The 71,358-nt window shown below is 50.1% G+C and overlaps 1 protein-coding gene across 4 annotated transcripts; it reads left to right on the top strand.

Moving 5' to 3' along the window:
* The first annotated feature begins 42,876 nt into the window (after nucleotides 1-42,876).
* Nucleotides 42,877-46,084, top strand: LOC136474846 (uncharacterized). Of its 4 annotated transcripts, none has more exons than XM_066472441.1 (8): nucleotides 42,877-43,414; nucleotides 43,675-43,916; nucleotides 44,014-44,136; nucleotides 44,430-44,546; nucleotides 44,644-44,826; nucleotides 44,943-45,084; nucleotides 45,252-45,417; nucleotides 45,557-46,084. In XM_066472441.1, exons 1-8 carry the CDS (start codon nucleotides 43,090-43,092, stop codon nucleotides 45,609-45,611), a joined length of 1,353 nt encoding a protein of 450 aa, XP_066328538.1. In that variant the 5' UTR covers nucleotides 42,877-43,089; the 3' UTR covers nucleotides 45,612-46,084. The 4 variants fall into 4 exon arrangements, with proteins under 4 accessions (XP_066328538.1, XP_066328531.1, XP_066328524.1 ...); XM_066472427.1 differs by having other exon boundaries at nucleotides 42,958-43,414; nucleotides 43,675-43,736; XM_066472420.1 differs by having other exon boundaries at nucleotides 42,958-43,414; nucleotides 43,675-43,802.
* Nucleotides 46,085-71,358: the final 25,274 nt, after the last annotated feature.

Below are 71,358 nucleotides of genomic sequence, written 5' to 3'. Positions count from 1 at the left end.
TGTGAGAGCTCTTAGTGACTAGTGACCTTGTAAATTGTGTGTCTAGTGATCATAACAACCAGAATTATTGGATAGGTGGCTTGGAACCGTTGTAGAGCTAGAGCAAGTTTGCATTTTGCTATTTGTTATACTAATCAAATTGCTCTAGTCGGTTTATAGTTTTTTAAATCAGCTATTCACCCTCCCTCTAGCCATATTAGGACCTTTTAGACATGAAGATGTAGCTTCGGTGGATCCTCTCTTCTTGTAGGCGGAGCCGGAGCTAGTTTTCTCAGCGCTACAATGACGCACATGAACATACGGTGATGCACAGGAACCTAAGAGGCGGAGCCAAAGACATCATGAGCCTCACCAAACGTGCCCTAATACTCCACTAGATGTCTAATCATGACAGGATTTCACATTTCGAATGAAACATTTGAAAATTGTAAAACCCCAGTGTCGGTGTTTTGGACCAGCGGGCCCTCAACCAACTAGTGAAAATATACTATGTGCCCCTAATCCCGGATGGTGATGCAAAGAGACACAAGTTTTATACTGATTTAGGCAATAGGTGCCTTACGTCCAGTCTGAGAGATCAATCTTATATTCCTTGCACCGAAGTGCTTGTAGTAGGGGGTTACAAGCAGGGTGAGAGAGGGAGCTAATCCCAGGTCTCTACGTGGAGCGTTGTGACTTGCTTGAGATGTTGATCTCAGGCCATGGGGAAGCATGTGTGTTACAGAGTGTTGCTTGCGTGTGAGTGAGTGAGTTCGTCTGTTCCTCTTCCTATGCATGTTCATCTATCTCGTGAGCTCATCTATGCCTAAGTGTGTGTGAGCGTGAGAGTAAGTCTGGCATCTGTCCCTAGAAACAGCCCTGGTCTCTCCCTTTTATAGTTGAAGGGGGGACAGGGGTGATACATGTGATTGCTACATAGCATCATGCGAACAAAGGCGGCATGTCCGAACCCTATAGCTTGTCACTGTGGCGGCATGGTCATTGGAGTGGTCCTGCCCTTGAAGTGCTAGAGCAACGCGCCGGTCAAGTCCAATCCTATGCGACGTGGGAGCTCCAGTGATAGCTTGATGCAGGGCCTGGCGGGCGATGTGTCGGTCGCTGTGTGTTGACCGCATGAAGAGCCTAGGCTCGGTTGGTACCGAGGCCGAGCCATTATGGAGGGCTCGACGGGTGCAAATCCTAAGGTTGCCGAGACCCTAAAGTAGATTGCCGAGGCATGGAGGGAGCAGTTGGTCCTGTACACTGATTCTGAGGCTATAGTGACCCAGACTTGACTCCCCATGCCGCGTTGTTCCTAGAGCAGGGGTTAGGTAGCATAGTGCAGTGCGGGCGCTGGTCATGGGCATAGTACCAAGCATAGCGGCCGATAACCCCTGCCCTGTCCTGTCCTATCTCAGACGGTATGGTGCTGATGTGACTTCCCATCTTGTTGGCTGCTTTGCTGTGTCGAGTCATCGTTCGTCTGATGTTGCGGGAGTGGTTGGTCACATTAATTGGACATGGCGCTCTGTTGGGGAGATCAGTCGAGGCAGAGGCGATGGGGTTATTGCCGAGCCGGCCTTGAGTGATACAGAGAATCGGCATCTCGTCCGAGGCTTTACGCGCGAGGCCTCAGGCGAGACGGAGAATCGATTCCCCGTCCGAGGCCTTTCGTGCGAGGCCTTGAGCAAGGCGGAAAATTGGTAGACCGTCCGAGGCCTTTCGTGCGAGGCCTTGAGCGAGGCGGAGATTCGGTAGGCTGTCTGAGGCCTTTCATGTGAGGCCTTGAGCGAGGCAGAGATTCGGTGGCCTTGATCAAGGCCGGGGGTTAGCCAATAGTTTGTCTCTTGGCATTAATTTTGATAGGGTCTAAGCAATTTTTTGGTTGTTGCTTAGGGGACCTCTTTTTATGGTACCCGACAGTAGCCCTCGAGCCTTAGGGAGAGTGTGAGCGCTCTCCCTGAGGTTTTGATGAGACTCAGCTCATGGCAGCTCCTGGTGGGATGGTGTTTTATACTCAAGGCCTCGGTAGGTGCGCGCGAGCGCACTCGCCGGGTGTAGCCCCCAAGACCCTAGAGGAAAGGATTGATTCCTTCAGGGGCTTTTCTCACATCGTGCAAGGGTTTTATTGCATTTGCCAAGCCCATGGGTGTGAGTTTGGGTCGCTGAGCCTCGGTTTGGTTGCAGGAAGAGCCCCTAAGCCTCTGCTTAGAGCAAGAGGGCAATCAGGGGTTTCCCTATCTTTTTTATGTGGCCCTCATGCATCCTTTTCATTCGGAAGGAGGGGTGGAGGGTGCCATGCTACCCTCGGTGGGTGTGAGTAGTGACACCTCCAGTGAGCTATTATCGGGTAAGTCCGAGTGGAGGCCCGTGCCCCATTCGATAGGGGTCGGCTAGCGGTCTAGAGATGCACTCCAAAAGTACTAGAGGGCTTCTCTAGTGGGTGCCAGGGCCGTTCGATGGGCCCCAGTGGCTCGATGCCTCCTACGGTGGGATCCCATTCGGAGACCTCCCTGCCGGTCTCGGACACAACTTAGGGTGTCCTGAGCAGTCGCTCGCTCAGGCCTCGGCCATGTATGGGCTCGCCCATAGTTGTCCCTAACTCTATTGCCCTAGGGCGGCTGTCAAAACCTTTGGGGGCCTAGCCTTCGAATGCCTGGACCGTAATGGGCTTGATGCCCTTTATCATGTTTTCCCTACGGGTTCGAGTTGCTTGTCTTCGCCCTGGGTGCGGGAAGAGCCCCCGAGCCTCTGCGCGGAGCGAGAGGGCGGTTAGGGTTCCCCTGGCTTTTCATGCGACCCTCACGCGTCCTTTTCGTTCGGACGGAGGGGTCATTTGCCGAGCCCTTGAGTGCGAACCTAGGTCGTTGGGTCTCGGCAAGGTTATAGGAAGAGTCCCCTAGCCTCTGCATGGAGCGAGAGGGCAATCATAGGTTCCCCTAGCTTTTTGTGCGACCCTCGCGCGTCCTTTTCGTTCGAACAGAGGGGTTGTTTGCCGAGCCCTTGAGTGTGAGCCTAGGTCGCTGAGTCTCGGCAAGGTTGTAGGAAGAGCCCCTAGCCTCTGCACAGAGTGAGAGGATAGTCAGGAGTTCCCCTAGCTTTTTGTGCGACCCTCGTGCGTCCTTTTTGTTCGGACAGAGGGGTTGTTTGCTGAGCCCTCGAGTGTGAGCCTAGGTTGCTGGGTCTCAGCAAGGTTGCAGAAAGAGTCCCCTAGCCTCTGTATGGAGCGAGAGGGCAGTTAGGAGTTCCCCTGGCTTTTTGTGCGACCCTCGTGCATCCTTTTTGCTCGAAAGGAGGGGTTGTTTGCTGAGCCCCCACGTGCGAGCCTAGGTCGCTGGGTCTCAGCAAGTTTGTAGGAAGAGCCCCCGAGCCTCTGCATGGAGAGAGGGCGATCAGGAGTTCCCCTAGCTTTTTGTGCGACCCTCGCGTATCCTTTTTGTTTGGAAGGAGGGGTGGAATATGTCAGGCTTCCCTCGATGGGCGCGAGCGGTGACACTTCCGGTGAGCTGTTATCGGGTAAGTCCGAGTAGAGACCCATGCCCCATTTGATAGGGGTCGGCTAGCGGTCCAGAGACACACTCCAAAAGTACTAGAGGGCTTCTCTAGTGGGTCCTAGGGCTATTCAATTGGCCCTAGGGGCTCGATGCCTCCCTACGATGGGATCCCATTTGGAGACCTCTCTGCCGGTCTCAGACACGACTTAGGGCATCCCAAGCGTTTCGCTTGCTTGGGCCTCAGCCCCGTATGGGGTCGCCCATAGTCATCCCTGACACTATTGCCCTGGGGCAGCTGTTGAAACCTTCAAGGGCCTAGCCTTCGAACCCCTGGACCGTAACGGGCTCGATGCCCAGTTCCTTCGTCTAAAAGGAATCGAGTGGGGGATATCCCCCCCCCATCGGCTTGACAATGGCAGGCGTGCCTTTTGAGGCAGTTTTCTCGAGGAGGCGGAACGTTGCCTGCCGCTGTAGTGGTCGAACGTGACTCTATGTCAGCGGATGGGACATAACTATTCACGCGATTAATAAGGAAAATGTGGGTATATGGGCAGTAAAATCGGATCTGGATTAACTATATCATATTTGGGGGAAACTCCCCCGGTTTCATCACTTGTCCGCTTCGTGCCCTTCCTGCATAAATACGCAATGAGCTTCGCCCCTCCCCTCCTTACCTTGCCTGCATTTGCCTTTGCCGCCCTCGAGCTGTTGCTAGGAACAGAGAGCACCGGGGAGAAGAAGGGAGAAGGGTGAGGCAGAGAGAGAGAGGCTTACCATCGTAGTCGCATTCTCCACTACACTCATGGCCGGCACTATTGTCATTGAGGTAGATGCTTGGGGTCAGTCTGACGTATCCATGGAGACGCTCCAGTCGCTCGTCGACGATGGCCTTCTCCATCCGGTTATCGACCCCAACAAGCCAGAGTGGATTGCTCCGTTGGGCAAGTCAGAGCCGAGGCCACATGATGGCTACATTGTGAGCTTTGTGTCCTTTCACGAGCATGGTCTTGGCCTACCGGCGGACTGGTTTATGCGGGCGCTCCTGCACTACTATGGCGTGGAGCTCCACAACTTTAACCCCAACTCCATCATGTAGGCGGCTATCTTTGTCGCCGTCTATGAGGGGTACCTAGGGATTGCCCCCCATTGGGAGCTGTGGCTCCACCTCTTCTAGGCGGGGCATACCACCAAGCCAATGGGCATGAGGAAGGTGGTGAGGGCCGGTAGCTGCACTCTCCAAGTGTGCTAGGACCAGCAACACCTTTACATCCTGGCCCAGCTCGTGTCAACCAATCGCCGCTGGTACACCAGCTGGTTCTACCTCCGCAACAATGATGGCGGACTCCCCCCTACACCGGGCGAGTCGTGGAGAGCCAGCCGGAGAAGTGGAGGTATGGCGTCCCAAAGGAGGATCAGCCCAAGTTGCAGCTGCTCCTAGAGGGACTAGAGAGGCTGCATGGCTATGGCCTCACGGTGGTTGTGGTTGTGGCAGCCTTCCACCACTGGAGGGTGCTGCCGTTGATGGCTCGGCGGCAGAGCCTGTTTGAGATGAGACTGGATGAGCCGATCGAGGGCATCTTGTTATCTGCCTCAGCCCTCTCCGATGAGGAGATTCTTCGTTGGGTGAGGGAGATGGTGGAGGGGCGGCTGAAGATCGGTGGTCTGACCCCATTCGTGATGCGCACATCACGGGGGTACCTTTCTTTGGTAAGTCACATGCTATTGCGGCCCCTAAGGCCTCCTTGTTCCTCACTGTTTTCTAGTCCCTTATTTGTGTTCGCCATTCCTACAGGGGATGAGAGACGTGTGAGCCTCCCCGTCGCCCGTTCTCGAGGACGCAGAGCGGTGGGCGGCGAACCGGGCGCACACCGAGGCGTAGAAGAAGCGAAAGGATGCCAAGGAGGCAAAGCGCACAAGGAAGATCCTTGAGCGCGAAGGACTAGAGAAGCACTGCCAATAGCAGAGGCAGGACAGACTCCCGGTGGAGGTGTCTCCGTCGCTGTCACTGTCGACGGACTCTTCAGGCGAAGATGACAAGAGCGAGATGGGGCGGGGTCCCCTGGACCATCTCCTCAATGTCGGGGAGATAGCGCGAAGGGACATCGGCAAGTAGCTTGGCACTTCTAGGAGGAGGAGGAGAGGACACCTCGGGGCTGGTGATAGCCCACCCCAAGGCCGAGGCCGACACACCCGAGGCACGGGCGTTTGGAAAACACGCCGTCAGCCCGGTGGGCTCGATAGTAGAGGTGGAGCAAGTGGCGGCAAGGGCGACACAACTGCCCCCGTAGAGGATCGAGGGGGCGCCGGAGTCCAGTGAGGGCTGGCCAGCATCAGCGGATATAGAGGCCGTGCCACCACTGTCACCACCGCCATTGCAGAGGAGGGTTGCAGTGCTGAAGCGGTTGCATCCCCGCTCGAGGTGAGTGTTTTTTAGCGGAGTTCGTATCGTTTCCCTCTCGCTTTACGGTCATGTGCTGACCAAGTGGGTATTCTGCCTTCAGCCAGAAGCGTTAGGCAGAGGTGCCTGCCCTGGCGTCACGCAAGTTGCTCAAGGTGAGCACGGGCTCCACCGCTCAATGGGTGGTGGAGGCACAGGCCGCCGTACAGGGCGGTGTGGCGTTGGCAAGGGCCGACCCGAAGGAGCTGGTCGCCCAGGGGGAGGCTACCGGGGTGGCCATGGAGCGAGCGAGGGAGGAAACACCTATGCCCTACGAGGCCAAGACCCACGAGTTAGATAGGGCCAAGGCGCCCTCAGTTGCCGAGGCCACCGAGGGTGACACAGAGGCCCCCCCCGGACTTCCGAGGCCGAGGCGATGGAGGCCGGGGCGTCCAAGACCACCGAGGCCAAAGCAACGGGGACCGGAGCCCCCGAGACCACCGAGGCCGGGGTGGCGGGAGCCGGCATGAGCGCGATGAGGGCGGCAGCCCAGGAAGTGGAGGCGAAGGCAGGGCAAGCCTCAATACCGCCACTGGTCCAAGGCCCACCGCTGTTGTAGGAGAGCGCCTGGGAAGTGGAGGTCCATTCGATCTCCTCCGACGATACTTCCTGGGCGAAGGAGTGGTCAATGCCAAGGCGGCCGACACTATGGAGCAGCCAGCTCTGACCTATGGCGAGGGAAGCTCAGACCTCATGTGGGTACGACCCGAGCCCTGCGGGTAGGATCACCCGTGTGTCTCATGGCAGAGCCGGGATGACCCTAAGGGGGAGCCTCTGTTCGCCCTTAAGGACGTGGCTGAGGGGGGCGCTAGGACACCTTCAAGCAATACCACCAGCTGGCGGAGCGGTCGCTGTGGACAGCGCTGTCCGTCGTGGTCGACGATCTGCCCGGGGTCACCCAGGTTCGTGCCTTCTTTTCTCATGTGGTGTCGTCTTTTTTCGAGTTTTATCGTAGTGAATGACCCCTGTTTTGCCTATCTAGGAGCTCAATACCCGGTCCCTTGGGAAGTCATTGTTCCTCCAATAGGAGAGGGACATCTAGGGCCAGCTCTAGCGGCAAAAGGGCTTGCTCGCTGATGCCAATGAGCTTCTGTCGACGCGGAGTGCGAAGGTGGAGGACCTCCACCTTCATTGTGCCGATATGAAGGTCGAGGCGGCCATGGCTCAGGAGCAGGTTGTCCCTTTGGCGGTGCGGGTCAAGGAGCTGGAGGAGGAGCAGACCCGCGTGGCCGGCGATCAAGACACCTTTAGGTCCTGGGCTGAAGAAGCGACAACCTCTGCCAAGGCCCTTGCTGGGCAGCTAGGGGCAGAGCAGGGTGCACACTTGCTGACGAAAGGCGCCCTGGCAGTGGCCCTCAAGGTGGCCGAGGCTTCCCGGACCGAGGCTGTTGCCTGGAAGGGAAAGGTCGAGGGTGAGTCCTGTTCCCCTTGTTTTACTTGCTTTTCTTGCGTTCGACTCCTAACTCCCTGGTGTGATGCAGAGCTAGAGAAGGAGGCTTCCAGGGCGGCCGAGGCTTCTCGGGTCAAGGTCCAGGGCTAGAAGGAGAAAGCCGAGGCCTCTCGAGTCGAGGCCCAGCGCTGGGAAGAGAAAGCCGAGGGTGAGTCCCGTGGGCCTCCGCCCCTATTTGGCTCGTTTTCCTTTGTGCTTGACCCCATTCTGTTTGTTTTGGCACAGAGTTGGAGAAGGAGGTCACCCGAGCAGCCTAGGCCTCTATCGTAGTGCAGGCGGTGCTTGAGGCCAAGATCGAGGAGCACAACACACTGTAGAGTGCCCCCCATACCATGTGCGAGGCCCTAGAGGTTGAGGGGGCCTAGTCGGGCAGCTCCCTTAGGAGCCGCTTGGTCACGTTGAGCGGCCAAGTGCGCGAGCGACTCCGGGGGGCACTGCACACGGGTGTCAAGCGTGCCCTGGCTATCGTCTCCTCGCACTATGTCGGTGTCAACCTCAAGGCCATCAGTGATGGCTATGTTTTGCCTAAGGATGACAAGGAGGCCAACGAGGAGGTCACAAAGCTGATGGAGGCGGCTAAGGGCCCCAACACGGCGCTAGCGAAGCTGTTTGAAGAGGAGGTGGTCCCTCCCACGTCGTCTGCTGATGCTGGAGACCCTGAGCCTTGACCTGGGCCCAAGAGGCCATGTAAATAAATTAGGGATTATGTTACCGTATCATAACGCTGGTGGCCATCGAGGCCTTTTTAAAGTGCTTGTGCATCTATGCTTTTTAATCGTTTTTTATTGTATTTCCAAGCCTCTGCCCTCTGTCTTGTTTCTGAACACATCACTTGCAAAAAACTTCCTCGGAGCCTAAGCTGTCCCTAGGGCAAAAAAGGTGGTGAGGGAGTGCCGTAGCCTAGAGGCGTAGGCCGTCTCGTGACTCGGCTAACCTTTTGGCCCTAAGACAGACTTTCGGTCCTTAGGTCTTTTATAATTGATTTGCCAGAGCGTGCCAGAGAGTTTGGCATAGAAATTTTTTCGAAAAACGACTAAAAAATGGTGCGTGGGACTTAGGGGGGAGTCCCCCCTTCTAGCCCCCGACGGAGGCTCGATTCTACAGAGGTAGAGCCGTGTCTCCCTAATGGAGTCGTCGTATCGCTGAGGACCTTGATGAGCCTGGGGGGTTTCTTGAAAAATTAGAACAACTAAAGAACACTTCTTAATTATATTTTGAGAAACAATGTATACAATGCTTGGGATTTTAAGGGTAAAAGCGACATAGTTGTTCTATGTTCCAAGTGTTGGTGAGGATTTCACCCTTCTCGTTGGCTAGCTTGTAGGTCCTAGGCTTCAGCACTTGGGCGATGATGTACGGTCCTTCCCATGGCGGGGTCAGCTTGTGGTGGCCCTTGTTGCTCTTCCTTAGCCTCAGCACCAGGTCGCCCACTTTCAGGTCTCGGCTTCGAATGCGCCAGGCTTGATAGCATCGTAGGGCTTGCTGGTACTTAGCCGAATATAGCAGCGCAACATCTCAGGCTTCCTCCAGTTGGTCGAGGGTGTCTTCATGGGTAGTGCGGTTACTTTGCTCGTCGTAGGCCTATAGCCTCGGGGAACCATATTCCAAGTCGGTGGGGAGGATGGCCTCGACTCCATAGACCAAGAAGAATGGTGTGAACCCCGTGGCTTGGCTCGGGGTGTTCCTCAGGCTCCAGATGACCGATGGGAGTTCGGCAAGCCATTTCTTGCCAAATTTCTTCAACCGATTGTATATTCTTGGCTTAAGGCCTTGTAGGATCATGCCGTTGGCACGCTCTACTTGGTAGTTTGTCCTAGAATGTCCTATGACTGACCAGGCCACACGGATGTGGTGGTCGTTGTAGAACGTTAGGAACTTGTGGCTAGTGAACTACATCCCATTGTCGGTGATGATTGTGTTTGGAACCCCAAACCTGTGGATGATATTAGTGAAGAACAGCACCGCTTGCTTGGACTTGATTCGATTGATCAGATGAGCCTCGATCCACTTGGAGAACTTATCGATTGCTACCAGCAGATGGGTGAAGCCCCTGGGGGCTTTCTGTAGAGGCCCAACCATGTTGAGCCCCCACTCGGTAAACAACCATGTGATGGGGATGGTTTGGAGAGCTTGGGCCAGGAGATGCATTTGCCGTGAGTAGTACTGGCATCCCTTGCAGGAGCGTACTAGCTTGGTGGCATTAGCAACAGCCATTGGCCAGTAGAACCCTTGGCGAAAAGCATTTCCAACGAGCGTTTGAGGTGCTACATGGTGCCCATAGGCTCCCATGTGCAAGTCCCAAAGTAGGGCTCGACCTGCCTCAGTAGTGATGCATCATTAGAGGACGCCAGATGGACTTCGCCTGTATAATTCACCGTCGCTGAGAACATAAGTCTTGGCTCACCAAGCAAGCCATTAGGCTTTGGTCCTATCAGCGGGAAGCTCTCCTTGGACGAGGTAATCAAGGAATGGGACTCGCCAGTCCATGCCCTGGTTGGCCTCGGGAGGCTCTGTGTTGACTTCCATGACCTCAGGTTCGGCCAAAGGAGTCTCGGCAATAGAGGGGGCCTCGAGCCCTACGGGGGGCTCGACCACTGGGCCCTCTTCCATCACCAAGGTGCAGTCAATGGAGGGTTTGTGGAGGTCTCTAGCAAAGACGTTTGGGGGGACCGAGGCCCACACCGACGCCATCTTTGCCAGTTCATCTGCGGCCTCATTGAATTTACGCATGATGTGGTTGAGTTCGAGACCATCGAACTTGTCTTCAAGGTGACATACCAGCTTGTAGTACGCCTCCATTTTGGGGTCATGGCAGTTTGACTCCTTCATCACTTGATTGATAATGAGCTACGAATCGCCCCGTACGTCGAGACGCCATACTCCAAGTTTGATGGTGATCTACAAGCCGTTGACGAGGGCTTCGTACTCGGCTATGTTGTTGGAGGCGGCGAAGTAGAGCCGAATCATGTAGCGCATGTGTACCTTGAGGCGTGAGATGAAGAGCAGACCCATGCTCACCCTGGTCTTCATCAGGGACCCATCAAAGTACATGGTCCAGCATTCCGCCAAGACTTGGGTAGGTGGAAGTTGGATGTCAGTCCACTCTACCACGAAATCGGCCAAGACCTAAGATTTAATTGCTTTCTAAGGCGCAAAGGACATAGCTTCCCCCATGAGTTCGACGACCCACTTGGCTATCCTACCCGAGGCCTCCCAGTTATGGATTATCTCTCCCAGGGGGAAAGACGATACCACAGTCACTTGGTGGGACTCGAAGTAGTGACACAGCTTGCGTCGAGCCAAGACCACAGCATAGATCAGTTTCTGGATGTGGGGGTAGCGTGTTTTGGTCTTAGAGAGCACTTCGCTGATGAAGTAAATATGTCATTGGATGGGTAGAGCATGCCCCTCTTCCTACCTCTCAACCACTATGGCCGCGCTGACCACTTAGGTCGTTGCAGTGACGTAGAGTAAGAGGGCCTCACCCTTGGCCGGTGGTACTAGGATGGGAGGATTGGTGAGCGATGCCTTGAGCTTGGCGAGGGCTTCTTTGGCCTCGGGGGTCTAAGAAAAGCGTTCTAATTTCCTCAAGAGGCAATACAGAGGTAAGCCTTTTTTTGCCAAGGCATGAGATAAAGCGGCTCAGGGCCGCAAGGCATCCCATAACCCTCTATACTCCCTTGAGGTCTTGGATTGGCCCCATGTTGGTTACGGCTAAGACCTTCTTTGGGTTGGCCTCAATGCCATGTTCCAAGACTATGAATCCTAAGAGCATGCCTCGGGGGACCCCGAAGACACACTTCTCGGGGTTGAGCTTGATGCCCTTTTCTTTGAGGCATCTGAAGGCTATTTCCAAGTCATTGATGAGATCGCTGGCCTTCCTGGACTTGACCATGATGTCATCCACATAGGCCTCGATGGTCCGCCCGATGTGCTCGCCGAAGACATGGGTCACGCACTGCTGGTATGTGGCCCCCATGTTTCTGAGGCCGAACGGCATAGTCACGTAGCAGTACATGCCAAATGGTATGATGAAAGAAGTCACGAGCTGGTCAGACTCTTTCATCTTGATCTGATGGTAACTGGAATACGCGTCAAGGAAGGATAGGGTTTCACATCTCGCAGTGGAGTCAATGATTTGGTCGATTCGAGGTAATGGGAAAGGGACTTTTGGACATGCTTTGTTTAGACCGGTGTAGTCTACACACATTCTCCACTTCCCATTTTTCTTCTTAACTAATACAGGATTAGCTAACCACTCCGGATGGGACACTTCTTTGATGAATCCAGCCACCAAAAGCTTCTGCACCTCTTCACCGATGGCCCTACGCTTTTCCTTATCGAATCAGCGCAGGCGCTGCTTCATCGGTCTAGAGCTGGCTCGGATGTCCAAGGCGTGCTCGGCGACCTCCCTTGGTATGCCTAGGATGTCCGAGGGACTCCACACGAACATATTAGCATTCATGCGAAGAAAGTCGACGAGCATGGCTTCCTATTTGATGTCGAGGGTGGCGCTGATCCTCAGCGCCCGGTTGTCGGGGCAGGTGGGGTCTACTGGGACGATCTTGACGGCCTTCGTGGGCTCAAAAGTCCCAGCGCGACGCTTGGAGTCGGGCACCTCGCTACCGAGTCGGTCGAGGTTGACAATGAGGGTCTTGGCCTCCACGAGGGCCTCGGCGTACTCAATGCACTCAACGTCGCAGTCGTATGCATGCTTGTACGTGGACTCGATAGTGATGACGCCATTGGGGCCTGACATCTTGAGCTTGAGGTAGGTGTAGTTGGAGACCGCCATGAACTTGGCGTAGCATGGCCGCCCCAGGATAGCATGGTAGGTTCCCTTGAACCCAACCACCTCAAAGGTGAGGACCTCCTTGTGGTAGTTGGAGGGAATATCGAAGCAGATGGGTAGGTCGATGCGCCCGAGGGGCCACGTGCATTTCCCTAGCACAATGCCATGGAAAGGTGTGGCGCCGTCCCAGAGCTATGACCTGTCAAGCTCTAGGAGCTCCAGGGTGTTGGCGTAGAGGATGTTGAGGCCGCTGCCTCTGTCCATCAACACCTTAGTGAGCCGAGTGTTGCCGATGATGGGGTCGATGACAAGTGGGTACTGCCTGAGATTCAGGACATAATCGGGGTGGTCGTCTTGGTCAAAGGTGATCACCTCCCAAGACCAGTTAAGGTACCGAGGAGCGGCCACCTTCACCGAGAAGACCTCTCGGTGTTCCTTCTTCCGCTGGCGTGCCGTGAGGCACGCTGAAGGCCCGCTGAAGATCATGAAGGCGTTGTGCACCTCGGGGAACCTGTCGTCATCCCTGTCACCGGTGCCCCTCCTCTTGGCATCGTCATTGGGGAGCCCAAGCTTGGTGTAGTAACGCCGAAGCATGGTACACTCCTTGAGGGCATGCTTCACCAGGCCTTGGTGGTAAGGGCAGGGCTTCTTCAGCATATCGTCGAAGAGCCCAGGGCCTCTGGGTCCTCGGGGATTTTTGTGCTTTGCGGCCATGACTTGGCCGGCCTCATGGACTTCCTGCTTCCCCTAGTGACCCTTCTTCTTTTTCTTGGGGAGGTGGTGAAAGGTCCTTGTTTGGTTTTGGTAATTGAGTGACAACTTAGGTGGACTAATTGTGTTTATGTGATATACACAGGTGATTAGTCCACAGGTACATGTGTGTGAGCAACATATGCCATGAAGGTGAAAAATGGCTTGGAGATGTTGCAAAGCTCACACATGTGATGATGAAGGAGCTTATTGCACATGAGACATGACATTGAGTCAGTGTGATCAAGGTGGAGAAGATCAAGACAAGACTTGGCTTGATGGACCGGTTGCAAGCGTGAAGGGCAAGTCGAAGGCTTTGGAGTGATGGACCGCGTGGCGGTGAAGCTTGAGCAAGACTTGGCGCCGATGGACGATGGCAACGGTGAAGAGCAAGTAGAGTCAAGATCGATGAACCAATATGATCATATGATGATATGAAGTGGATCATATCATTGTTGATCAGTGTTGGTGCATGTGTTGCATCAACATTGGAGGAGATGGAATGGAATGCGCAAGGCAAAGGTATAACCTAGGGCATTTCATTTCACCGGTCATAGGTGTGTAGAGAAGTTTATGACCGGGTTTAGGATAGATGGCCGTACTATCAAGAGGGGCAAACTTGTTTGCATATCGGTCATCTAGTGCCACTCGAGTGATCTAACTTTGCATTGTCGCTAGGATCGAGTGGCGTGGCAAGTTGAGTGGCTAACATCCTTTGGGAAATGATTGTGAAAATGCTAACACACATACACATGGTGGTGTACACTTGGTGGTGTTGGCACATTTACAAAGGAGGTGGTGTTTGCAAGGGTGAGATGGGTTTGGGTCCCTCTCTCCCTCCCGCTGAGCTTGTTCGGCGGGATTCGGCGCTTTCGGGAAAATGGAATGCCTATTTTCTATTGCGCCGGATGCAAATTCTTGTGGTTAGCACACTTGAGCAAGGGTGAAGAGAATGGAGAAGATGCTGGCGTCGGTCAACTGACCGGACGCTGGATCTGCATGCACCGGACGTTGGCAGGCTGCGTCCGGTCGCGCTGACGTGGAGTGTAGCAGTAGCTGGAGAGTGACCGGACGCTGGCTGCGTCCGATCGCGTTCGACCGGACGCGTCCAGTCATGCTCGGGAGCTTACTGGAAACGACCGGACGTTGGGGGTTCAGCGTCCGGTCAGTTGAAGCTAGAGCGTCCGGTCAGGTCAAGTGACTGTTGGAATCGGGACACGTGGTCGTCTGTGGGCGACCGGACGCTGAGGTCCAGTGTCCGGTCAACACGACCGGAGCGTCCGGTCGGCCCGACCGTTGCCCAGTGAAGGGGTAACGGCTAGTTTAGCCCTTGGGGCTATAAATAGAAGTGGCCCTCGGCCATGGCTGGTGTGGAGCACCTCAAGGGACTTAGTGTCCATGCTTGTGAGTGCTTAGGAGCCCTCCATCACACATATACTTGATAGTGATCATTCGATTGTGTGAGTGAGCGATTCTAGTGCGATTGCATCGTGAGGTTGCATCGAGTGGCACTAGGTGATCGAGTTGCAAGCCGGTGGTGCTTGTTACTCTTGGAGGTTGCCACCTCCTAGACGGCTTGGTGGTGGTCTCCGTCGAAGCGCGCAAGAAGCTTGTGCGGCGCTCCGGAGAAGTGCTTGTGAGGGGCATTGTGCTCGCCCCGCGGGAGCCGCGAAGAGCAACTCTAGTAAAGCGTGTCATTGAGCTACCCTCACTCAAGGGGTAGGTTCTTGTGGCGCCCGACGTGCGGGCTTAGCGGGTGATGCTAATTAGCCGCCGAACCACCAAGTGAGCGGTCGACACAACGGGGACTAGCATGTTGGCAAACACGTGAACCTCGGGAGAAAAATCATCGTGTCAACCTTGTTCTTCCCGTTGGTTTGCATTCCCCATTACACAAGCTTGCAATTACTTTTATACATATTAAGCTTGTGTAGTTGCTCTTGTAATTAGATAGCTTGTGTAGCTTGCTAATTACCTTCTTGCTTGTGTAGCATAGAAGTAGCTCCCTTGCGTGGCTAATTTGGTTTTAGTAACCTTGTTAGTCACATTGCTTAGTTTGTGTAGCTAAGTATTTGGCGTTCTCTAATTAGGCATTGGTTGCCTTGTTATTGAGCATTGCTAGTGAGCATTCAGTTAGCTTTGTGCTTTTGCTCACTAGCATGTGTAGGAGCTCCCTTGTCGCTTAAAGTACTAGTGGCCTAGGTTTGTGTAACCTTGCTCCTAGAATTGTTTAGGAGAGCTCTAGCTAGCTCGGCACCTTTGTTGCATAATTGTTATCTTTGCAAGGTGCTAGTGAACATATATAGTGGGGTATAGTCTTGGCTAGATCGATAGTTTTAATTCCGCATTTGTATCGGTTAGCCGACGCGATTAAGTTTTAGAAAAGACTATTCACCCCCCCTCTAGTCGCCATCTCGACCCTTCAAGTGGTATCAGAGCCCGGTCTCTCATTTGTGGTCTTCACCGACCCGAGAGGATGGCGTCTAATGGGCTAGATGATTGTGAGAATCACATTTTTGAATGGCACTAACTTTGCACTTTGGAAAAATCATATGCTTGATCATTTTCGTGCAAAGGGACCTAAATTTTGGTGGGTTGTCACTAGTGGTCTCTCCCATGTCTTGGATCATAGAACTCTAACCAAAGCTCAAAGAGTCCTCTATGAACTTGATGCAAATGCTTGTTGTTTTCTATTGGATGCTTTACATTTTGATTTGATGAAGCAAGTAAACTACAAGGGGACCGCTCGTGAGATATGGGACTCCATCAAGGACACCTTCGGTGATTCCTCCACATGGGATGATGGCAAATTCAAGAAGGAGGATGAGCCCAAGAAGGAGGACACATGAGTGTGTTGAGCATAACCACAATTTGGTGATTGTGGAAGATTGCTCCACCTCATTGTCAAGTGAGGATGATGATGATCAATCCACTACAAGTTCACTTGACAAGGTTGATGATGATGCCACAAGTGTTGCAAGTGATGATGCTACCCCATGCACACTTGATGGTAATGATGGTTCATGCTCAAGCCATGATGATGCTACTACAAGCCCATCCACTACACCACATTGCTTCATGTCACAAGGTGACACTAAGGTATCAAATGATGATGTGGTTGATCATGTTGATTCATATGATGAGCTTGTTAGTAGACTTGCTAGCATGACCATGTCTTTAGAAAATGAGAAAGCTAAAACATTAAAATTAGAAAATGAAAACTCATTTCTAAAGAACTCTTGTGAAGAACATAAGAAATTACTTGATGCTTATAAATCTTCACTTGATGAGCTTAAATTGAATCATGAGACACTACTTGCATCTCATGATGAATTATTAGAAAAACAAGCTTCTCTCATTAAAATATTTACAAAGAAACTTAAAAATAATGAGAGCTCATCACATGGGTCAATTGATCAATCACATACTATTGCTAACCCTTGTGATGTAGGCAAGAAGCATGTATCCACCTCTTGTGATGATTTATTAGATATGCCATGCTCTTCACATATAGATGCTTGTTCTACTTCCATGTCTTGTGAGACTAACATTTTGAAGGAGAACAATTGAGCTCAAAAATGAAGTGAAGAAATTGAGCAACAAGTTAGAGAGGTGCTACAACTCAAAAGTCACCTTTGAGCATATGTTGAAAACTCAAAGAAACTATGGTGACAAGTGTGGCATTGGCTTCGAAAAGAAGATGACAAAGGGCGAAAGAAAGAGAGAAAGAAAGATAAAGAAGCTACATCAAAGAAAGCTCTCTCATACCATGTGCTTCCGGTGTCATGAAGTGGGACACTTTGCAAATGGTTGCCCTAACATCGAGAAGCTCAAGTTGAAGAAAGAAGAAGAGAGGCTAAAGCATGTCAAGTGCTTCAAGTGCGGCACTTGGGGTCATCTTACCTCAATGTGCCCAACCAAGGAATTGGTGAAGCAACAAGTGAAGCCTCAACCAAAGCCACAAGTTGAGCAAGAGAAGACACCCCAAGAGCAAATCAAGATCAACCATGAAGATGGTGGTGATTTGATGATAAAGAAGAAGAAAACAAGAAGGGGTGGAAAGGCAAGGCATCCAATGCAAATTCAAGATGCCAAGATGATGAGCAAGAATGACAATGAGAAGAAAGTCTATGCTCACATCAAGTGCTTCAAGTGTGGAAGTACTGGGACACTTTGCCTCTAAGTGTCCTAACAAGCTTGAGAAGAAGGCTCAAGCAATCCATGAGAGGCAAGGCAATGAGAAGCACCACATGAGCAAGGAAGAGAAGGCTCAATCAAAGAGGAAGTGCTACTCATGCCGGGAAAGGGGACACATGGCACATTCATGTCCCCTAGGTAAAATTTCTAAGCCTATTTCAATTGATAATCATGATATGCTTAGAAAGGATGGCAATGGTACCTCATTGGTTGCAATTGCAAAACATCCCGCTACTCATACTAAGGCGTTGCCTAAGTATGTTGCTCCTAACTTGAGAGGACCCAAACTTGTTTGGGTACCATCAAAAAGTGGATGAATGTGTGTAGGTACCATTGGCATTGGAGGATTGATTCAATTGATCTCACTATTGTTCATCATATGTTGAGTCAAGATATGAAGCTTAGTAGCACATGCAATCCCAATGCCATGACAAATTGAATGAAGTCCAAATGTGCTACAACATACAAGTATCATATTCAAGTTGTGGTGATTTATTGGAATATTTGATGACTTGCAAATAATTGAGTTGAAGCTTGCTAGTTGGATGATCATGAGCTAACCAAGGTATATCTCTAGTTGATCATTTCATTTGGGTGCATATGAGTTGATTGAATTAGATAAATATGCAATGTTGCTTGCTATGAGATGTTTGAATGGATAATTGCTTAGTAATCAAGTTTGGATTGATTTGTGTTGGATAAATTCATGAGATGACATTTAGTAAGTGGATTTGAATGGATATATGTCTTATGGAAGTATTCAAACAAGTTAGTATCAAGTTTGATTCATATTTGATGAAGTATAGCTCAATTGCTTGAAATCTGTCCTATATTCAAAATCTGAGCTAGCTGTGATCATAGCCATGTTTGAGTATTGAAAACTTATTGGATTGGCGTGAAAATTGGTGTACATGCTCTAGATTTATGGTATAAGATGCTGTAGAAATTTCATGGAAATTGGATAAGAAATGCTTCAGGTTTTGGAGTGGTTCTTGTCAGCTATAGTGCAGCAGTTTTCAGCATGTAGCAGTGGTGGAAGAATTAAAATTTGGCAGTCATATGAGATCAAATGAAGCTAAAATTTTTATGGCTGCTAGATAACTTAGTGAAGCTCATCTCCACTAAATTTTGTGGTATTTGGATTTGTACTTTGAGAAATATGCTTAGTTCTTTGGAGAGTACAGAATCTGCCATAAAAGTGACAAGTATTGGATTGATCTAGAGTCACTTTGATTGAAAGGTCCTCAAGTTGGAAACATGTTTACAAGTGTTTGAGGTACCTAAGTTTGGTTTTGAAATGATCTAGAAGCATGACAAGATATGAGTACAAGGCCATTTGATTGAGAAGTGTACTTTGCACACTTTTGGTACTCAAATTAGAAGATCAAGATCAAACTCAAGATGAAGATGAAGTTTAAGTTCTAGTGACTATTGGAAATCATTTGGTAGAAAGAAAAGGACTTAAACAAGTAGAAAGAAAAGGACTTAAAGAAGGAATCAAGGTTACTCATCAAGTTAAGTCCATCACTTGGATCAATCAATCAAGTTATTTCAAGTGAGTGTCAACAATGATTCTTGGAGAGAGGTCACTTCTCCCTAGTGTAGGGGCTTGCCGCCTATGTGTAGGTAAACCAAGTGTGGTACTTGGAAGGCTAACATGGAAGTGGTGATCCGAGGAACATTTGAGATGCTTAGTTGAAGCAATCAAAAGGATTGATCAAGAAAAGCAAGCAACACCCAAAAGAGAGCTAGTCATGATATTTCAAGTGGTATTCTCAAATTGATGCTCTCATGCAAGCAAAGATCAAAAGATAAAGCAAGTCAACCACAACAAGAAAGTGCACTTGATCATAAGTGGTATTCATTTCATATGGGTGAAGAATGGAATTCAAATTGGTATCTATTGGTCTTCACCAAGCTTATAATTGGACTTCACATTGCTATTGGAGTAATGAATTGGAATCTATGTGACTATCCTCTACTCCAACATAGCAAAGGTATCATTGTAATGTGCATGATCATTTCATCCCTTACTAGTATGCGGTTAGTGCATATAGTACATGCTTCATAGGATCATGCATTACAAATGAAATGTTTTAAATTCATAGCCTACCACTATTGCTTGAATGATTACTTGATCTAGTGGTTAGTATATGAATTTGTTCATGAGCTAGTAAACCCAAGTACTTGACTTAATTGGATTGCTAACAAGTGACAAGTACAACATTGGCAAGATAACCCTTGCAAGAGGTGTGAAGAAGCTTGTCATTGGTTCAAACCGGACTTGAAAGCTTAGGCAAAACAATTTAGTTCAAGTCATCATAGAAGCTCATGATAGTGATAAGAGTACAAGCACAAGACAACAATGCAAATGGATATCTAGTTAGTATGTTTCAACTCACAAGTGATATCCTATAAGTGGTACTCATGAAGATAGCAAATGTTCAAGAAATGGTCTTTATTGATAAATCAAACAAGTGGTTCCATACTAGAAGATTCTTTCAAATGGTATTCACTTCCTACAAGTGGTATCTATACATAGTAGACGATGGTTCCACAAGTGATCCTCAACTTTAAGTGATCATCAAATGAAGAATGCATCCCTCACCTACAAGAGCTTAAGTGCATAAAATGGATGACCCATGTATAGAATGATAAGATACAATGTAATACAAGTTACAAGTTCTAAATGGTATCTACTTGTGGTGTCATTCCAATATTCAAGTAATGTCCATCAAAAATGCAAGTCTCAACCATCTACCCCAAAGAGCATACCTTTGCATCAATAAGAAGCACACCTTTTATGGAAATTGATGACAAAGGGGGAGAGATTGTACAAAGATATGAAGCTTGATTGAATGGGAGAGAGATTGTACAATGGGAGAGATGAGATACAAAAGAAATAGAGGTTGGACATGGACAAAGAGGGAGCAACATTGAAGAAAAGAGATGGATCAAAATTCTTGGACAAGAGAAGCACACAAGTAGGGGGAGCAAGCTCATGAACTTTGATTGATTGCATTTGATATATGCATATTCATGTGCTTGCTTGCATTGCATAAGCTTTTAAGATTCAATATGCATGCTTGTGTGGTGTATGCTAGTTGTAGAACTTGGAATGATGATTTGATAACTAGCATGCATAGGATGATAGCTAGACACTTGGTATGCTTTTCAAGTAATGCTAGTACCTTGCTTTTAATGTTGATCTCACAAGGTATCTAGTGTTTTATTATCAAGTGATATCTAGCTAACCATGGTGCTAAGGATGAACTTAAAGGTGCAACTCCGATTGGTACACGCTTCAAAGGTTTATTCTATACACCTTAGCATCATTTTGTAGTATTTACTCTCCCACAATTTCAATCTATGCATATGTGCAAGCTTCAAATTAAATACTCTAGCACATATGTAGGGGGAGCTAATACTACCATTTCGGGTTTATGGTACTTGTCCAAAATCATTTTGACATGGTAAAATTGCTTGGGCAAGCAACATGAATCCAAAAGAGCTTAATTTCTATATCTTTGTAGAGTTGTCATCAATTACCAAAAAGGGGGAGATTGAAAGGTCCTTGTTTGGTTTTGGTAATTGAGTGACAACTTAGGTGGACTAATTGTGTTTATGTGAGATACACAGGTGATTAGTCCACAGGTACATGTGTGTGAGCAACATATGCCATGAAGGTGAAAATGGCTTGGAGATGTTGCAAAGCTCACACATGTGATGATGAAGGAGCTTAATTGCACATGAGACATGACATTGAGTCATGTGATCAAGGTGGAGAAGATCAAGACAAGACTTGGCTTGATGGACCGGTTGCAAGCGTGAAGGGCAAGTCGAAGGCTTTGGAGTGATGGACCGCGTGGCGGTGAAGCTTGAGCAAGACTTGGCGCCGATGGACGATGGCAACGGTGAAGAGCAAGTAGAGTCAAGATCGATGAACCAATATGATCATGTGATGATATGAAGTGGATCATATCATTGTTGATCGTGTTGGTGCATGTGTTGCATCGACATTGGAGGAGATGGAATGGAATGCGCAAGGCAAAGGTATAACCTAGGGCATTTCATTTCACCGGTCATAGGTGTGTAGAGAAGTTTATGACCGGGTTTAGGATAGATGGCCGTACTATCAAGAGGGGCAAACTTGTTTGCATATCGGTCATCTAGTGCCACTCGAGTGATCTAACTTTGCATTGTCGCTAGGATCGAGTGGCGTGGCAAGTTGAGTGGCTAACATCCTTTGGGAAATGATTGTGAAAATGCTAACACACATACACATGGTGGTGTACACTTGGTGGTGTTGGCACATTTACAAAGGAGGTGGTGTTTGCAGGGGTGAGATGGGTTTGGGTCCCTCTCTCCCTCCCGCCGAGCTTGTCGGCGGGATTCGGCGCTTTCGGGAAAATGGAATGCCTATTTTCTATTGCGCCGGATGCAAATTCTTGTGGTTAGCACACTTGAGCAAGGGTGAAGAGAATGGAGAAGATGCTGGCGTCGGTCAACTGACCGGACGCTGGATCTGAATGCACCGGACGCTGGCAGGCTGCGTCCGGTCGCGCTGACGTGGAGTGTAGCAGTAGCTAGAGAGTGACCGGACGCTGGCTGCGTCCGATCGCGTTCGACCGGACGCGTCCGGTCATGCTCGGGAGCTTACTGGAAACGACCGGACGCTGGGGGTTCAGCGTCCGGTCAGTTGAAGCTGATGCGTCCGGTCAGGTCAAGTGACCGTTGGAACCGGGACACGTGGTCGTCTGTGGGCGACCGGACGCTGAGGTCCAGCGTCGGTCAACACGACCGGAGCGTCCGGTCGGCCCGACCGTTGCCCAGTGAAGGGGTAACGGCTAGTTTAGCCCTTGGGGCTATAAATAGAAGTGGCCCTCGGCCATGGCTGGTGTGGAGCACCTCAAGGGACTTAGTGTCCATGCTTGTGAGTGCTTGGGAGCCCTCCATCACACATATACTTGATAGTGATCATTCGATTGTGTGAGTGAGCGATTCTAGTGCGATTGCATCGTGAGGTTGCATCGAGTGGCACTAGGTGATCGAGTTGCAAGCCGGTGGTGCTTGTTACTCTTGGAGGTTGCCACCTCCTAGACGGCTTGGTGGTGGTCTCCGTCGAAGCGCGCAAGAAGCTTGTGCGGCGCTCCGGAGAAGTGCTTGTGAGGGGCATTGTGCTCGCCCCGCGGGAGCCGCGAAGAGCAACTCTAGTAAAGCGTGTCATTGAGCTACCCTCACTCAAGGGGTAGGTTCTTGCGGCGCCCGACGTGCGGGCTTAGCGGGTGATGCTAATTAGCCGCCGAACCACCAAGTGAGCGGTCGACACAACGGGGACTAGCGTGTTGGCAAACACGTGAACCTCGGGAGAAAAATCATCGTGTCAACCTTGTTCTTCCCGTTGGTTTGCATCCCCATTACACAAGCTTGCAATTACTTTTATACATATTAAGCTTGTGTAGTTGCTCTTGTAATTAGATAGCTTGTGTAGCTTGCTAATTACCTTCTTGCTTGTGTAGCATAGAAGTAGCTCCCTTGCGTGGCTAATTTGGTTTTAGTAACCTTGTTAGTCACATTGCTTAGTTTGTGTAGCTAAGTATTTGCGCTCTCTAATTAGGCATTGGTTGCCTTGTTATTGAGCATTGCTAGTGAGCATCATTAGCTTTGTGCTTTTGCTCACTAGCATGTGTAGGAGCTCCCTTGTCGCTTAAAGTACTAGTGGCCTAGGTTTGTGTAACCTTGCTCCTAGAATTGTTTAGGAGAGCTCTAGCTAGCCCGGCACCTTTGTTGCATAATTGTTATCTTTGCAAGGTGCTAGTGAACATATATAGTGGGGTATAGTCTTGGCTAGACCGATAGTTTTAATTCCGCATTTGTATCGGTTAGCCTACGCAATTAAGTTTTAGAAAAGACTATTCACCCCCCCTCTAGTCGCCATCTCGACCCTTCAGGTGGGAAGCCGAGACCCCGGGGGCCTCGTCCCTCTGCTTCCCTTTGGCGTCGTTGTCGGGGAAGATGGCCCCAATGGCCTCTTCGCCCGAGGCGAAGTTGGTGGCAATGTCGAGGAGCGCGGCCGCCAAGGTTGGCATGTTTCAGCCCAACTCTCGGACTAGGTCTTGGCAGGTGGTGCCAGAGAGGAAAGCTTGGACAATTTCTGAGTCGCCAACGCTTGGCAACTCGGTGCATTTCTTGGAGAAGCGCCGGATGAAGTCTTGGAGAGACTCATCCAGGCCCTGACAGCAACTCTTGAGGTCCTAGGAGTTCCCAGGGCGCACATACGTGCCCTAAAAGTTCCCGACGAAGACCCTTACCAAGTTGCGCCAGTCGTGGATCTACGAGGGGGGAGGTGTTCTAGCTAGGCTCGCGTCGAGTCTGACAGGAACAACAGGAGGTTGCGAATGATGAGCAGGTCACTGTTCACACCGCCTAGCTGACAAGCTAGGCGGTAATCAGCCAGCCAAAGTTTAGGATTGGTCTCGCCGCTATACTTTGTGAGGTTGGCAGGTTGCCGGAACCGGGCTAGGAAATGAGCAGCGTAGATGGCTCTGCTAAAAACCCGAGGGCTAGGCAGCTCAGGAGAAGGACTGCGGTCTTCCCCACTATCATAGCGGCCACCTCGGTGTGGATGGAAGCCCCGCATGGGCCCCTCATTATCGTGGCACCGTCGCCTGCTGACCATCTCATGGTCGCCCTGTGCCTCACATCGGTTGCTGAGGTGGTCGTGCAGCAAGGTGACCCTGTTGGCTGTCGGTGCCTGAGCAGGCTTGGGTCGAACCAAGGCCTCCCTATCCTGCCAAGGCAGTGCCGTGGGAAGCTCCGAGGTGCCTCCGCACCATTGGGAGGTGGAACTCTCGGCCTGCTGCACCACGGTGGTCTCGAGGAGATCCTAGAGCTCACCGCGGACCCGTCGAGAGGGCTCGGGCATCGTTTGGACAAGCATCACCACAGCCACGATGTTCTGGCTAGCGTGATTAAAGATTGGGGGTTGCTCACCCCCCTTCATTGTCATTGATGTGGTGGTGCACGTCGCGGGCCCTCTGCTGGGCTCCTTCGCCATCACTGTGACCTCGCTGCTCCTGCTCGAGAGTGTCTCGAAGCTGCTACAGAAGGAGTTGGTCTTGCTCGACCTTGGCCTGAAGCTCATAGAGCTGCTCCAGGTTCGGGCATCTGGGGGCAAGGTTCTCGTTCCGCGCTACCGGTGGGACAACGCATGGAGGTGTGGCATCGCCTGCCCTCTAGGGAAGCAGGGAACGGTTGCCTGCCCCTTCGTCCTCATCGCCTATGCTTGGCATCCCGAGTCCGACGTGGAAGCACTCACGAGTGGGGTCGTAAGTGCCTTCGTCGTCAGAGTCGGAGTAGCCAAAGCAGTAGTCGCTCGAGGCCAGGAAGCGACACATGGCTTCAGGGTCGCGAAGCCTAGAGAAGTCCACTCTAGCCCATGCCTCATCCTCCTCCGAGGAGTTAGCATGGGTGTGGGTCAAAGTTGTGGTGTCGAAGTCGAGGGCGAAGCGTTGGTGGCGTCCTGAGGGCTCTGCGTGAGCGGATGCGTAGGTAGAAGCATAGGTGGTGGCGGCATTTCTCAACCCGAAGGGGTACGGGGATGGTGCCATCGCTAGGCTTTGCTCCACCGAAGTTGACTCCTCAGGAGGTGGCGGGGTAGAGCTTGGTGATGGGGCATCGCCGCACGCCACCGGCATCTTTCCCTTATCTAGGCTCAGGCTAGACAGGTCCCCAACCAGGGACCTTATGCCAACAGCTAGGCGTGGAATACCGGCAGAGCACGGCATGTCGCCCTGAGCTTGCGCGGGGTTGAGACAGTCCCACCCGTGCCGTGCCTGGCAAGCGCGATGGGAGCGGTGGCCCGGGCGCTGCCTACGCCTAGGCTGCTAGGGCGTGACGTCATCGACGGGCAGTGGGACTCTGGGTGAGAGGAGTACCATATCATACTCATGTCCTAGAGACATGAACTCTAGGCTCTCGAACCAGATTATCGTGCCGAGATGCAATGATCGCACGGGGTCTACCATCTAGAACTTATTGGGATGACAAAGATGACACGCAGTAGGGCCTCTACCTGGCGCGCCAACTATCAGTGTTTTGGACCAGCGGACCCTCAACCAACTAGTGAAAATATACTGCGTACCCCTAATCCCGGATGGTGATGCAAAGAGACATAAGTTTTATACTGGTTCAGGCAATAGGTGCCCTACGTCCAGTCTGAGAGATCAATCTTGTATTCCTTGCACTGAAGTGCTTGTAGTAGGGGGTTACAAGCGGGGTGAGAGAGGGAGCTAATTCTAGGTCTCTGCGTGGAGCGATGTGACTTGCTTGAGATGTTGATCTCTGGCCGCGGGGAAGCGTGTGTGTTATAGAGTGTTGCTTGCGCGTGAGTGAGTGAGTTCGTCTGTTCCTCTTCCTATGCATGTTCGTCTATCTCGTGAGCTCCTGAGTGTGTGTGAGCATGAGAGTAAGTCTGGCCTCCGTCCCTAGAAACGGCCTCGGTCTCTCCCTTTTATAGTTGAAGGGGGGATAGGGGTGATACATGTGATTGCTACGTAGCGTCGTGCGAACAGAGGCTGCATGTCTGAACTCTGTAGCTTGTCACTGTGGTGGCATGGTCGACGGAGTGGTCCTACCCTTGAAGTGCTGGAGCAACGTGCCGGTCACGTCCGATCCTGTGCGACGTGGGAGCTCTAGTGATAGCTTGACGTAGGGCCTGACGGGCGACGTGCCGGTCGCTGTGTGTTGACCGCGTGAAGAGCATAGGCTCAGTTGATGCCGAGGCCGAGCCATCATGGGGTGCTCGGTGGGCGTGAATCCCAAGGTTGGTGAGACCCTGAAGTTGATTGCCGAGGCATGGAGGGAGCAGTTGGTCATGTACGCTGATTTCGAGGCTATAGTGACCCGAACTTGACTCCCCACGCCGCATTGTTCCTGGAGCAGGGGTTAGGTAGCATAGTGCAGTGCGGGCGCCGGTCGTAGGTACAGTACCGAGCACAGCGGTCGGTAACCCCTGCCCTGTCCTGTCCTATCTCGGACGGTATGGTGCTGATGCGACTTCCCATCTCGTCGGCTGCTTTGCTGTGTCGAGCCGTCGTCCGTCTAATGTTGCGGGAGTGGTTGGTCGCATTAATTGAACGCGACGCTCTGTTGGGGAGATCGGTCGAGGCAGAGCCGACAGGGTTATTGCCGAGACGGCCTCGAGCGATACGGAGAATCGGCATCTCGTCCGAGGCTTTACGCGCGGGGCCTCGGGCGAGACGGAGAATCGGTTCCCCGTCCGAGGCCTTTTGTGCGAGGCCTTGAGCGAGGCGGAAAATCGGTAGACCGTCTGAGACCTTTCGTGCGAGGCCTTGAGCGAGGCAGAGATTCGGTAGGCCGTCCGAGGCCTTTCGTGCGAGGCGGAGATTCGGTGGCCTCGGTCAGGGCCGGGGGTTAGCCAATAGTTTGTCTCTTGGCATTGATTTTGACGGGGTCTAAGCGATTTTTTCGGTTGTTGCTTAGGTGACCTCTTTTTATGGTACCCGACACCCAGACGATCGAGAGTTCATGAACACAAATAAGAATGATAAAAAAAGTTTGAAAACTTAGGGCTTGTTTGGCACAGCTTCACCAACTTCATAAGCTGTTGTGAGCTGTTTTTTTTTGTCAAACACCTTTTCCAAAACAGTTCATGGGATGAAACTCCTTTCTTATGCTCTCACAGATAATTGGAGAGAGATGAAGCTGAAAAAATAGATTTTCATAGGTCTCTCCCTCATTTCCCTCTCTGTTAGTGAAACTGTTTTAAAACAATTTTTCTAAAATAGCTTAGCTTCACCTAAAAAGTTGCTCATGAAGCTACTCTTAAAAAACAATTCCACTTATGAAGCTGAGCTGTACCAAAGAGACATTACTTTGGAGGATTAAACAATCTTGTTTTATGACGTACCTCCAACTAAACACACCTACTGCACACAGAACTTGGCACTGCAGCCTGCGCTTGAGATATAGGCTTTATTTAGTTCTTCTCTTAAAGTTTAGTCTATATCATATTGTATGTTTGACACATACATAGAATGTTAAATATAGACTAAAAAATAACTAATTACACAGATTATGACTATTTTACGACATAAAATTTTTAAGCCTAATTAATCTATGATTTGACAATGTGGTGCTGCTGTAAACATGTACTAGTGACGGATTAATTAAGCTTAATAAATTCGTCTCGCAAATTACTGAGAACTTGTATAATTTGTTTTATTATTACTATCCGAACGTTCCCATGTGACACCCCCACGTGACATCCGATATGACACCCATAGGCCCCGTTCGGCTGGAGGGTTTTTGGAGGAAAGTGGAGGAAAGTTGATGAAAAATACTGTTTCGGATGAAATGTTGCGAGAGAAAAACACTATTCCAGATAAAAAAAAAATAAACGAATCAAGTCGAATTCAAGGGCATACGAACGGAGCCATAAACTTTAGCCATAAATTTAAACACCACGCTACCGGAGCAGCGATGAAAAGATATCGTCAATGGTTGGTGCATGGACGCATTCATGCATGCTGCATTGTTCATATCTGGTTTGCTGACAACTTGCAGCTTTTTAGCTCCCTTAATATTTTTTTCCCAAAGAATGAATATGAAATGCAGATATTTTGGCTGTGTTTAGTTCGCAAAAAGTTTTTTAAAAAGTGCTACAGTGGCCATCACATCGAATCTTGCGATACGTGCATGGAGCATTAAATGTAGACGAAAAAAAACTAATTGCACAGTTTGGTTGAAAATTGCGAGACGAACGTTTTGAGCCTAATTAGTCCATGATTAAACACTAATTGCTAAATAAAAACGAAAGTGCTACAGTAGCCAAATTTCCAAAATTCGTGAACTAAACACAGCCTTTATGAATGAGAAGCATCTATCCAATCCTACCAAGAAGTTATAGATTGAGAAAGTGACATCAAGCCTTCATAGCAGGTTTATATCTGCTAAAGCTTCCTTAGGTTGCTTAGCAGCCCGGCATCAGTTATCCAGATTTGATAAACCAATCGTTTGCTCATATTTTAAATATATTTTATTTAAAAGTAAATTACTTGTATACGCAATGCTTGCACAGTATGGTGTCTGCCCATATTTTTGGCGACAGATTTGGCTATAGTGCCCGTCCATATCATTGGAGGGGGGCCGTCAACATCGTTTTATATAGCTGGGATAAAAAAGAAAATCTGTCGTTTCATGATTCCTTTTCAGTTTTGAACATTATTACTATAGAGAGGTTACCTGGGCCTAGCCCATCAGAAGCGTGAAGCCTTCTGTCAAGGGCTCAATCAAGGCTCAAGTCAGGCCTCCACCCAAACCTCTTGGCGTAGGATGGTATTCGTCGACGTTCTCTGAGAACTCGACCCAACCCAACCCGCTAAATCTAATGGCCTAGACATACTAGGCCGATATTAGGCCCATCTATGTCTCGACACCCCAATTCCTCGTTTACCTCTCTAGAATAGTAGAATCTATGGTCGACGTATGGCAATATTTCCTGCTGCAATTGTGTCTGTTCAGTGATTTATTACACTATAAGCCAGGCTGCCTCTCTTTCTAGTGATTTAATTTCCTAAATTTGTGCCTGCTACAAGTCTATATAAGCACATAAAACAGGTAATTAATGGCGCCATCTTTGTTTCTATCAGAGAGGGCTTATAGAAATTAAAGTCACCCAATATCATCCCGTTATCATCATCTTCAATTTGGAGGTTATTGCGCCACTGAACAAAATCATCTCTTTTAGGCCCATGACACGGGACATAAACAGTTGTGAGGTTCTAGGTTGGCCGTTATGTGCGGAGGTGATTTGCACTGTGACAGAAAACTTATTTATCAGAAGCACCTCGCCACTGAATTTAGAACTACTCCAGCCCATCAAAATTCACATTTGGGTGCAAGCTTCCTAATATAAGAATGATCAAAATGATTTCGCTTAGTTTCATGAATGCGGAAAATTGAACAAGCACTTTCTTCATTTTTTTCATTAACAGCGTTACACTTGTCAACTGAATTTATCCCTCTGATGTTCTAGTTAAGAATACTCCAATCTCTATTAAGCCTACCATTGCTACTTTCATTGCCTCCAATATTCATGACAATATGTTTTTTCTGTAAAAATCAGATCTCTGCCTAAATGGAGCCAGAGAAGAACAGCCCAAACTGAGAGTTCTATGAAACTTCAGAACCAGAAAACCTTGAGGAAGCATGAGTACCAAGCTAAAATTTCAAACACAGCACAGCAGAGGGTAATGGTAACCAAATATGAAAGACAACAAGACAGGTTATGATCACACATCACATGAGTCTTAAAGAGGCAAATGTCGATGACAAGTTTAATACAACGATAAGGGTAAGGGCATTCCCTAAATAGAGCTAACTTAATCGACCACCACATCATTAGGGATTGTGATCATTTTGTGACACCGCTCTTGCTTGGGCCGGCTTCATCTTCAGGCATTGACGCAAGGAGTAGCTCTGCTATCACCTCCGAAGAAGCGACGCGACAAGTTTCCACTGCTATCTTCTGAATTTCAACAATAGGTATTTCAGGGTAAGATACACCATTATCAACATATTTAGAAATATCAGAGAGTCCTGGGAAATCAACATCTTGACTAGTAGGAAGTAAAATATTACCCAGGAGATCTACTTGGGGGCATGGTTCCTTTTCCTTTGGCTTTTGTTTCTGATGGTTGCCTTCTTTACAGAGATCACAGTTGGCTTGCGCCCATAGTATACCAATAAGTCACAGTGTCGGTGCAGAAAGTGACTAACTAGTAAATATTTGTAGTTTTGCTGTACGTTGTGATCGGAGGTGGTCTAGCACTCAATGACACATGACTTATACTGGTTCAGGCAACGTGCCCTACGTCCAGTCGGGGTCGGTCGGTGACTTTATTCCTGAGCCCAGGTGCTCAAAGTCTGTAGTGGGGTTACAAACGAGAAGGAGAAAGGAGGGGTGTATAAGAGGTTCGGTTGGCTCCGACCGGAAGGGCTGCGGTTGGAACTTGATGGTCCTGCGGTTGTGAGGTGCTGATGTCGATCTAGTGAGTCTGAGCTTGAAGAAGTCGACCTCTTCTCGTTGGAGGGAGCGCATCCCCTTTTATAGATGAAGGGGGTGGCTTTACAGGTGAGAGGGAGAGAGTACGGATGTTTCTAAGCCTTGTTGCCTATGCTGATGAAAACTGGATAATGGTTGACGCCCCCTGATACTATTGATGTCGCTGTAGGATGTCAGATGTGCACGGGGGGTCAAGCTATCTTCTTCAGGAAGGATGGACGTCGGTACCTGCAAATACTTCTTGATGCCTAGTGGTATGTGAGGAGCCGCGCTATGTTCACCCGGTATGGCAAATCCTGGAGCCCATACTGCGATCGATGTCTAGAGACACGCGGGAGGCTTACCGTATGGGAGTTTTTAGCGGCCCCTACAATACTTTGTGTTAGGGTGGCTATAGAGCACTGTTTTGTGCAGGGTATGGTCCCTGGTACAGTGGTTTTGACTTGTGAGCCATGCCTTGCCTTTCTCTGCACGTCTTCTGGTTCCTTCCAAATAGGGAGCCCCCGGTCGGATGGCTCCAGTCGTCTCTCAGTGTGCCGGTCGGAGAAGAGCGGTGAGCAGGGTTCACACGAGCCTCGATCACGGGGTCAGAGTCATGGGGTCGGAGTAGGAAGCAGCGTTTCAGGCCTTCCGATTGGAGAAACCGCTTAGAGATGGCTGGTGCCCGAAGCGAGCGCTCCGGTCAGAGAGGTGGGCCAAAGAAGTTGACGAGCGGGCGCTTGTTCTTAAGGGTAGACCTTTCGGTCGGCAACCGGACTACCCTTCTGGCCTACTGTGTTTTAGATTTTTGGGCCGGCCCATGAACTATGTGTTGTTTTCCTAGGCCGAGCCCGGGCGTGGAAGCTGGTCCTCGAGGGACCCCGGGTTTATGAACCCGACAGAAGCCCCCGAGCCCTCGGGCGATTTGAGCCGAATCGTCCGGGGGATTTTTTATCTTGCTGGCGGGTGGGCGCGAGCGCACCCGCGGGTGTAGCCCCCGGGTGGTTCGGGCGAAATCGGCTGGGGGGTTCTTTGTGTTGTGTCTGTGGGTGCGCCTGTTTTGAGTTTTAGGACATAATTTTAACCATGGCGTCGTTGTGCAGCCGATGTGTTTTTAAGCGCGGGGATTGGATTGAGATAGAACCTACTGATCCTGGCGTCGATGCGCGCCGAGGATCGGGCGGGAAAGTTTAGTTTGAGACAAGCCCTAGCGTCGGTGTGCGTCGTGAACAGAGATAGCTTAGTTTTGGTTGCAACAGAGTTTGATCTTTGGCGTCAGTGCGCGCCGTGGGATCAAGTGAGGTGGAGTCGCTGGTAGACCCAGGCGTTGGTGCGCGCCGTGGATCGAGAGTTAGTTTTAGTTAGTGAAGCCGTTACTTGAGTTTGGAGTCACGGTCCCAAGAGCCGTAGCCAGATGTCACCGATCCAGTCGACGCGAGTTCGGAGTCACGGTCCCAAGAGCCGTAGCCGGATGTCGCCGATCCAGTCGACGTGAGTTCAGAGTTGCGGTGCCAAGAGCCGTAGCCGGATGTCGCCTATCCAGTCGACGCGAGTTTGGAGTCGCGGTCCCAAGAGCCATAGCCGGATGTCGTCGATCCAGTCGACATGAGTTCAGAGTCATGGTCCCTTAGCATTTGAGCCCTCGAGCCTTATCGGGCCTTCACGGGGGTTGGTGTGAGTCGTTTTGCGCTACCCCATCTGGTTCCTCACAACCGGGGGGGCTGAGTTTCGTCACCTATCTCGATCGCTCGAGCTCGAAGACTAGCTCGGTGAGCTCGCTAACGGGTGTGATCGAGCGAAATCTGGGTCTGTCGTTCATGATGGGGTCGGCATAGCCCTCTTGTGGCATTCCACTACTCATTTACCTATAGCCTGATAGATGCCTAGGTTATTTCATAGACCGACCTGAGTGGCCTAATGGCCTCCCCTCGATGGAGATTATGTGGGCTTAGCGAGAGGTTCAGGATCGAACAAGAAGGTTGAGATGACCCGGTTTCCTAGACCGGGCGAAGGCCGCACGGTGCTCATCTATGGTTTTCTCCCCTAGCTCTGTTTGGTTGCTCATGTCAAATGAGGCAAGTCGCTACTTCGTGGTGCAACACGGAGCGTTCTGGTGCATTTCGCTGCACGTGCGATGCTTAGTTCCTAAGCCCCTGGGCGGTTCATGCCCTAACCATCTGGGGGGTTCAGGCGTATGAGATGAATGCACGTATGGATGTATGAATGATTTGTAATGAAATAGAAGGAGTTTTGGTAACGTTTACCTTGACAATTAGAGTGACAGGGCTTGGAGGGCTTTAGTCAGAAATGTCCAACCGGGACTCGTGTTTGTCGTTCGAGACGGAGTCGGCATGGCCTGCATGAGGCATCCCTTTGCTCCTTACCTATCGTCTGGTGTCCCTCCTAGGTGATTCAATCGACTCAGGGAGGTCTGGTGATCTCTTCTGGCAGAGATTCCTCGCTCTCTCTTCCTTCTTTTTCTCACCGAGAGTGCATGTACGCTATGGCGGTTCCTAAGTGAGAGGAAGAGTGAGCGAGGGGGAGGACTTACGGATCCTTTTGCAAACCCGGAGCGTGATGTTGGATTGGAGGTGATGCTGGATCTGGTCTACGAGGCCTCCTTTGGGATGGAGCCGTGTGTAGACTTTCTGGTGGATCTTTACCGGGCGAGCCTCGTCAGAGGGGAGGTTGCTCACGACTATGCCGGTGGAGGGTTCCGTGCCTACAGCTGCTCAAGTTGGCCAGTTCATAAAGTTTGATGAGATTTCTTCTAGCCATGTCGACCTTACCTCGGTAGCGGTGCCCCCCCTCAGGAGCTGCCTTGACTACATAAGAAGGTTAGGAGCTCCATGTTCTTCTGCTAAGCATCTATAGGTGCGACGCCCTTGAGGTACCTATTGCGTTTTGCTGAAGTTTTGAAGGAACGGAACCGAGCGATTTCTGGCGTTCAAGTGAAGTTGTCGAGTGGCCGCAGTAGTTTTTGCAATAGTAGAAAATGTAACGGTTAAGTTCATGGGAGGGGAACCCTTGTGTAAAACGTTCGTGTGTGTTTTTAATGACTGCAATTGGTTTTTGTTTTTGTAATGGAGTTGCTCCATTCGGGGAAGCTTGTTCCCTTTCGTTTCTTAGTTCTCCCTTAGCATAATTTTGTTTTAAATTTCTTTCTTTCTCGTACCTGCCCATTTGTTTCGTAGGCTGCAACTTTGTGAGCCCAGGGCATGGCCCGTGAGGCTTGGCCGGTCGTAGCCATAGGAAAAGATAGGGTGCAATCAGTTGGAACGTTCTAAAGCAAAGTTACGTAAGGTAAATCAAAGGAACGAACTGCCTTTCGTTTGGGTAAGAAGGAGTTTCTCCATATGAAAGTAAAGAGAAAAGAGAGGCAATACTCAATACTCAATATTTGTATATTTATGGAGCCCCCAAGCGACTCGGGTTGAAAGTGTTTGGGCAGAGGCGCTCTTACAGGAGGATGTGCTTTAACCGAAGGTGTTTAGACCAATTCTAAGGGAAAAACGACGTAGCTGTTCAATGTTCCAAGTATTGTTGAGAACATTGCCGTTGTTGTCCTCCAGTCGATAGGTGCCCGGTCGGATTACTTCGGTTACCGTATAGGGTCCTTCCCAGAGTGGAGAGAGCTTGTGTTTTTCCTTCGTCGATTGGGTCCTTCGGAGCACGAGATCATCGACTTCGAGAATCCTTCCTCTGATCTTCCTTTTGTGGTACCTACAGAGGGTTTATTGATAGCAAGCAGAGCAAATAAAGGTTGTCTCGCGGGCCTCTTTGAGCAGGTCGACTGCGTCTTGTTGAGCCACCGTGGCTCGGCCGTGGTCGAAAGCTTTTACTCTCGGTGCGTCGTGGTTGAGGTCAGAGGGCAACACAGCTTTCGCTCTGTAGGCCAAGAAGAAAGGTGTGAATCCCGTGGATCGGTTTGGGGTCGTTCTTAGGCTCTAGAGGATCGCTGGGACCTCTAGAACCCATCGCCCAGCGTGTTTGTTGAGTCAGTCGAAGATGCGCGACTTGATTCCTTGGAGGACCATGCCGTTGGCGCCTTCGACCTGACCATTAGTTTGTGGATGTCTAACCGAAGCCCAATCGATTCTAATGCTGTATCCATTGCTGAAGTCTTAGAACTTCTTCCTGGTGAAGTTAGTCCTGTGGTCAGTGATAATACAGTTAGGAACGTCAAATCGATAGATGATGTCGAGGAAGAATTTGACCGCCTCTTCTAAGCGGAGATTGGTGATGGGCTTGGCCTCTATCCATTTGGTAAACTTGTCAACTGCTATGAGTAGGTGAGTAAAACTACCTGGACCCTTCTTGAGAGGTCCTACCATGTCGAGGCCCCAGACCTCAAATGGCTAGGTGATTGGGATGGTTTAGAGCTCTTGCGCTGATAAATGGGTTTGTCGAGCGTAGAACTGGCATCCTTCGCACCTGTGGACGACCTCCTCTGCATCTCATAGCGTGGTGGGCTAGTAAAAACCTTGGCGAAAGGTTTTTCTAACCAAGGATCTTGGGGCCGCATGATGCCCGCAGATCCCGGAATAGACCTCGAGGAGGATCTGTTTTCCCCGGCTGGCGGGAATGCACTTTATGAGCACTCCTGACGGACTCCATTTGTAGAGTTTGTTACCAAGCACGATGAAGGTCTTGGCGCATTGAGCAATTCATTGGGCTTTAGTTCTTTTAGGTGGGAGAACCTCCTTGAGGAGGTAGGCGAGTAGTGGTACTCGCCAATCGGTTTGATCGAGTGCCAATACGACAATGTCCGCGGGTGACGTCGTTATAGAGGTACTAGTATTAGAGCCCCTGAGCATCAGCTAGCCATCAAGGTGTGTCTAGGTTGGACCTTTCAGGATGTGGGTGGACGGCTCATGGACGTCGTTGATGAAGACTCCGCTCGGGGATGGATCTCGCCTGGCGGCTAGTTTTGCGAGGAAATCGGCGGCGTCGTTGTCCCTTCGAGGGACATGATGCAATTTGATTCCCTAGAATTTGTCCTTGAGCTTACGCACCACTTGGTAGTATGCTGTCATGAGGGGACTTTTGTAGGAGGACTCCTTCATGACCTGATCAATGACTAGTTCTGAGTCATCGCGAACGTAGAGTCACGTAGCACCGAGCTCGATGGCGATGCGTAGTCCGTTGATAAGGGCCTCGTATTCTGCAGTGTTGTTTGAAGCTGAAAAGTGGAGGCAGATGGCGTAGCGGAGCCTACTCCTATCTGGGGAGATCAGAACCACTCCAGCCCCCAAGCCGGGTGCCATTATGGACCCGTCAAAGTACATTGTCTAGTACTCATAGGAGACGTCCTGGGCCAGTAGCTGGACCTCCGTCCATTCAGTGACAAAGTCCACGAGAGCCTAAGACTAAATTGCGGTGTAGGGGGTATACCTGTTGTCATGGCCCATGAGCTCAAGGGCCCACTTAGAGATTCGTCCCATGGTGTCACGGTTGCAAATGATGTCTCCGAGTGGGTATGAAGTGACGACTATGACCTCGTGGTCGGTGAAGTAGTGTAGGAGCTTCCTGGTGGCCATTAGCATAGCGTATAGGAGTTTCTACACCTGGGGGTACCGAACCTTGGGGTCAGTAAGTACTTCTCCGATGAAGTACACGAGTCGCTATACCTTGAGCTGGTGTCCCGATTCCTCCCTTTCGACGACCAGGGCAGCACTCACCACATGGTTACTTGCCATGATGTAAATGAGGAGGGGTTCTCCTTGTTCGGGAGCGACGAGGATCGAGGTTGATGTCAGGGATGTTTTGAGGCTTTCGAGAGCCTACTGGGCTTCCTTAGTCCAGACAAAGGTGTTCGTCTTTTTGAGGAGCTTATAAAGTGGCAGCCCCCATTCGTCGAGCCGGGAGATGAAGCGACTAAGGGTGGCCAGGCAGTTGGTGAGCCTTTGTACACTTTTTACATTGCATATGGGGCCCATGTTGGAGATGGCTGTGATCTTTTCGGGGTTGGCTTCGATGCCGCGCTCAGATACAATGTATCCAAGTAGCTTTCCCCTTAGAACCCCAAAAACACATTTTTTGGGATTTAGCTTGATGTTGAACCTTTGGAGGTTTGTGAACGTTGCGGCCAAGTTTGTGATCAGGTCACAAGCTCGAGCCATTTTGACCACTATGTCATCAACATAGACAGCAATTGTTGGTTTCAATCGTTTAGCCCAATCAGGTTGATTAGGCGGGTCAATTTGGTCGGCGAAGCATTACTGCATGCACCTTTGGTAGGTGGCGCCAGCGTTCTTTAGACCGAAGGGCATGGTCACGTAGCAATACGAACCATACGGGGTGATAAACGAGGTCGTGAGCTGATCAGAATCTTTCATCATGATCTGGTGATAGCCTGAGTAGGCATCCAGAAAGGAGAGGATCTCGCAACCCAAGGTGATGTCAATTATCTAGTCTATGTGTGGTAAAGGAAAGTGATCCTTCGGACATGCTTTATTAAGTCCGGTGTAATCAACGCACATTCTTCACTTCTCGGTCTTCTTTTTGACAAGGACAAGATTGGCGAGCCAGTTGGAGTGCAAAACCTCCTTGATGAATTCGACCGCCAGGAGCTTGGCGATCTCTTTGCCTATGGCCCTGTGCCTCTCATCGTCAAAACAATGCAGGAGTTGCTTGGCGGGCCTTGAGCCCGGGATAAGGCGTAGCGCATGCTCAGTGACTTTCTGTGGTATCCCCGACATGTCAGAAGGCTGCCATGTGAAGACATCGTGATTGTCACGCAGGAAGTCGATGAGCTCGCATTCCTATTGGGTCAGGAGCTGGGTCCCGATTCGCACCGTCTTTGCTAGGTTGGTGGGTCGACACCCACCGCCTTGGTTTCCTTAAGTGGGCGGAAGGCCGTCGAGGAGGTTGGTTTGTTGCAGTTTGGCACTGCTGGGATTGATGACTCCCCGAGCTATAGGAGCTCGGATGAGTTGACGACCGCGGCGGTGAGCTCGTAGTGCTCGCGGTCGCACTTGAAGGCGTGTGAGAAGGCGCTACTCACTGTGATGACGCCATTTGGTCCCGGCATCTTCAACTTGAGGTAGGTGTAGTTGGGGATCGCCATGAATCTTGCGTAGCATGGCCGCCCCAAGATGGCGTGGTAGGACCCTGGAAAGTCTACCACTTCGAAGGTGAGGACCTCCGAGTGGAAGTTGGCCTGGCTGCCGAACGTGGCAGGTAGATCGATCTATCCAAGCGGGTATGCCTGCGCACCCAGGATTACCCCATGGAAGGGGGAGCCTACCAGGCGGAGCTCCGATCGAGGGATGCGCATGGCATCAAGGGTGTCGACGTACATGACGTTGAGGCTGCCGCCCCCGTCCATAAGCACCTTGGTGAGGCGCTTCTTGCGGACGATGGGGTCAATGATGAGTGGGTAGCATCCTGGTCTCATGATGTAGGAGGGATGGTCCCTCTGATCAAAGGTGATCGGGGATACCGACCAGCTGAGAAAGGAGGGGATGGCTGTTTCGGTGGCACATGCCTCCCTATAGCGTACCTTATGCTAGCGTTTGGACCAGATGGCGTCGGACCCACCAAAGATCATGATGCACTCCTTAGGTTCAAGGAAACTATCCCCATCCTTGCCTACCATGCCACCCCTCTTGACTGTCGGCTCCTTGCTGTCTCCCTCCTTTGGCATGCTGGCCTGTCGGAGGAAACATTTGAGGAGCTCGCACTCCTTATAGAGGTGTTTGATGGGGTAGGCGTGATTGGGGCACAGACTGTCCATGAGTTTGTTGAAGTGGTTAGGCAGTCTCTGTTGGGGCTGCCTGGGTGTGCGATCAGCTGTGGCGACCAACACGATGTCGTCCGATCGGCGCCAATCCTTCCTGTTCTTCTTGCCCCTCTAAGTGGAGGGGCCTTCGTCTAGATCTGTGTGCTTGGGCTTGCCTTTGTCCTGGCCTCCACTGAAGACTGCTCCGACTGCCTCCTCGCCAGAGGCGTGGTTGGTGGCGACGTCGAGCAGATCATGGGTGGTGCAAGGTTTTAGGTAGCCAAGCTTGTGGATTAGGGACTCGCAGTTTGTCCCGGAGAGGAAGGCGCTGATGATGTCTGCATCAACAACATCAGGGAGGGAGTTACATCGTTGGGAAAACCTATGGATGTAATCCTGCAGGGATTCACTGGGCTCCTGCTGGCAGCTCTTGAGGTCCTAGGAGTTTCCCGGGTGGACGTACGTCCCCTAGAAATTCCCGACGAAGACCCTCTTGAGGTCTGCCCAGTCGTGGATGCTGTTGTGTGGAAGGAATTCGAGCCATGCCCGAACATGTTCCCCTATGCAAATGGGAAGATATTGGATCATGAAATAGTCATCATCTACTCCTCCGGCTCGATAGGTGAGCCAGAAGTCTTTGAGCCAAATACCTGGGTTTGTCTCCCCGGTGTATTTGGTGATGTTGGTGGGAGGCCGGAAACGCTGTGGGAATGGTGCTCTCCGGATGCGCCGGCTAAAGGCCTCTGGCCCTAGGCCCTTAGGGCTGGGGCTCCAGTCGTCTGGTCGGCGACCGCGTCTAGGGTGCGTTCATCGATTCCCTCGATGGTTCGACTGGGATCCATGTTGCCTACTACCGTATGGCGGACATCGTCGCCATGGTGGGCCCAACATCGGTCGCTGATGATGCTACGAGCGTCCTGGTGCGGTCGGTGTGGAGCAGGCGCCTGGTCGGACCGTGGTGCGGCTGCCGCACCCCGAGCCGAGCCTGACAGCTACGGTGGCGAGCGAACGGATCGATCTGGTCGACGCATGCCTGTCCTCCCGGTGGGGAGAGAGGGCGCGGGTCAGAGTTGTGATGCGGAGCTTTTCGCCTGTTGGACGGCGGCGGCCTCTACTAGAACCTGGAGGTTTCGGTAGACTGCCGCTCCTGAGGGTCGATGGGCTCGGGAACACCGCAGAGAAGCATTGCTGCGGCAGCGATATTCTGGCCGGCCCGGGTGAATTGTGGGACATCGTTCCCCTCGTTCACAATGTTATGCTGGACCTGACGAGCGTGACCCTGGGCGCTACCCACCGGGCCATGCGCATGGGGCGCAACATGGTGCGCCGAGCATGCCGGCGCAGGCGGCGGCTAGCTCTACCGCCGTTGTCGTAATTCCTCAGCGTGCGCTTGCATAGACGCGAGGGCCTTCGCACGTGGGTCTGGAGGGGTGTGAGTTTGCGCAGACTCCGCAACCTTCGACGGTTGTCCTGGAGCGTCCGCTATAGCGCACTCTCAGGACAAACAGTGGTGGGGTTCCACATCACCGATGATGGAACCGTCGCTCTCGCCATCACCATCCGGGAGTTCATGGGAAGTGGCAGGAACGCAGCCTACCATTTCCATGAGCTCGGACGTGAGGGGGGATGGCGCCAGCATCCTTCAGAGCCCCCGAGCGTATGCGTCCACGGAGGATGTGAGGCCATGGGGGAACTTATCGTACGACGTTTGTGGTGTGGGCGGTACATTCCCTCCGGGTGATTGGTGAGAGATAGTAAATAAAGAGCGAATAGTAGTACGCATATTACTTACAGCAGGGTTTGAGCAGAGAGTTTGCTCGGAATGAAGCGCAGATGTCGTGCCATCGAAGTCGCGCGTCCCGGAGTCGATGGAGGACGTTCCTCCGACGGGTGCCGGGTCGCGAGTCTTCTCACGGAGGTGGAGTACGCTGAGCCGGTCGGCGACAAAGTCCAAGCTCCCAAAGCGGAAGGCCTAGGATGGCTCGAAGACGGGTGGAACCCGCATCCGGGCGGGCGAGAGTGCGGGAAACTCTAGTGAGCCGAAATGAATTGTATCGTCCAAGCCCGCCACGGTGGGGGTGGCGGAAAAATGGGCCATCCGATGACCAAAAGAGTGTTGAACGTACAACGTCTTCCCCATGGACGGTGCCAACTGTCTGTGCAGAAAGTGATCAACTAGTAAATATTTATAGTTTTGCTGTACGTTGTGATCGGAGGTGGCCTAGCACTCAATAACACATGATTTATACTGGTTTAGGCAACGTGCCCTACATCCAGTCGGGGTCGGTCGGTGACTTTATTCCTGAGCCTAGGTGCTCAAAGTCTGTAGTGGGGTTACAAACGAGAAGGAGAAAGGAGGGGGCGTACAAGAGGTTCGGTTGGCTCCGACCGGAAGGGCTGCGGTCGAAACTTGGTGGTCCTGCAGTTGTGAGGTGTTGATGTCGATCTAGTGAGTCTGAGCTTAAAGAAGTCGACCTCTTCTCGTTGTAGGGAGCACATCCCCTTTTATAGATGAAGGGGATGGCTTTACAGGTGAGAGGGAGAGAGTACGGATGTTTCTAAGCCTTGTTGCCTACACTGATGAAAAGTGGATAATGGTTGACGCCCCCCAATACTGTTGATGTTGCTGTAGAATGTTAGATGTGCACGGGGGGGGGGGGGGTCGAGCTATCTTCTTCAGGAAGGATGGATGTCGGTACCTGCAAATACTTCTTGATGCCTAGTGGTATGTGAGGAGCCGCGCTATGTTCACCCGGTATGGCAAATCCTGGAGCCCATACTGCGATCGATGTCCAGAGACACGCGGGGGGCTTATCGTATGGGAGTTTTTAGTGGCCCCTACAATACTTTGTGTCAGGGTGGCTGCAGAGCACTGTTTCGTGCAGGGTATGGTCCCTGGTACAGTGGTTTTGACTTATGAGCCATGCCTTGCCTTTCTCCGCATGTCTTCTGGTTCCTTCCGAACGGGGAGCCTCCAGTCGGATGGCTCCAGTCGGCTCTCAGTGCGTCGGTCGGAGAAGAGCGGTGAGCATGGTTCCCACGAGCCTCGGTCATGGGGTTGGAGTCGCGGGGTCGGAGTAGGAAGCAGCGTTTCAGGCCTTCCGATTGGAGAAACCGCTTAGAGACGGCTGGTGCCCGAAGCGAGCGCTCCGGTCGGAGAGGTGGGCCGAAGAAGTTGACGAGCGGGCGCTTGTTCTTAAGGGTAGACCTTCCGGTCGGCAACTGAACTACCCTTTCGGCCCACTGTGTTTTAGATTTTTGGGCCGGCCCATGAACTATGTGTTGTTTTCCTGGGCCGAGCCCGGGCGTGGAAGGTGGTCCTCGAGGGATCCCGGGTTTATAAACCCGACACACAGACTCCTCCTTAGCTTCTAAGTAGTAACAGGGGTGAGAGCAGCTCCAAATTCTTTAGGGAAGTTAGGGAAGACATTGTCTGCATGTTCGGGGTAGGCGTGTGCTTGTTGCCATGACCATTGTATACAACAAAGTGTTCAACTTTGGCAGGTAGGGGCGCTTAAGCCCCCATAGATGTTGCTTTGCGGTTTGAGTCTAAAAAGCATGGTGGCAAGTTTCGGATTTGAGCTTTAAACAAATTCTTTGTACTAGCTAGCAGTTCAACGCCGGCCAAGGGCTGAGACGCTAGCTCACACACCACGCTTGGTGCTTCACTAGACATGGCTGATGATGAGGCGCCACTGGCATGGCATGGCCCTTGCCACCGTGTCGTCGTCGATTAATTTCGTGGCGGAGGTAGAAGTGCGTGTCGGCAACAGCGGACTAGCTCCCCACGGTACGTTAGATCCAGGATAAAAGTTTAGAGGGGCGTATGTGAGATTCTGCACCAGCTCCCTCATTTTTTTCCAACGGGGGAACCTTCTCCATTTCCATTAGACCAACGAAAATACAACCGTTCAACATTACAAGACAAGACAGTTTTTAGAAGATAGAACCTATCAACGGCAAAAGGAACCATCCTGGGCTCAAGAGCTAACCAGAAACCGGCCTAGATGTTCAACCAGATAATACTAACAGTAAACGTTGGAGCAGCACCACGCTCCCATCAAACCGAACCTACTAGTTAAAACTATCACGACACACCAAAAAGTCTAACAGTAGCCTAACCCACAGTGAAACCTTTTGCTTCCATCAAACCACAATCTCATCCCATCTCGAACACATTAAGCTTGCTTCGGGTCTTCTTCGTGCTCACGACTCGCTGTCTTGAAGCAGCAGCCTGTTAACTTGTCTTGCAGTTTGGGCAGCCAAGGTTTCCTTGGCCACTCGCAGCATTGTGTTTGCCCCCTCCACCAGCGCTCTCATTTGCCAATTGCCATCATCACTTCTGTTGTTCCATTAAGCATCGCACACGCTGAGCCGCAGCCTCTTTTTATGTTGGCAATGCTGCGATGGCTAAAGATCGAGATATCCATCGCTCTTGGACTAGGACTGCCGGAAGCCCGGAAAGAACAACAGGGAGAATGGGACCGCTGTGCTAGCGCATCCGGAGATCTTTTCCAAAGGCTGCACCGAGCCAGTGATAGCCCAGACGATCTATACGGTTCGCACCGTGTGGCGTGTGCAGTTAGTTATGCGTGGCGACCAAATAACAGTGCTATTGCCTATTAGCACGAGAATATCGTGGCTTGAAGACAAACGGTCCTAATCGCAACACAGCATCTGACAGCTCGACAAATGGGGAGCTCCGGCACATCAAAGGCGAGGATCACATGCGCCGTACTCGGTACCTCCCCGACGATTGCTCTGTTCCGCGGCCACGGGCCACGGCGACTCGCCGGCCCGGCCTCATCTGACCCCCGCAGACCTGTCAACGCGGGCGTTTTAGCTAGGAAACAAACCCGAGAGGCCGCAAAACTCCAGGATCTCTCCCAGCACCGGACGCCCCCACCGGCCCACCACCACAAAAACCCACCGCGCGCCCCCGCGCCACGCCTCCACAGAAAATAAAATCTCCTGCTTTCTTCCGCCCGCTCGTCGCCAGAGACAAGCTCTTCCCCATCACCACAAACGCCAACGGGTTCCACATTCCGACGAGCCAAGGTCGTCTTCTTCCTACGAGTTTCATTCCATCCTATCACCTTTTTACTACTCCAGTCAGAGAACACCATACCAGTGGCCGCTACACCTGCTCTGCTCACTCCATTGCACTAGCAGCAGGAGCGCAGGACTCGAGCGGTCTTGGCATGGCTTCTTCCCTCGCGCCCGCGTCGTGGGCGCTGCCGCTGCAGACGGGTGGGGCTGGGGCGGCAGCGGCGGGCCCTTCCTGCCGCGCGATGCTCGCCGTCGCAGAGCCCCGCTGGTCCGCGTCGCCGCGCCTGGCAAGGGTCCTCGTGGCGCCCCGGTGCGCGGCGCTCGACGGGCCCGGCGGCGCCAGCGGCGAGGCGGAGGCCAAGATCGAGGAAGAGAGGAAGAAGCCGGCGCGCGGGCGACCGGTGTGGAGGCGGGTCCTGTTCGCCTCGAAGAAGACACGAAGCATCATCATCCTCAACGCCCTCACGGTCATCTATGGTCTGCGGATACTTTCTTTGTTCTTACTAATCTCACTCCCTCTCTCTCCCGGCCGCTCCGTTCAACCGCTCGATCTCAAACTCTACTCTGCATGCTTCTGTCATTGTTAAGAATAGCAGTGTATCGCTCTGTAGTACAGCTCCAAATACTCTTCATGCTCACATTTCTTTCTCCGACCACTGTGATTAGTTTGTCACAACAATTTAACAGTAAAATTGAGCCTTTTGTACTCATTTTTTATCCATTTTTTTTTCTGCCAGCAAGTGATATTCCGGTTTTGAAAGAGGTCGAAGCCCTGACAGAGCCTGCGGTCTTCAACATGGTGCGGTTCGTTGTTGCAGCCATCCCCTTCGTACCATTGGCGGTCCGTGCCTTTGGGGACCTCCGTGTACGCTATGCAGGACTGGAGCTGGGAGTCTGGATTAGCTTAGCTTACCTTGCTCAAGCGATTGGATTGCTCTCATCTGATGCTGGCCGAGCATCCTTCATCACGGCCTTCACGGTAGATCCTGCTTCGCGCCCAGTTCATTCTGAATTTTGGTGGTTTTGCTGAAATGGCTTGAACTGGCAAATGCTAAATATCTACTATTACTGTGCAGGTCATAGTTGTGCCTCTAATTGATGGCCTTCTTGGTGCCTCGATCCCCAAACTCACTTGGTTCGGAGCCATCATGTCTCTATTCGGAATTGGCCTGCTGGAATGTGGCGGCTCTCCTCCCTGCGTAAGTAACAACTTCTTCTTCTGTATTGACTGTTACTAGTAGTTTTTTGGCTGTTGTGATAATCTCTCTCAGGATCTAACAGAATGGTAAAACATCTCTGGCTCTTTCATTGAGTCTTTGATCTTGCATTGACGATGATCAACCGAATTTCAAACATATAAACTTCTGTTAAGTCCTCAAATTTGATAGATTTCATTATTTCAAGTCTTTGGATATATTCATGAATTGCTTGCTTTGTGCCTTAAAAAATAATATGATATTGATTTCTTGAACTGCTTTTATTGTGTTCAAAGGTTGGTGATATTTTGAACTTCTTCAGCGCCGTATTTTTTGGGATCCATATGCTTAGAACAGAACAAATATCAAGGAGTACGGACAAGAAGAAGTTTCTGGCTCTTCTTAGCTTCGAGGTTGCGTGAAGATATTCTCATATCCTTTATACTGCTATATATCTTACCCATTGTGATGTGTTGTGAAGTTGTGAACACAAAATCTTCTGATAACCAGGTCCTTGTGGTCGCTTTCTCCTCTGTTCTCTGGTGTATGTTCCAAGATGGCTATGTTGATACTAGTGAATCCAGCTTTGACTCTTGGACTTTCGGTATGCTTTGGGATACAGCAGCTTCATTTCCTTGGATACCAGCATTGTACACTGGAGTTCTTTCTACGGTGTTATGCATGTGGGCAGAGGTCAGTCTACTTCTTTGAGTGTTCTAGTAGTTTTACGGGCGCCCTAGTTTTAGGGCTCTTCTCGTTTAATGCTTGCTTGTTTTAAGCATGTGGAGTATGTACACGTCCTCGTGCAGATGGTAGCGATGGGCGATGTTTCAGCAACTGAAACTGCAATTGTCTACGGCTTGGAGCCAGTTTGGGGAGCTGCTTTTGCTTGGTTCCTCCTTGGTGAAAGATGGGATAACACTGCATGGATTGGAGCTGCTCTTGTATTATGTAAGCTTGTGTTCCTTTCCTTAGTTCTTTGCCACTGCATGTCTGCATTTGCACAGCCTTGATCAAGTTGTTCGTATGCTACCTGTTCTTAAAAATTGATCATAGTGAACAGAAAACCTGAATTAAGTATTTCTTGGAGCTAACAGGATGCACTTACTTTTCATCAGGTGGCAGTTTGACTGTTCAGCTATTTGGGTCAGCTCCTGTTAAATCCAAGAAAGTTAAAAAACACAGCAGTAATGCTTTAGAAACGCCAGTGAAACAACAAGACTACTTATCATTATCTCCTATACCAGTTGATTCCGGGAAGTTCATAGGAAGGCAATTAGAAAGGTAATAACTTTAATGAGTTTATTTGTTGACTGTCTTACTTCTGCATTTGCCTGGTCTCTAGTCTTCATGTCTCCATTTATACATTACTGCTGTGTTTTTCCATTTACTTTGGTTAAATTATTTATTTTCTACAATATAGGAGGAACAAAACATTATATCCCAACTTCAAGGCAAGAAAGGAAATCCTGCGATGATAGGCTCAGATACCAAATTATTGTCCGGATGAATCATTTCTTGGCTCGTCACTATGGGGATGCTGCGCAATTGCTCTGCACGTTTTGTTTTTGTTTTGTTTTGTTTTTTATTTTTTTGCCCACAATATCTTGGAGCTCGTATTTGGATTTCTATTTTGTCTCAGATGACCGTGCTAGAAAACCTCATGCATATTAGGAAGAAATGAGGCATTGCTAGTGCAACTCGGGGAGGTCTAGACACATCTACTGGGTAGCAATTGCGTTAAGTGAGATAACTTAGTATGTTTTGGGCACTGTTAACTCTATACATTTCATGTAAATATAATATATGTACACAGCTAAATGATTCTAGACTGAGCGTACCTTTGTATAATACTGAAATAACAAATACCATGCATGGTATTAAAAAAACGCGAGCCGCGGAGGAGTGAGTGGTATTATTTGACTCACGGTCATAGATTCAAGAATCAGGACATACTGTGTTCCGTTGAGATTGTTTTTGTGGCTGTGAATTTTTTGGTCGAAGGGCATAAGCTTGTATTCTGCTCCTGTATTATGTAAGCCTGTGCTTCTTTGTTTAGTCATTTGTCTTTGCAGGTTGCAGTTGCACTTTCATTCATATTCAAATAGGCCACATTAATCTAGTTGTCGGTATTATTCATCTTGTCTAATGTTGCTTAAAAACTGACCATACTGAACAAATGACCAAGATGAATTGTTCTTGAAGCCAATTAAGTACTCCTGCCATCTCAAAAATATAAGCCGCGGTCTGATTTGGCGGTCTCCAAAAATAGCCTTTGACACATAATTAATCATATTCTGAACAGTAGCATCACGGTGTTTTCGTCAGAGAAGCCGATGCTCTTTTGAGAGTGACAAAGAGGGCTCAAGAGCATCTCAACAGTTCCCAATACCTCCCCTATTTCCATAAAACTATTATATTAGGGACAGCTATGCTTTTTTCTTACTCCAGCAGTTTGCCAATACCTTTTTCTTTTTTTGGTGGTCACCAATATTTTTCTCATCTCTCCTCAAATAGAGGAGGAGATACAACTCCGCTAATACCATGTGGACCATCCTAACTACCACTTTTCAGCCATATTTTTTCTTACACTCCTGTGGGACCCACCTTCCATATAGGTATTGGGGGAGATATATTAGGATACTGCTGTAGCAACTTTCTCAATATTGACGAAAGATAATATTAGGCTACTCCAATACATATGTATTGAGAAATAATTATTGAGGAACTGCTGGAGATGCTGTGAGGACGCCTGATTTGAGAGTGCTAGATTCTTTCGTTCCGCTTTCCATCCAGCATGTTCCGGTCCGTGGGGGCCCTTTTCCGTCTACGAGGCTTATCTCGATATGAGGCCGGGCCACATTTTTATGCTTGGTTACAGAGCGGGCTGGGTGAGGCGTATTTACGCCAACTGGGCCGAGTTATACAAGACTGTCGTATCGTCCTTGACTGGACTGGACTAGAATAAGTGTCTTTAGTAAGGTCCAACCTACTTACCTTTGTGGGCTTCGATCTTTGTCGGAGTGAACAAGTCGCAACCATGCACATGCGATTAGGTGTAACGTAGCTTTGCTTCTTTTATCACAAGTGGCAGGCTACAAATTTAGGTTCGAATCTCGGCAACAGACTTCCTACATATCTGGCTGCAACTTGTGTGCGTAGCTCTTGTTTATAGCATAGTAGGAGTACGTAGTTTACTGGTACTTGGAACATGCTGTTTGTAATGTATGTAACCAAAACTCCCAGGAAAACACGGCGCATATGCATATGAACGCCGGGTGGTCCTCTCTGCCCGCCTGTTCTCTCGGAAAGGCGATTTGGGTCCGGGCCGGGGCAAGTTGCTCGAAAATGCCAGAAATTTCCAGGGCTCCAACTTCAAGGCGCGCATGTGACGACTTCCTTTTTATAATACTCCGTGGCCGTGGGTCTCTTGCTTCTCGGACTCTATTCGGCAGAAGTTACGGCTCCTGTGGTTCGTACGACTAATTTGTTGTATGAGAAAAATACTGTTTTATGACTAAAAAAGTAGGACTGATTCTGACTTATAAGCTCAAGCAAACGGAGCCTTGGTTCGGTTGCGAGCTAGTAATAATCCCTATCATGGCACAACTCAGACGATAATCCAGCTCGTGCCAAGTATTTGGGCAAAACAAAAGCAAGCAAGCGCAAGTATGCAACCACACCAGACATACGGGCACACTTACGGAATCGGGGAGAGAGAAAAGAAAAGGATTAACCTCGCAATCAAATCGAACCCCACATGCGTACGTTCATGTGAGACGGATGAATGAATAGCCGCGTTTTATTTTCCCAATATACGGGCTGGCTCGGATCGTTTCCGCAGTAGTTGAGATCATGCACCCCCAAAAAGTTCATACCTAAATTACTTCATGCATGCATTGCGAGACTAGACCCTCCCAAGTTGCATAATATATACTCCTATATAACAGATAAACAAAGAGATTAGGCCATCACCTAGGCGACCAGACCAGTGATGAAGGAAAAAGAAGCCCAATTAAACAAGTGCTGATTCTTTGCAGTCCAGCTCAGCCACGGGCGTATTATAAGCCCCCAGGCCCATCGACCGGCCTGATTATGCCACGAACGGGGTCCCGGAACGGTGATCTTCTCTGGTGCGAGCTCAGGGAGTCAGGGCAGCGTGGGCGTACGGTGCGCAGAAAGCGACGTGCCGCTTTTTCAATTGGCCGTTAGGCCGGCCGGCGGGGCCCCGGCCCCCGCAACGGCAGCGCCCGGCCCCCGTTCGTTCGTTTTCCTTCCCCATCCCGGGCCGCCGCTGGTGGCTGGTCCCATTGGCACGTTCTCCCCGCCCGTCCGCGTCACGCGGCTGGCTGTCCATCCAGTCCTCGATTCCGTTCCACAGGCTGGGACCTGGGAGTGGGAGGCTTCCCCGTGCAGGCGCGGCATTTTTTTTTGGTTTCCGCCGCGTCATCGCGCGGGCGGAGAACAGCATCCTGGCGCGCCTTCTTTTGCCGCGACGGGGGGACGGACGGCGATCGACAACGACGTGCGCACGGAGGCCGGAGGAGAGAAAAAATCGTGCGCGCGGCGGGGAACGCGATCGACCCGCGGGGACTGGGTGGAGTGAGTGGTGGGTGAAGAATTTCGGCGCGTGAGCTTGACGGGTGCCTTGAACTTGTGCCGCGTAGCTATGGCACCCGCTGCTTTTTTTTCCCCATCTCACAGAAGTTGTTCTTTTTTTTTCCTGCTTCCATGCCACGGCGGAGCGGTCTGACTGGCACGTTTAAGCTCAACCGCGCTCGCCGATTTTTTTTATTTCCTTTCAAATAATGTTCGTGCCTAGACATGATCCGAGCCTAAATGCGCCATAGGTGGACGCAGGCGTTGGTTGGTCCTGTGCTGTACAGGACAGAAGAAGGTTAGTGCTACCAAATATCAGATGAAGCTCCATGCTGGCTTGGCAGCCGCAGGCAGGGTTTGCATGCATGTGCGATGTGTCGTACCATAGGCCAGTAGGCCACCATGAATCCATGATTGAGGTCTTTCGTTCCTCGCGGTTTTTGCAAGATTAATCTCATCTATACAGTACTACGTACCAAGCGTCTATGGAGGCCAATTATGGAAGCGCTGCTATAGCCATTTGCGTATGCAACACTGTTGACCAATTGCAGGGTACGTACGCCTCTTCCTCCTCCGGGAATGGCCAGTTGCCCGGTCTTCAGCTCTTCGCTGTTGACGCGCTCACCACCCCCCGCTGCGGCGGCTTCGTTAGTGCTGCTACTGTTTTTTTTTTGTATTTATCGTTTTATTTTGTACCTTTTTTCAATTGGTTTTATCTAGTGGCTGTAATTTATAGGCTTGTGATAAATGTCGTACATCGAAAGTAATGCTACCTCCGTTTTAAAACACATAGAGTTTAAACATCCTATAACAACAACATAAAAATACGGCGGAAGTAGCATAAGTTTGCTTGAGTATTAAACGAGCTTATAACGGAAGGAAAGAAAACGGATAACGATCGGTGTACATTAGTTATTTTCCCCTTTTGCTTTGACAAAAACACGTGCTTGTTTCTTGATTATACTCCTATATGGCTACAGTAGCAAGTAGTAATATATGCGTAATTAGTCCATGGAAGCTCAAAGCGTACGTACTACTGTTGACGCAGCCAATCACCAGTTCGCCACCCGACAATTCCCCGCAACAAAGCAGCAGAGACAAGCAGGTTGACAGCAAAGTTTATTTCGACGTCCAGTTGCCATAAACAAAGCAGGGTTTAGCATCAAGGAGCCGGCGCCCGGCGCGCCGGCGGGTCTCAGCTAGCTGGAGCGTGTGGTGGGCTGCTGGCTGAGTGCACGGCGACGGTCAACTTAAACGCCTGATGCAGAAGTCCCGGCCCGCTCATATGACAGGCACAAGAACTCCCTTAACAACCATGAAACGGTGGTTTCAGAAACCTGGCCCCGGGCCCCTGGTTCTTCTCTTCCCACACACACATGGCACACATGCTATCATATATATATACGTGTGCCGCTGTATTTATAAATTTCCTTTTCGTTTCTTTTGGGTATTCATAGCTGTCCTATCGAGATCCCGTTTGCTGTTCATGGAAGATACTTTGCGAGATTTCTTCTGCGAGTGATAACGCCAGCCACTTGATGATGCATAACGATTAATGAATTTGGATGGGTCGTGCGATCGATCTCCTGACAAAATACAATCGGTTTAAGGAATGACTTTAAAGCTTTTTAATACAAAGCTATTTTACTTCGTCCAACCAATATATGGCTGCCACCTCATCCATTATCTTCTTTGGCCGGCTAACAAAATCTGAAGCGAGCGAATCGGCCACCCAACAAAGCTCCTACGTGTAGCTAGCCCGTGCCAAAATCACTTTGGCTTGCCAAATTTTGGCTTTCTATAAGAAAATGGCCCATATTTCTAGTAGCTAACCAAGCATTTGGAGTCTGTTGTGATAGCTCATGTTCATGTATATGTCTATGCTTAATTGGTGGAGCCAGCATATAATAGTAACCAGTACTCCATCTAAAACAATTGCCATGTCATGTATATTATCTTTGCATACATGTATGGAAATAGTATCGCAACTTACTCCGTTTTCCACTGGATAGGCACACACGCCAGAATTCAGTTGCTACGTCTGCACTCTGGAGAAGAACCTCTATCCCAAGATAGGACGATTATAGGAAGAAAATGAAAGGAAGCAAATGGATATCGAAAATAAGCGTCCCGTTCGCTCGGTATATAAGCCGTATTTTTTCAGCCAACGAACAGTATTTTTCTCTCACAACAAATCAGCTAACAATACTTTCAACCATGATGTGGGGGGTACGACCCCGGATACCCACGACAGACCACATGGGTTGCGCCCCCAGGGGCGGTCCAGCCCACAAGATGAAGCCTGCGGGGCACGACACTGCTCGGCGTCTCCCGCAAGATACCGGGAAGGCATCCTGAAGATAATACGAGATCTGTTAGGATACGTACGATCCCATGATTCCTATAATCTGTTATTACTTTTCGGTTATCTCTCAGATTTAACCGACTTATAACCCTGCCCCTCAGACTATATAAGGCGGGCAGGGACCCCTCCAAACATACGCAATATCATACGACAGCCAATACAATCCAACATAACACAGGAGTAGGGTATTACGTCATACTGACGGTTTGAACCTGTCTAACTCGTGTGTCTCTGTTACCTTCTTGTTCTTGATTACACGTCTCTCTTTCGATCAATCTACCTTCGTGAAATACCTCTCGGAGGACTGCCGACAATATTCTATCGACACATGGCTTATCAGCCAAGTGAACATGACTGAGGTACTCCCTAGTACCAAAATAGTGGCAATAGTAGCTGCGTCTGCAGAAGAACCTCTCCCCAAGATTAAGAACAAAATGAAAAGAAGCAGACGGATATCATCGAAAAAAAGGTGGCAAGCTGATCGGAATAGTAGTAGTGCAGAAATGGCCGGATAGGCAAAGAAACGATGCTCCAAAAAATATGCTTTTAAGATGATTGCAGTTGTGGAGCTCTCGTGTATAGGAAAACCAAACAGCCCTGCTACTATTTCTGTGATGTGATTTGAGAGGAGGCCGGGGCCATCACCAAATTAGCGTGTTCGGATTGTTTGAGCGTGGTCTCTCTTATATAACATTATTTAATCATTTAAAATTATCTAAGCTACAGTGCACATATTTACCAGCCAAACACCCTCGATCCTTTTGGGGCGCCTTTCAGCACCGAATAGCCATTTTTGAGCTCGGCGTTAGGGAAAAAATTTGGAGCTGACAGTGCCACTAGCAGAGTTGCTAGCGACAATTATGTTGATGCTTATGCTGATTTATTAGAAAAGGAAAGTACTGTTTATTCGTTGAAAAATACTGCCGAAGTAGTTCAAGCGAACTGGGCCGATGAACATTGCAATGGTTGGGGCGCCAAGCTCCCAGGCAAGTATGGTTTTTTTCCATTCCATCCTGACCATTTAGCATCAGATGAGTTTCAGTTAGGTTTAAACAATACGTATGCTGGATGCTATTTCAGCAGCCTTTCACACATCAGATGATATTTTCAAAGTAATAAACTGGCAGGATATGCCCATTATTAATCAATAAATAAAAGGGGACGTATTACATCAGTAAAGTGAGTTTCTAAATTCTATCTGACAGTGCAATAACATTTTGGTGGTAGAAAACACGCTGAAGCCTGAAGCTTCTTCTTCTTTTTCTTATCCCTGGATGTGAACAGAGCTTTTTGAGCGATTGATATGTCACCAGCCAGCTAAGCTTGAGTGTAACGGAGGAAGGCCGGGTCGCTGATTGGGCTGGCTTTGAAGAGCATCATATGTAGTGTAGCGTGGGCACTGGACAGAGCTATATATAGTGACGGAAATATATAGTCTCTGGACAACGGCGATGTGAGGCTTTCAGAGATCGATCAAACGTAGTAGTAGCCTGTTCCCAGCCGGCTCTCCTAGGTGTGGTCAGCAAGCGATGCATGTGTGTGGTCCGTGGAAGCGCTGCTAGAGACGGCCACAGCCTACCGATAGCAACCTTGAGCTAAGCAGCAGCAGCAGGAAAAGTTCGTAATAAAATTGTGGGACGTGCTCTAAATCCCAAGTGTCATGGAAGCTGATTTAGCGACCTAGCACCGGTAGAACGATCCCGGTGTCCTAACGGCAGCCTAAAGGATCAAATACTAGCCGCCGCCGCCGTCTAGGGTGGGTGGGTGTGTGTGGGGGTGGGGGGGGGGGGGGGGGGGGGGGGGGGGGGCTAGGTACGCATGAGATTACGCTAGCTGTAGAGATTATGTTTATATATATATATATTATGTTGACTAGCTATGTTAATTTGTTTTCCATTTGGGTATCAAAGGCTTATTGACTTGGAGGAACCCTCTGATCGATCGAACTATCCCACACACACAAGTGTGGATGCCCCCATGCCTTCAGGCCTTGTTAAGACACATGCATCACTACCGGAGACGTCCTCTTTACCGAGGGCTTGTGGGTTTGTCGAGGGCTAGATCTCGGGCACTTGGTAAAGGGGGGCTTTGCCGAGGGTCAGCCCCAGGAGCCCTCGGTAAAGATAGGCCCTCGGCAAAATAAATCTTTATCGAGGGCCTATCCCTCGGCAAATTGGCCCTCGACAAATATGGCCGGATGGGTCACGATGGCCACTAGCGTTAGTCTTTGCCGAGTGCCCGCCGTCAGGCACTCGACAAAGATTTTTTATTTTTTTTAAATATTCTTTGCCGAGGGCCATTGGCCAGGCCTTCGGCAAAGACCCCCTTTGCTGAGGGCCAGGCTAGACCCTCGGCAAAGAGTTTTTTTTTGTTTTTTGAACCCAGTTTTTTGTGGTGCTTTAATACATTATTTAAATCTCAATTTTAAAATTTGGGCCAAATTTGACTTTTTTTGATATATTTCCCTAATTTATTTCTTTTCGTTGATTTTTTTCGAATATTTCAAATTTGAACTGCAGGTGGATGGAATAATACAATTTAGTGATTCGAAAAATGTTATTCATGATATTTGGTGTATGTTGAGTCCCTATCCATGAACTCGCATCAAATTTCGGGCATCTTCTTCACGTAACATGACGAGGAACTTGTCGGAAAAGTGTTTTTAAATTATATAAAATTCATACGAAGTTCGAAAATCATGAAACTTATCGAGGTGTCATGTTATCACATGTGTAAGCTGTGGTAAAAATTTGAGAAGGTTTCGAGCAAGTTGTGACGTCGGATGCCTAAAACCCAGACATCTCCACATGTAAATTAGGGAAATATATCAAAAAAAGTCAAATTTGGCCCAAATTTTAAAGTTGAGATTTAAATAATGTATTATAGCACCACAAAAAAACTGGGTTCAAAAAACAAAAAAAACTCTTTGCCGAGGGTCTAGCCTGGCCCTCGGCAAAGGAGGTCTTTGCCGAGGGCCTGGCCAATGGCCCTCGGCAAAGAATATTTTTTTTAAAAAAAATAAAAAATCTTTGCCGAGGGCCTTGGATCTGGGCCCTCGGCAAAGGGCCAACCTAAATCGGCCAGTCACCCAAATTCCCCGCCCACAGAAAAATCTTTGCCGAGGGCCTAGCCTGGCCCTCGGCAAAGGGGGGGTCTTTGCCGAGGGCCTGGCCAATGGCCCTCGGCAGAAGAATATTTAAAAAAAAAATAAAAAATCTTGGCCGAGGGGCCCTGGATCTGGGCCCTCGGCAAAGGGCCAACCATAAAATCGGCCAGAGCCCACCCCGCCCACAGAACGGTTGAGGTCGCCGCTGCTTTGGCCCCACCGCTGCCCCCGGGCCCCGCCGGCCTACCGGCCCAACCGCAGCGCGCCTGGCTGCCCAGCCCCCCCGCCGTGTAGCGCGGCCGGCCGCCCCTGCGCGCCCCGCCGCCCACCACCGCGTCGCCCCTGCGCGCACCGCGCCGTGGCCCACGCCCCAGGCCGCCGCCGCCCCCCGCGCGCCCCGCCGCGCTCCCGGCCCCGCCGCAGTGCACCCGGCTGCCCCGCGCCCACCCCCCGCGCGCCCCGCGTCGGCCCGCGCCCGGCCGCCACCGCCACCCCGCGCGCCCCCGGCCCCCGGCCGCCAGAGGAGGAGGGAGGAGGAGCAGGCCACCGGAGGAGCCCCACCTCGCCGCTCGCCTCAACCCACCGGAGGTGCCCCGCCCTGGCCACGCCCGCCAGCTGGCCCGCCCCGAGGAGGAGGAGAACCTCCGCGCCATCCGTTGGCCACCGGAGAAGGAGGAGGACCCCGCGCCACCCGCCAACCCCGTCCACGTTGTCCGCCGTGCCCGCCCCCGTTCCGAGGTGCCCTGCCCCGACCCCTTGACGCCGCCTCGTCCGCGGCCTCCGACATCCCTCCGACGTCTAGGTATGCCCTTCCCTCGCTTCATGGTGTACAATGCTGGTGAAGGAGGAGGTCTAGGTGGAGGTCGAGGTGGTGGTGGCGTGCAATGGTGGAGGTGTAGGTGGAGGTGGAGGAGGGTAGTGTGTTCGTTGAGGTGGTGGTGGTGTGGTCGTTGTGGTGGATATGGTGGTGTGGTCATGGTCGTTGTGGTGGATGTTGTGGTGTGGTGGTGGTGGTGGTGGTGGTGTGGTCGTGGTGGTGGAGGTGGTGGTGCGTGTTGGTGGTGGATTAATATATATCTGGCTATCGGCCATCGTGCCGTATTTGTTCCCTTGATATGTGGTTGTCAGCCATCATGCCGGTTTTTTCTTGCAGGTTTTGGAAACCTCCCCGTACAGGGGAGGTTCTACCGAAATTTTCAACTTATAGTATTGTGTTTCTTCTTTTGCAGAGAAGAGCATGTCAGAGGGGACTCGGCGACCCCGATCCTCTTCGTCGGCGTTGCGGGTCTGCCTGCACAGCATCGCCTCATCGCTGCCTCGACTCGCCACTACCCCGCTAGCCTGACTCCACCGCCACCCTAGGTATAAATAAGCCCTCCTCCCGTATCATTGTCTTAGATCGCGTAACCCAATTAGGCATCTCCCGTTAGAAAGAGATACGGTCGTAGGTATGTAGATCTTTGCATATCTACGACCATATCTGTTTTGGATTGTCCATGCTTTTTGGACAGCCCACGGATGCGTAGATGGGTTAGTTTCCATGGTCTGCTCTGGTCCGAGACCGAGTTTCGGCAGCTCTTCCCTATTGTTCTCTGGATACACACTCTCCCTGGCAGGACGTGTATCAGGAGAACGGCGGGGAGGTGCTACCGAAATTCTATCTCGGAGAGGAGCGGAGCCTGGAAACTAACCTCATCTACGCATCCGTGGGTGGGATTAGGACCTATCCTCACCTATTAGACATTAGGAACACCGTGTAGATGCAATTGATGGTCATAATACTCTGTGATGTAAATGTTAAAGGATGGAGGACCATCAGTGGATGTACACAGGCTGGAGAAGCGGCAGTGACTACGACTATGAATGGGTTAAGGGGACAGATCGTTTCTTGAAACATGCATTTGGCCCAGGAGCAGGACATTCTCTAGTTTGGTATCCCTACAGCAAATATGACAACAGGAGAAAGGTAGATGAGAAGACCATGGGTAGACATCTTGTGTTCAATGGTTATACGCCTGGCTATCAGCAGTGGATCTACCATGGTGAAGCTTATCGTATAAGAGTGGAGGTGGTGAGAGCATGCCTTGAGGCTTTTGATGATGATGCCGGGGGTAGCAGACATGCTAGATGACGCCCACCAAGCTCACTTCGCTGAACGACGTGAGAAGGAGGAATCCGCAAAGGACTTCTACAAAATGTTGCACTCGGCACAGAAACCCCTTCATGAGCGTACAACGATTTCTCAGCTGGATGCGGTTGGACGCGTTATGGGGTTGAAGGCCGAGTTAAACTTGAGTCGAGAAGGCTTCGATAAGATGTTGGCCGTGTTTGGCACCATGCTACTGGAGAAGCACACTTTGCCGACGAACTTGTACGAGGCAGAGAAACTCCTTCGTATGCTTAAGATGACGTATGACAAGATACATGTTTGTCCGAAGAGGTGCGTCCTATTTAGGAAAGAACACAAGGACACAAATTACTGTTCGAAGTGTAAATCCTCTAGGTACCTGGAGGTAGACTCTGGTGATGGTAAGAAAAAGCAGCTTCCGATCCCCGCGAGAGTGCTACGACACCTTCCTTTCCTGCTGAGGATCCAATAGCTATTCATGATCGAGGAATCCATGAAACAGATGACATGGCACAAAGATGGCAAATGGTACAATCCTAGGAAGATGGTACATCCGTCTGATGCTGAAGCATGGACATACTTCAATGACAAAGCAGCTGAGGCCGGTAATGTATGTGTTGTGCTGGCAATAGATGGGTTCAATCCTTATGGAATGATGGCTGCCCCATACACATGCTGGCCTGTTTTTGTTATCCCCCTCAATCTCCCTCCTAGCATCTCCTTTCAACGGCATAACGTATTCTTGTCGTTGATAATTCTTGGACACCCGGGGAGTAATATGGGTGTGTTCATAGAGCCTGTGATTGATGAATTGATCCATGCTTGGGAGAAGGGGGTATGGACATACGACCGAGCTACAAAGACAAGCTTCAAAATACACGTTTGGTACCACTACTCCCTGCATGACTTCCTGGCGTATGGGTTATTTGCCGCCTGGTGTGTTCATGGGAAGTTCCCATGCCCAATATGCAAGGAAGCTGTGAGGTTCATTTAGTTGAAGAAGGGTGGCAAGTATTCATCGTTCGACCAGCATCGTTAGTTCCTCCCTCTAGACCATGAATTCAGAGAAGACATCAAGAGCTTTACGAAAGGTGTCAAAGTGACAGACCCTAAATCGCACTTGAGGACTGGTGCCGAGGTTTGTGCTCAGATAGATGCTCTCGTGCCCAATGAAGAAGGTGGTTTTGTGGGATATGGTGAGGAACATATGTGGACTCATAAGTCTGGCTTGACGAGGCTCCCCTATTTCGATGACCTTCTTCTGCCACATAATATTGATGTAATGCACACTGAAAAGAATATCGCCGAGGCACTTTAGGGAGCTCTCATGGACACTGATAAGTCTAAGGACAATGTTAAGGCTAGAGTGGACCTAGCGACGTTGTGCGATAGACCGAATCAAGCGATGCAGCCTCCTAGTGGCCGAAACAAGAACTAGAAAAGGCCTAAGGTCAATTTCGTCTTGCAAATTGATCAAAGGAGGGAAGTACTAAAATGGATCCAGACGTTAATGTTCCCAAATGGATATGCAGCGATTCTTAGCAGGGGAGTGAACTTAGGCACTCTGTGAGTCAACGGGATGAAGAGTCATGACTACCACATATGGATTGAGCGGCTTCTTCTAGCGATGGTCCGAGGCTATGTCCCTAAGCATGTTTGGCTAGTGCTGGCAGAGTGGAGCTTTTTCTTTCGCTAGCTTTGTGCCAAGGAGATATCTCGGACCGTCACTCAGGACTTGGAAAAAGCAGCACCTGTGTTGCTCTATAAGCTGGAGAAGATCTTTCTACCCGGCTTCTTCTTGCCGATGCAGCATCTAATTGTGCACCTCCCGTCCAAGGCATGTTTGGGGGGGCCCGTGTAGGCCCATTGGTGCTATCCAATCGAGAGATGTCTATTGACTCTTCGCAAAAAATGTACAAATAAAGCCAGAATTAAGGCTTCCATTGCAGAGGCATGCCTTCGGGAGGAGGTGGCAAACTTCACAACGCAATACTACAAGCCGAACCTTCCTAGCAATCATAATCCACTCCCTCGTTACAATGCTGCCGAAAATGAATCGACCCTCAGCCTTTTCCAAGGCCAACTCAGCGGCGCAAGTGGATCAACCCCTAAGCTATTGGGAAATAAAGAGTGGTGCAGTATCATGCTATATGTGTTGAATAACCTTACCGAGGTGCAGCCGTTCATCAAGTAAGTTCTCAACGAACTTGTTTCAATACGCCATCACTATTCTGCATCCAACCCCATTGATTCTTGTTCGGTCAGGGAATTTGTTTGTGAATTCTGGCATCAATCAAGGGATCCTACCTCGCATGAACAAGACACCCTTGTTTCATGGGGTGCGGGAGCGGGGAGGCCTGATTTTATTTCTTGGTTCAAACAAAAGGTAATGTCCAATTTAGCTCGTACGTTCGATCGTCCAAGGTGATCGTACGTTTGATTAATATAATGATCTATCATGCTTCACCTTGCAGGCCCAGACCGGTTCGTCCATGAGTGACGAGTTGAAACAGGTTGCAAACGGCTATGACATTAGGGTGAAATCATTTACTGGCTATGACGTGAACGGATATCGCTTCCACACAACAAGTTACAAGCAAATTCGGCCCAAACGAAAAACCACAAATAGTGGAGTTTATACGCCCGGCACTGATGGCCTCGACTATGATGGTAGAGTTGAGGAAATCTATGAACTCTCATTTCATGGAGACAAACCTCTTAAACCTATCATGTTCAAATGCCACTGGTTTAATCCTTGATCAACGAGACGAACCCCTCATCTTGGGCTAGTCGAGATTCAAGAAGATTCCATCTATCCTAGAAAAGATGTCTACATTATGGCTCAACAGGCCATGCAGGTGTATTATACTCCATATGCCAACCAAGACAAAGAGGATCTTAAGGGTTGGGCTATTGTGCACCAGGTATCTCCACACGGTAAACTACCTGCCCCAAATGATGATGATTACAACTTCAACGCAAACACATATGATGGACAGTTCTATCAAGAAGATGGGCTACCAGGCATGTTTGAGATAGTCTTACTCGAAGCAATCGAAATGGAAGTAGACAACAAAATGGTTGATGGCGAGGTCGATGGAGATGTGGTGGTAAATGCCAAGGACATAGCAATACTTGAGCGATTACTTCTAGGCAATGACTACGGTGACAACATAGAACCTTCGGATAGTGTTGCCCATTTGGACAATTTTGACAGTGATGATGAGACCTATGATCCCAATCATGAAGATTATTCCTAGTACATGTAATACTATGTTTTTTTAATTTGTGTTTTATTTATATATTTTGAATCTATTTCTAATATATGTACTAATTAGTCTTGTTCATTCTTTGTTATTGTAGGTGATTGAACAAAGATGGCGAGCAGACGTCCACGCCGTGACACGCCCTTGGTTTATGGGAGAGACCGCCCTCTCCTTCGAGGTGAGGGGTCATCATCTAGGGCAGCATTCGTAGGAGGTGATGAGAGGACAACCAGGGGCAGCAGCCGCAGGAGGCAGCGGTCTCCTCCTAGGCCACATGACGGCCACGGCCACATCCTCATCAGAGGACGAGAGGGGTCAGCAGATGGGCGAGGGAGGCGAGGCGCTCGAGGGTGAGGGAGGCGAGGGGCTCAAGGGCGACAGAGGGGGTACCGCTACCTAGACTCCCTATAAGCGAGGTCCCGTGAGCCTCCCTCCGGTTTCGCTTCCTCACAACTACCCAGTGATTTGGCCTATGGCAAAGAGGTAAGTAACTATAGATGTTATCACAACTACTTCATAAGATATGTTGGAAATCATAAGAGAAACTGATAAATTTTCTTAATCACTTGTGCAGGTCTTGGTTGGTTTTGTCAGGTACTCCAGCATGCACCCCCACGAGCATCCTTGGTGTTTTGTGCAGGAAATGGTACCCTGGCATTGTGCAATTGTCTGAAGAGCTGGTGGTGCGGGAGCTGGCCTTCAACTAGGACAGGTACGCGCTGGTCACGGATGACACTTACCGCAACAAGCAGGAGCGGGTATTGGTGGAGTTTTGGGTAAGTTTCTCTCGCACAACATTGCTTAATACATCTCATTCATTGGTTAAATGTTTTATTAAAATAATGAATGGATACATCGGTTTGTATGCAGAAATTTTTCAAGGCCGAAGAAGGACTTGAGGCCTAGGCGGATCAGGCGACTGCCGCAGCTTGTAGGAAGTACGTCACTGAGATGCACCACCATGGGCGTGTCCAAGCCCACATAGACTACTACAGGTCGGTACTTAAGCAGTCCCTCCCCAAGCCTCAAGCAAGACTGATTACACTGACCCGGGACCAATACCTTGAGGTAGGCGAATAACATTCATAATGATTCGTTTTGATATTAAGTAGGTTCAATTTCATCTTCTTATATGTCAAATACTCGATGACTTGTAGGTGATTCCTTGGTGGTGCCGATCATATCCCGAGTGCTGGGCCATGATCATGGACAAGTGGTTATCACAGGACTTTGTTGGCATGCACGAGAGGCTGCGGGAACAGCGTCTGATGAGACAAGGTCCAACTCACCATCAAGGCAGCCGCAGCCTCCCCGGATACAAACAAACATACGTAAGTGATTTCTTTCATTTATTTTGATGCTCAATTCTGCTTGATTTCTCACCATCTTCCCATCTTTCTCATAGGAGGCTGCGCACCTAGGCGAGGTCTCGGAGTTTTCTACGTGGGCTATGTCCCACATGGGCAGGGCGTCGTCCTCTGTCTCCTTCAACCCGGCTACCCCGCCCCAGGTGTACTCCAACCTGAACGTATACACTAAAGTCCAAGAGTACATGTCCTCGGTAAGGGAGATCTATGGGGAAGATTACAATGTGCGCACTGAGCCCATTGATGCAGAGACGATCATGAGGTTCAGAGGAGGCAAGAAGCACAGGCAGCTGTGGATTGTAGATGACGCCATCGACTCCACCACTGTTCCCTCCCTCGACGCTATCCGAGCACGGAGCATGAGCTCCAGCCAGCCCATATGCTCACGGCCTTCTCCAGCACTACAGCAGGTCCAGGCACTCTAGGTAATTCCTATTTTACTCATCGTACGTTAATATTTACACACCTAAATTAGATTTGCATTACTGATACATTGGAGTGAAATATTGTAGGCCGAGCTGCAAGAAACAAAAAGGCAAAGTCAAGAGCAGAATGCGGAACTGACCGCACAGCTGTAGGCCTAGCAGGTCGCGTTCGAGGCCGTGTAGAAGCAGATGGCGGAGATGATGGTGATCATGCAAAGTCTTGGGCAAGCATCGGGTGTACCTGTGTAGTTTTTAGCTCCTCCTACTCCTACTCCTGCAGCTACTCCTGTAAGTATAAAAGTTCACTTTTCGCTTGTGTTTTGCATGTATGTCAGCCTTTGTGCCATTGTGGATGTCGGTGTTCGTGCTGTTGTGGATGTCGGCATTCGTGCCGTTGTTTCTTGTAGGTTTTGGAAACCTCCCCGTGCAGGGGAGGTGCTGCCAAAATTTTCAATTGAGTCTAATCTTTTTGTATTCCTAGATTACTAGATGCAATCTCTAAGTTCCAAAACTGTTTTCCTGGATTACTCACACATGCAATCTCTGCTCCTTTGTCCAGCCTCCGTCTGCGGGCTCCAATCAATTTGGTAGTGCATCACCGGGTGATCCCGCCTTGCCTTCACCACTGTCTCATAGGCTACCTTGATTAGGACTAGTGCTAGGTGATGTGGTTGGACTTTATTGTAATATTTGTGGTTTATGGTTCTCACTTGTGCTTGGATTTTATGAACTTGTCGTAATAAACATGTGAATGATGATGAACATGTGACTTGTCGTTGTAATATATTGTGATTTGTGGTTCACAATTATGGTTGTGATATATTGTGAGAAAATGGGTTCTGTGTGATATATATATGTGATGGTTGATATATATGTATATATATGAAATGCTTGTGTCGATGGAATGCAAAAAACAAAACAAAAAAATAAATTTCTGCCTCTTTGCCGAGGGCAATGACCAAGGCCCTCGACAAAGAAGGGTCCTTTGCCAAGGGCCATCCCATTGCCCTCAGCAAAGATTTTTTTTAAAAAAAATAAAATTTTTGCAACATTTCTTTGCCGAGGGCCATGGTTGGAGGCCCTCGGCAAAGATTTTTCAAAAAAAAAAGAATAATTCTTTGTCGAGGGCCGTCCCATTGCCCTCGGCAAAGATTTTTTGGAAAAATTCTGCACATTTCTTTGCCGAGGGCCATGGTTGGAGGCCCTCGGCAAAGATTTAAAAAAAAGAATAATTCTTTGCCGAGGGCCCTCGGAGACGGCCCTCAGCAAAGACTCTGTCCTAGGCGTCGGTGCCGTGACGGCTGTTTTTCTTTGCCGAGTGCCGCTCCAGCCCTCGGTAAAGGCTTTGCCGAGTGCCCGATAAAGGGCCCTCGGCAAAGACCCTCTTCGCTGACTCAAAATTCCCTGAGAGCTCTTTGCCGAGGGCCGCCCTCGGCAAAGCCTTTGCCGAGGGTTAATGGGCCTTTGCCGAGGGCCTTAGGCCCTCGGCAAAGAGGCCATCTCCAGTAGTGCATTCGAATCCACCTCAATTCATGTGTTGAAGTGGATTGAGGAAGCCCTCAGAGGTTCCAGTTTTCATGTGTGATATTGTACGGTCTAAATATGTTATTTGGATTTGGAATTAGCTTATCGAAAAAACTAAAAGTGCAAGTTCTTTACTCGCCCTTAGCACACACACTTTCCAAACACAATCTTAATGTCATTTCACATTGTATCGCATCTTGCAATAAGAACGAATCACATTTGTATGCTCAGTAATGCTTGAATACTCTTACAACCATGTCTTCATATATCTTCCATATTGGCAATGTCGTTGTGATGGTGTCACTACTCGGTTCCAAAACAACAGTCAGTTGCACTTGCACCCTAATCAGCACTTCCCTATGAGCATGGCTAAAGGTCGTCCGCGCACTCAAGATCATGTGGGTCTTGTCCTTTTGACTAACCTGGTGAGTGTTCTGATCTCTTTAGGAATCAGCCGGTCACAAGATGATGATCAGGACAACAATCTCAGGCACAATAACCTCTATATGTACGTTTGTTGTGTGAGAACCATTTAGCTTGTTCTAAAGGGACTCCACCATTATCTATGCCTAGGTTCCAAAGATCCAAAAGTCTGCCACTGAGGATTCAGTCACTCAAACCTCCTACATAAGCAAGGCTGCAATACAAGAGAGAAAATATTCTCTACATCAAATGCATCGTAAAAATCTGAAATCTACATCACACCTTGAGTCTAAGTTCAATGATAAACAATCAGAAGTAATAATCAGATTAAATGGAAGAGAAAGTAAGGAGGATTACTTTAGGAATGAGGGTCCATGAAAAATCTAGATTCGCTTCATGCATGTGGATTTTTGACGAATATATACCACAAATATCTTTATCAGTGAGAAACAACTTGACATTTAATACTATCATTCATGGATAGTGTAAAAATTAAAGTTATGATATATTTATGAGTAAATATTTTTACGCTTTGCAATGACAAAAAAATTATCATGATTATTGTCGGGGACCAATACTAGGATACCCGAAGAGGAGGAGCTAATGGTCATCAATATTGATTCATCCGAGCAGTCAATAGCGTGAATACAGCTCCAACCGACCCCCAGGTGCGCGGGCTCCGCCTTGCCTGACCTCTGGGGGTGGGCTCCTCCTCGCCCGACCTCTAGGTCGGGGGCTCTGCCTCACCCAACCTCTGGGGGAGGGGGGCTCCACCTCGCCCGGCCTCTGGGTTAGGGGCTCCGTCTTGCCTGACCTCTCAAGCAAGGCTCCTAACAGAAGCCCGTGCTGCCGCCAACCACTATAGGCCAGAAAGTACAACCCATGGTCAAACTTTTGGCATCGTGCAGGGAGCGGGCACATCTCAACATGACATGTGCCCACGACATGTCAGTCCTGAGAACTCACATCACCAACAGTGACGGGCGCATGGTCACTATGATGCCTACTCCCTGTATGGCCGCTGACTAGCATGATGGTTCGCCGTGTCGCCTGCCAGGACGGAATGAGACGTCATGACCCGCTGACAACGCCAGGGCATGGCATCAGCGGTGAATAGACACCCGCATGTGGAGCCATCCCTATCACCATCTGTAGTGTCGGTGGGACCCACATAAAGGAGCAGAAAGGATGGCAGTCCTAGAAGCCTTCCTCTCCTTGGCTCTTCTCCCTCTTTCTCTCTGTATAACCTGTTCTTCCCCTTTGTCTATAAAAGGGGAAGTAGGATGCCCTAGGAGGGGGATGGCGGTTCACCACTCTACATGGCTGTAGACATTAAAACACACGCTCTAACACACCTTAGGAGCACACGAACACCAGAGACTTGGGATCCTTTCCCTCTCTCATTCATTTGTAACCCCTTCCACAAACTTTCAGTGCTAGTAACATGAGCAGCAGCGACGAACTGGATGTAGGGACTTTCTACCCAAACCAGTATAAACCTCGTGTCCTTTAAGCACACCATCCAAGCCAGATGCGCAATACTAGAAATTTACTAGTTGGTAACTCGAAACCCCGACAGTTGGCGCGCCAGGTAGGGGCATTTTGCGCGTCTCGACATTCAAACCAGGCCTCGGATGGCTAGTCATGGCATTAGTTGGGTCCCGAGCGCGCACATGCGCTTTGGGAACCTGGACTTCATCATTACGATGGAGGACGTCCAACCTCTCCACTTCATTGGTCTCAACGCGATCGCCGAGGCGCTTGAAGAGTTGTAGCTGCACGCATCGAAGGCCCACACCCCCGGGAGCGACCAACTCCTCGGCTCCGATTACGGGAGGCTAGAGTGCCAACTCGACGCCTTCTTGGGACCCCAACCGTTTTGGGAGGACCTACGCCACCTCACCTTCTCGTTTGCCAACATCATGATGCAGCTTGCCGGAGGAGAGCTGCTCTTCTCGAAATACCTCATCCAGAGCACCCCGACAGCGCTCATGTCCAGTCTCCGTAACGCCATAGAGATCATTGGCCACCTTGTGGCACAACACATGCCTCCATCCCTCGCAAACAATGAGTTCATGGGGATAACCAAATATGTCATAGAATCTTTGCACAACCTTCTCATGGGAGAATCAGGGTCGCCCTCCGACTCTGACTCCAGCAAGGGGAGCCATCACCCTTCACATCAATGTTTCATGGTAGGAACCCCTAAGGGATATGTCAAAAGCATCCATGAGGGAGAGGCTACCCCAATGAACGACCTCAATGACGAGGTCGAGGGGGATGCAGGGACCCCACCTCGCCTGCGGGTAGAGCAACTGAAGGCCCGACACTAAGAGATCGAGGAAGCACGACTCCAGCTTGAGCAGGAACATGCGGAGCTCGAGTGAGAGATCGAGCGCCATGGAGACGGTGGGCGTGCGCGCGCCATGGCCTGCAACATGAACCGAAGGATCATCAAGGACTATGAAGCCCTCCCACACTTCACCTAGGCAAGCCAGAACATCGCTGCTACAGTGACCTTGCTCTAGGGGCTTCCGGGACCCTCGATGCCCGAGGATCGTCGGGCCCATAGTGAGATTCGCATGCTACTCGAGCATGCTGCAGCACAGTAGGCCGAAAGCTCATTATCCTGATGATGCGAGCTCAACACCAGCTGACGTGTGCCCTCAGAGTGACCTGATAAGGACGTATTAGTCCACCAGACACAGCAAGGCGATAGGTCATGCACCACGGTCCTGGTGCATGAGCGTCTCGGTCTCCACCACGACACGTGCGACACCCTCGACACCCGCAGGCGTACCTACGGTGATGCGAGGGAGGAGGCTAGCCATGGCTACCACCCTCGTCATGGTGGATGCTACGATAGTGGGGAGGACCAAAGCCCAAACCCTGACTTGTTGGGACCTTAGGCCTTTGGCCGACACATCCTCAACATCATCTTCCCACCGTGGGACCAACCGCCGATCAACATCCTAAAATACTCTAGAGAAATGAACCCCAGACTGTGGCTCAAGGATTACTGGCTTGCTTACCAAGCCAGTGGAGCAGATAATGATGATTTCATTATCCGCAACCTTCCATTGCTCCTGGCCGATTCGACGTGAACATGGTTGGAACACCTTCCACTCAACCGAATCCAAAGTTGGGCAGACCTAAAAGAGATCTTTGTGGGAAACTTCTAAGGCACATACGCACGTCCTGGGAACCCATGGGATCTCAAAAACTACCGATAGAAATCTAGGGAAACTCTTCATGGGTACATCCAATGCTTCTCCCGGTAATGCAACGAGCTACCCAACGTCGCTGACGTCGACGTCATAGGAGCTTTCCTATCTAGGACCATCTGTGAGTCCCTAGTTCATAAGCTAGGAAATAAGGGCCCACAAACCACCAAGGAGCTCCTTGACATCGCCACCAGCCATGCCTCGGGCGAGGAGGCAGTCGAGGTGTTTTTTGATCGCCTCAAAGGCAAGACTAAGTGGGATGAGGACATCGGCAAAGGTGCCTCCAACCATCCCAACAAAAAGATGAACAAGCAGTGGTGCGAGGGCTAGCTCATGTCCACCGCTGACCACAAGGGGGTTGGAAGCCCACCGAGGGTACCTCAGACCACTTCGAGAAGCTACTCGAAGGGCCATGCCCAAACCATGCCTTCCCCATCAAGCACCTATACAAAGACTATGTCCCCATAAAGCGATTCTTGTCTGGAGGCTCCAACAAGGGGGAGCATAGGAAGGAGCCCAAGTCAGCCATAGACGACGCCGAGGGAAAGGACAGTAGATTTTTAGCGTTGGATGGCTGCCTCATGATCTTTGGAGGGTCGGTGGCCTATGACTCCAAGCGCCGCTAGAAGCTTGCTCACCATGAGGTCTATATGGATGAGCCGGCCACGCCTACCTTCCTCTGATAGTCAGAGTCCGCCATAACCTTTGATCTAACCAACCACCCAAAAAGCATCCTACATCTGGGAAGATATCTGCTCGTGGTTGACCCGATCATTGGCACGAAGCGGCTCACCAAGGTGCTGATGGATGGAGGTAGCGGCCTCAACATCAAATACACTAAGATGCTCAATGCCATGGGCATCGACTGAGCGCGCATCTGGTCAACCGGGGCACCTTTCCACAACATCGTGCTAGGAAAGCAGGCCATGCCACTTGGATAGATCGATCTTCCCATCACCTTTGAGGATTCGACCAATTACAGGATAGAGACCCTTACCTTCGAGGTGGTTGGATTCCATGAAACCTACCACGCCATCCTAGGATGTCCATGCTACACGAAGTTCATGGTCGTCCCCAACTACACCTATCTAAAGTAGAAGATGTTGGGTCCGTGAGAGGTCATCACTGTTGGCACCTCCTTCCAGCGCACCTATGAGTGTGAGGTCGAGTGTTGCAAACATGCTGTGGCAATTGTCACCTCTAGAGAGCTCGTGGCCATCAGGGAGGAGGTCGTCGAAGAAGCACCCGACCCCAAGCAGTCGATTGGGTCTTTCGACCCTGTAGAAGGTGCCAAGGATGTCCCCATAGACCCCCGCAGCTCCAAGGGCAAGGTGGTGTGCATTGGCACCATGCTTTCCTCTAAATAGGAAAGCGCGCTCGTTGACTTTCTCCATGCCAATAGAGACATCTTTGCATGGAGACCTTCAGATATGCCAGACATTTTAAGAGAAGTCACTGAGCATGCCTTGAAAATTAGGCCAGGCTCCAAGCCGATGAAGCAGCGCCTGTGTTGCTTTGATGAGGAGAAACACAGGGTTATCGGTGATGAGATTGCGAAGCTTTTGGCGGTTGGGTTCATCAAGGAAGTATATCACCCTAAGTGGTTAGCCAATCTCGTTCTTGTACGAAAAAGAGTGGGAAATGGAGAATATGTGTTGACTACATGGGTCTCAACAATGCATGTCCAAAGGATCTATTTCCTTTGCCACACATAGACCAAGTAGTCGACTCGACCTCAGGGTATGAAACCCTTTTCTTCCTTGATGCGTACTCCGGGTACCATGAAATTGTGATGAAAGAGTCTAGCCAACTCGCTACATCTTTCATCACCCCATTCGGATCATTCTGCTACGTCACAATGCCATTTGGTCTAAAAAACATGGGGGCCACGTACCAACGCTGCATGCTCAAGTGTTTCGGGGATCTCATTGAGTGGACCATTGAGGCCTATGTGGATGACATCATGGTCAAATCCAAACAGGCTGACTAGGTCATAGCCGACCTAGAGCAGACCTTCGCGAAAATCTAAGCAAACGGCATTAAGCTCAACCCCAAGAAGTGCATTTTTGGGGGTCCCAAGGGGTATGCTGCTGGGTTTTATCATCTTCGAGTGTGGTATCGAAGCCAACCCAAAGAAGATCTCAGCCATCACAAGTTTGGTCTTGATTTAGAATATAAAGCGGGTACAACAAGTTATGGGGTGCCTCATCGCACTCAACCACTTTACCTCATGCCTCGGTGAATGAGGTCTCCCCCTCTATCGGCTTCTAAAGAAGGCCAACCATTTCATTTGGATGCCCGAGGTCCAGGAGGCGCTTGACAAGGTCAAGCAGCTCCTGATAAAGGCCTTGATCTTGGTCCCCTTGACCGATGGGGAACCGCTTCTACTCTATATTGTGGCCACAACACAAGTGGTCAGCGCTACCCTGGTGATAGAGTAAGAAGAAGAGGGACATGCCCTCAAAGTGTAGCGTCTCATGTACTTCATTAGTAAGGTCCTGTCTGATTCCAAGACCCGCTACCCCCAAATCCAGAAGCTCCTGTACGCCGTCCACATTGCCAAGAGGATGTTGCATCACTATGTCGAGCTGCATCCCATGACGGTCATGACATCCTTCCCTCTTGGTGAGGGCATCCAAAATAGGGATGCCATGAGAAGAATCACCAAGTGGGCACTCGAGCTGATGGGTCAAGGCATTTCATATGCCCCCTAGACGGCTATTAAGTCCCAAGTGCTGGCTGATTTCATTATAGAATGGACCAAGATCCAAATGTCATCAGTAGTTGTTAACTAAGAGTACTGGATGATGTACTTCGATGGATTGCTAATGAAGAAAGGCACCGGCATGGGGCTGGTCTTTGTTTTGCCCCTTGGGGTGTGCATGAGGTACATGATTCACATCCATTTCCCCTCCTCCAACAATGTGGCCAAATATGAGGCACTCATCAATGGCCTACGCATCACCATCGAGTTGGGTATCTGACAGCTTGATAGCCGAGGCGACTCTCAGCTGGTCATAGACCAAGTCATGAAGGAATCAAGCTACCACAATGCCAAGATGGCCACATATTACTGAGAAGTCTGCCAGCTAGAGGACAAGTTCGATGGTCTCTAGCTCAATCACATTCCAAGGCGTCTCAACGAGGTGGCTGACGTGCTGTCAAAAATGGCGTCCGGTCGAGAGCCGGTGCCAACAGACATCTTTGCTAGCAACTAGTACAAGCCCTCGGTCCACTACAAGGAGCCAGAATAGACTGGTGACACACCCCCTGTGCTAGGCTCGGGGACTAACCAGCCGTCGGCTCCATCCAACCCCAAAGTCATGTAGCTTGATGAGGATCCAGTGACAGAGCCTGACCCTTTGGCTGACTAGAGGATGCCTTACCTCGACTACCTCCTCCATGAGGCACTACCGACAGAGAAAATAGAGGCTCAGCGGCTCGCGCATCGTGCCAAGACCTTTGTCCTTATTGAGGGTGAGCTTTACAGGCGAAGCCACACCGGGATCTTATAGCGTTGCATCTCCATCGAACAAGGAAAGCAGTTGCTGAGTGATATCCACAATGTGGTCTACGGGCACCATGCTGTGCCTAGGACCCTGGTTAAAAATGTGTTCCGACAAGGCTTCTACTGGTCGACCGCAATAGCCATTGCTGAATAGATTGTGCACACCTATGAAAGGTGTCAATACTACGCTCAGCAGACCCACCTGCTGGCCCAAGCACTTCAAACGATCACCATCATGTGGCCGTTTGCAGTCTAGGGGCTCGATTTGGTTGGACCTCTCAAGAGGGTGACCGGGGGCTATACGCACTTGCTTGTCACCGTAGACAAGTTTACAAAGTGGATAGAGGCTCGACCAATCTCCGCAATAAAGTTTGAGTAGGCCATGCTGTTCTTCCTTGACATCATCCATCGCTATGGAGTCCCAAACTCCATTACCATGGATAATGGCACACAACTCACTAGAAAGAAGTTCCTCCGATTCTACGATAAATACCACATCCGCGTCGATTGGGCCACCGTGGCGCACCCCTGCACGAACGGGTAGGTCGAGCGCATAAACGGCATGGTCCTACAAGGCCTCAAGCTTAGGATCTTCAACCGGTTGAACAAGTTTGGCAGATGATGGGTCGGGGAATGTCCCATGGTGCTCTAGAGTCTAAGGACGACCCCAGCCAGGCCACCGGCTACATGCCATTTTTCATGGCCTACGGTTCTAAGGCTATCCTCCCAATCGACCTTGACTATGGAGCGCCAAGGGTCAGGGCATATGACGAACAGGGAGCCAAGATGTCCCTCGAGGATGCTATGGACCAGCTAGATGAAGCGCGTGATGTTGCCCTCCTCCGCTTGGCCAAGTACCAGCAAGCTTTATGCTAGTACCACAGCCATCAAGTGTGGGGTTAGGCATTTAACATCGAGGACTTGGTGCTCCGCCTCGTCTAGAGCAACAAGAACCACCATAAGCTCTCTCTGCCATGAGAGGGACCATGTGTCATCATGGAGGTGCTCTAACCAGGCACCTACAAGCTTAGGACCATCGATGGTGAAGTCTTCATCAATGCCTAGAACATCAAATAGCTACATCGCTTTTACCCTTAATTTACGCATGCTTTCTGTTATCAGTTTCGTTATCAACTCCTCGATCTTTAGTGACACCCAACCCCAGCAATGACAGGGGGTCGGTGCCTCACTCGGGGGCTGATAAGAGCGTATCTATCAAGTAGACATTCTCTATGCCCGACTCTTTCTCATGTTAAGACCTAGAAGTGAAGGTTGCAGAAATAAACACTG

This window comes from Miscanthus floridulus, chromosome 1 (genome assembly GCF_019320115.1).
Source record: "Miscanthus floridulus cultivar M001 chromosome 1, ASM1932011v1, whole genome shotgun sequence".
NCBI classification, from domain to species: domain Eukaryota; kingdom Viridiplantae; phylum Streptophyta; class Magnoliopsida; order Poales; family Poaceae; genus Miscanthus; species Miscanthus floridulus.
This window is presented reverse-complemented; position numbering and strand designations above follow the sequence as displayed.

What these genes read in the sequence shown, in the direction of transcription:
- LOC136474846 (XM_066472441.1), top strand. Translation starts at nt 43,090, where the DNA reads ATGGCTTCTTCCCTCGCGCCCGCGTCGTGGGCGCTGCCGCTGCAGACG. An exon ending in TGTTATGCATGTGGGCAGAG is followed by an intron (nt 44,827 to 44,942) that starts GTCAGTCTACTT and finishes GTCCTCGTGCAG; the next exon opens with ATGGTAGCGATGGGCGATGT. An exon ending in TGGAGCTGCTCTTGTATTAT is followed by an intron (nt 45,085 to 45,251) that starts GTAAGCTTGTGT and finishes ACTTTTCATCAG; the next exon opens with GTGGCAGTTTGACTGTTCAG.